A 72,089-nucleotide genomic window follows, 5' to 3' on the forward strand; every position below is an offset into this window, starting at 1 on the left:
TTTAAGAACAATCCTAAAAAACAAAAAAGATCTTTAAGAAAAAAAATTCAGGAATACAAAATATTCATAAATATTTTCTTAAGTTTAGTGCGCTGACTGCCCCCTACTGACACAAATTCATATAAATATCAAGCTTGAACTGGTCCGATGATAGGAACATTCCTTATTACGGAACTTGTGTACGGATCGGGGGCATGATTAATTGTGTTTTTATAACACGTTATTTTTCATATAATTAATTGCACTAAATTATCACTTTAAAGTCTCTTTTATTGTATACGTGAACACTATTTATGTTTGTTTTGTTCAGCTCGCATCCATTATTTCAGTGGGAATAATGGGAGAACCTGCTGGTAAATCATAATATATTTTGTTATACAAAAACATTTTCACAACTTTAATCGTGAGTGCCAGACTAAACAGTGTTCAAACAACTGATTTTGATGATTATTACATTTATATTTATGCATTTGGCAGACGCTTTTATCCAAAGCGACTTACAGAGCCCTTATCACAGGGACAATCCCCCTGGAGCAACCTGGAGTTAAGTGCCTTACTCAAGGACACAATAGTGGTGGCTGTGGGGCTCGAACCAGCAACCTTCTGATTAACAGTTATGTGCTTTAGCCCACTACGCCACCACCACTCCTTTGATATGGAAATGATAGGAAAACCTTTTAAACAATATTGACTTGTGAAAATGCCTGTCATATATTTGTTTATAACGTTAGATTGACATCTGCATTCTGCATGTTGTCATTTTGTTGTTTATGTTTTCAGATTCTCTTTTAGCTATATTCTCTGTCTCCTACTCCTCTTTGTCTTTCTCTCTGCTGAAGTTGCTGATGCATGTGCGTTTATGGCGTCTGATGACAGTCGATATATTACTGGAGTCAGCATTGATGTTGCTTGATCTTGCATTGAACAGACTCTTCAGCAGAAAAGCTACAAGAAATGTTTATGATTTCATTTAGAAATAGGCTGTTCTCCTGTTTTACCAATTTTATTTTTACTAACTTTTCACATTGATACAGGTGACCTGTCAGGCTGACAACATACTCCTATCTACTGTTGAAAGCCAGTGTGAGTATTTATTTTACACTCAACCCAATTAACCCAAAAACAATTATGTTCACACAGGAGGAAACGCGTTGATGTGTGGTTTAATGGGAAAGTCTGGACCAAAACAACATCGTCAGAAAATGAAGACAGGTAACAGTTCAAAACCCAAACGAACAGAACTGAAACAAAATGACGAGTGAAACATGACCATTTATTATTAGCTTAAGAATTTTAGAAAGGTGTTTGGAGGAAAATGGCCAGATTTCATGCAATTCGTCTCATTGGTTCACTGAGACTTGAGAAGACATCTGCTGTGGGTTGGAGATCTTCATTTTTGGGGTAACTGGTTAGCCATTACAATAAGATGTAAAATGGGAATTTGGCAAAGAAAAATGAACAGGCAGACCAAATAATAACAAAAACACGTTGCAATATTGACAAGTTAACTGGAAATAAATGGAGTAAAGAAAAACAAAGGAGTCCAACAGCTCTTTAAATAGATTATATATTACAGAAACAGATTTAAGTACTTACAAAACAAGTTTTAGCACCATATTTCCATATTTAGTAGAGAAATTGTGTCTTTCACTGACAAAAACAATGCTATCAGTATTGTCCTTGTGAAAACAAAACCCCACACAAACAACTTTTAATTCACAAATAATCTTTGTAGCTTTTCATTTCCATCTCTTTGTTTTAAAAAAAGAAAACAAAATACATAAAAAACTAGCAAACCATATTTCCCAACCATCATCAGATTCCTTCCCTCTCTTTCCTCTGTCCCTTCGCCACTGTTGACTGAAAATAAAGACATGTTGGTCTTTTGGTCATCTTCACATGCACTAAACTGTCCTGAGCCAGATGCATCTGAACTGCTTTGAAATAATGCAACTACCTGATATCACCAATAACTGATCACAAGCAAGTATACATCATACGGAGATGGCAGACTTGTTGTTTGGAGTTTAATTGACATATTTAATAGGCTGATGAGAAATCTACAGTAAATAATTACAAATGAAATACCACATGACTTTGTACTGCAAGTGTTTTGGTCATTCTTTAGTGAGCACCTGTTTGTTTCACAAAATAAATACAATACAATCTCATTATTTCTGTACAAATGCTTCTAATGCACAATTCCAGCCTGAACACTGTGCTCGTGAATGATGAACGTTTGACAAGTTCTGAATGCTGTGGGTCAAAATTACACAAAGCGTGCATTCAGTCATTTACAACCTTGAAAGATTGTTAGACTAAAGGCATATGTGTACATATCTGCATGTGCCTCATCTTTAAAAGGCTGAAGATATAATTGCTCCTGTAGAGGAACAATAACCAGCTTAACTTTTATTCACCATAAATACTGGACTGGTAAGTTGGCAGCATGTTCACGGCATGAATTCAAAATTCTCACAGATTTCATCAATCTATAATAAATGTACAACAATATCAAGTTCAATAAACTTTACACTGTTAATGGCTTTCATTGCATATATTTGGCCCAAGAAACAGTCGTTCAGTAAGTTACATTGCTAGTAAGATTTTATTACAGCACCGAAAGGGTTATTATTATTATTATTTTTCATTTAATGGCTTAACCTTGTAGTTGAAATATTCATCCATTCCTCAGTTTGAAGTTTTGTACCTGCAGATTCTTTTCTATGGTAATATGGAAGTGACGTGTAGGAAGGGGCGGAGCTTGCACAGGACTATAAAAGGAACAATCAGGCATGGAGGTAGGAAGAGTAACAGTGAGGAGGGGAGATGTAGGTGAGAGGGGGCTGGAACTGAAGGCGTTTCTGCAGAAGCTGACGCTTTATGGCAGTCGTATCTTCTCGAACACACTTCTGTCACGCGTCTTAAAACACCTCCACATTCGTCAATATCTTTTGTCCTCTCTTGCGAGAACGCTTCGACAGGGCTCTCTTCTCTGTTGTCCATCCATTGCTGGGAGTGTTTTTCCCTGGGCATGTACATGTGTGTGCAATTTTGTTTCACAACAACGTGTGTATGTATAAATGTATGTATGTGTCCCACCTCTTAAACTTAACATCAAATGTCTTTTTTAGTGTTGGCACATGGTTGTATTTATGTCAAGTGGATGAATAAGTGTGTGTGTGTGTGTGTGCTTAATGTGTGTGTCTTTTGTATTTGTGATTGTATTCCCCTTGCCCTCAGCATGTGTGTGTTTTTATCCCAGGAAACAGACAGGTCCCACTTCAAAACCAAATTTCTGATTGTCCTCCCCAAAGTCTGAGATCTTGATGTCCAGCAGAGGGAGCTGCTCCACCTGTGGTGTGTTCACCTCCAGCACTGTCCTGTCGAAACCTTTACGATACTGCAGTGAGTGAAAAAGAAAGATACATTTGAGTGGAAGGATTAAATACCTTATTATAAAGAACAAACAAAAGTGTAGCTATAAATATAACAGCAACTACCCAGCAAGACCAAACATTATCAACATTGCATTTAGGTTGCCGTAAGGTTACACTGCAGTTTCTAAAACTCTAGAAAACACACCTAAAACGAAATAAATAATGAAACCAAGACATAATTAGCAGTTTAAGTTTTTAGATTTAAATCAACCCATCCAATGAGTTTGAGAATCATTACATTTTAGTTGCAAATGTAACTTCTTATAAAACCAAAATAAAATGTGTAAAGGTTTTTTTTTTGTAACATTGCAATAAGGTTATATTTTAAGATTAGTAAATGCATTCAGTATCATGAACTAACAATGAAGTTGTTTTTACAGTATTAATTAATGTTGGTTAATTAATAAAAAATTGTAATAATTTGTTGTTCATAATTGATGTAAAATGTTATTATAAAAAAATATATGTTGAAATTAACATTAAACAAAATTAATAAATCCTGTAAAATAATAGTTTTTTGCTAGTTCATGTTAACTAATGTTGTTCAGTAATTTTTATGAAATAAGTGTTTATAGTGTGATATTTTTTTGTTGCTGACAAGGCATTGTTGAAGTAGAATAAAAACTACTTTAAATAAATGTTACTTATAAAAATTATAATATTTTTTTTTATAAAGAAAACATAACCAGACCAAACTGCAACTTTGTGAAATGTCCTGTTTTTTTTTAAAAAAAGGAGCACATGAGACAATAAAAAACATTACAAAAACAGTGCTTGCAGCGTTTCTGCAACATTAATGCTACATTTTTGTTTGTTCTGTTGTACGAAGAACACTTAGTAAGAACATCATCACAACCTCTTCACGACTTGAAGTTGTGCTAACTGGGTAGACAGCATATTAACCAAATTCTCGTTATTACTAGTTGTAATTAACACACACACGCACGCACGCACGCACGCACGCACGCACGCACGCACGCACACCCACACACACACGCACGCACGCACACCCACACACACACACAGACACACACACACAGACACACACACACACGTTGGTGCATCTATCCCTATGAGGACTCTCCATAGACATAATGATTTTTATACTGTACAAACTACAGATTCTATCCCCTAAACCTAACACAACCCCAAACCCTAACCCTCACAAAAAACTTTCTACATTTTTACATTTTCAAAGAAACATTGTTTAAAATGTTTTTTAATCTATTTAAATTATGGGGACACTAGAAATGTCCTCATAAACCAAATTTATAGCATAATACCCTTGTAGTTACCTGTTTGTAACATAAAAAAAGTCCTCGTAAACCACTTAAACCTGCCCATACACACACACACACACACACATATATATATATATATACAGTGAGGAAAATAAGTATTTGAACACCCTGCTATTTTGCAAGTTCTCCCACTTAGAAATCATGGAGGGGTCTGAAATTGTCATCGTAGGTGCATGTCCACTGTGAGAGACATAATCTAAACAAGAAAATCCAGAAATCACAATGTATGATTTTTTAACTATTTATTGGTATGATACAGCTGCAAATAAGTATTTGAACACCTGAGAAAATCAATGTTAATATTGCAATTACAGAGGTCAAACGTTTCCTGTAGTTTTTCACCAGGTTTGCACACACTGCAGGAGGGATTTTGGCCCACTCCTCCACACAGATCTTCTCTAGATCAGTCAGGTTTCTGGGCTGTCGCTGAGAAACACGGAGTTTGAGCTCCCTCCAAAGATTCTCTATTGGGTTTAGGTCTGGAGACTGGCTAGGCCACGCCAGAACCTTGATATGCTTCTTACAGAGCCACTCCTTGGCTATCCTGGCTGTGTGCTTCGGGTCATTGTCATGTTGGAAGACCCAGCCTCGACCCATCTTCAATGCTCTAACTGAGGGAAGGAGGTTGTTCCCCAAAATCTCGCAATACATGGCCCCGGTCATCCTCTCCTTAATACAGTGCAGTCAGCCCTGTACCATGTGCAGAAAAACACCCCCAAAGCATGATGCTACCACCCCCATGCTTCACAGTAGGGATGGTGTTCTTGGGATGGTACTCATCATTCTTGTTCCTCCAAACACGGTTAGTGGAATTATGACCAAAAGTTCTATTTTGGTCTCATCTGACCACATGACTTTCTCCCATGACTCCTCTGGATCATCCAAATGGTCATTGGCAAACTTAAGACGGGCCTTGACGTGCTGGTTTACGCAGGGGAACCTTCCGTGCCATGCATGATTTCAAACCATGACGTCTTAGTGTATTACCAACAGTAACCTTGGAAACGGTGGTCCCAGCTCTTTTCAGGTCATTGACCAGCTCCTCCCGTGTAGTTCTGGGCTGATTTCTCACCTTTCTTAGGATCATTGAGACCCCACGAGGTGAGATCTTGCATGGAGCCCCAGTCTGAGGGAGATTGACAGTCATGTTTAGCTTCTTCCATTTTCTAATGATTGCTCCAACAGTGGAACTTTTTTCACAAAGCTGCTTGGCAATTTCCCCGTAGCCCTTTCCAGCCTTGTGGAGGTGTACAATTTTGTCTCTAGTGTCTTTGGACAGCTCTTTGGTCTTGGCCATGTTAGTAGTTGGATTCTTACTGATTGTATGGGGTGGACAGGTGTCTTTATGCAGCTAACGACCTCAAACAGGTGCATCTAATTTAGGATAATAAATGGAGTGGAGGTGGACATTTTAAAGGCAGACTAACAGGTCTTTGAGGGTCAGAATTCTAGCTGATAGACAGGTGTTCAAATACTTATTTGCAGCTGTATCATACAAATAAATAGTTAAAAAATCATACATTGTGATTTCTGGATTTTTTTTTTTAGATTATGTCTCTCACAGTGGACATGCACCTACGATGACAATTTCAGACCCCTCCATGATTTCCAAGTGGGAGAACTTGCAAAATAGCAGGGTGTTCAAATACTTATTTTCCTCACTGTATATATATATACACTCACCTAAAGGATTATTAGGAACACCATACTAATACTGTGTTTGACCCCCTTTCGCCTTCAGAACTGCCTTAATTCTACGTGGCATTGATTCAACAAGGTGCTGAAAGCATTCTTTAGAAATGTTGGAGTTGATGGAGATTTGTGGGATGCACATCCAGGGCACGAAGCTCCCGTTCCACCACATCCCAAAGATGCTCTATTGGGTTGAGATCTGGTGACTGTGGGGGCCATTTTAGTACAGTGAACTCATTGTCATGTTCAAGAAACCAATTTGAAATGATTCGAGCTTTGTGACATGGTGCATTATCCTGCTGGAAGTAGACATCAGAGGATGGGTACATGGTGGCCATAAAGGGATGGACATGGTCAGAAACAATGCTCAGGTAGGCCGTGGCATTTAAGCGATGCCCAATTGGCACTAAGGGGCCTAAAGTGTGCAAAGAAAACATCCCCACACCATTACACCACCACCACCAGCCTGCACAGTGGTAAAAGGCATGATGGATCCATGTTCTCATTCTGTTTACGCCAAATTCTGACTCTACAATCTGAATGTCTCAACAGAAATCGAGACTCATCAGACCAGGCAACATTTTTCCAGTCTTCAACTGTCCAATTTTGGTGAGCTCTTGCAAATTGTAGCCTCTTTTTCCTATTTGTAGTGGAGATGAGTGGTACCCGGTGGGGTCTTCTGCTGTTGTAGCCAATCCGCCTCAAGGTTGTGCATGTTGTGGCTTCACAAATGCTTTGCTGCATACCTCGGTTGTAGCGAGTGGTTATTTCAGGCAAAGTTGCTCTTCTATCAGCTTGAATCAGTCGGCCCATTCTCCTCTGACCTCTAGCATCAACAAGGCATTTTAGCCCACAGGACTGCCGCATACTGGATGTTTTTCCTTTTCACACCATTCTTTGTAAACCCTAGAAATGGTTGTGCGTGAAAATCCCAGTAACTGAGCAGATTGTGAAATACTCAGACCGGCCCGTCTGGCACCAACAACCATGCCACGCTCAAAATTGCTTAAATCACCTTTCTTTCTCATTCTGACATTCAGTTTGGAGTTCAGGAGATTGTCTTGACCAGGACCACACCCTAAATGCATTGAAGCAACTGCCATGTGATTGGTCGATTAGATAATTGCATTAATGAGAAATTGAACAGGTGTTCCTAATAATCCTTTAGGTGAGTGTATATATATATATATATATATATATATATATATATATATATATATATATATATATATATAATAAATATTTTTTTCATCTTTTGCCTATTTATTAGTTGAATGAGGTGACTTACGGAGCAGCCATCTTCGAGGGCTTTGATGTATGGGTTAATCTCATAGCTGAGCTCCTCTTCATTGGCAGCCTGGAAGTGCAGCGCCCTCTGGTAGCCATCGTCTGCAGTGCGGTCAGCCCAGGCCACTGAACGGTGGCAGTGGTAGGTTAGGTTTTGCCGGGCCTGGACGCTAAGCAGCCGCAAGAAGCCCAGCTGGACTACACCCACAGGTTCTCCACTTGAGTCCACATATGAAAGCTAAAATAACAAAAAAAATATTATTTCATGGCTCACAATATAGTATTGATAAAGTGATCATTTGCGCAGCACAGATTTATTTATTTATTTTGTCTAAAAGGGCATTTAAACTGCAACCAGCAATTCAAATCTGCAGTATCCCACTACTGGCACTCCCACTGGCAGTTGGCACATTACTTTGTTGCATTTTTGCATAAAGTTAAACTCAGCTCAAATTTGTTTTATATGCGATGTCGTTCATGTAAACTCAAATGGCCAAATCTCAATGAAAATGAATGACTTTCAGTTGCTTTCTGTGTGAACAGCCCTTAATCGTAAAAGAGCTTTTGGTTCATGTATACATTTATTTGACTTAAATTAAACAGGGAAAAAGGGACACTTACCTTGCTGCCCTCAGCAAACTGACTGTACCAAGACCCAGGCTTCTCCTTTGGCCAAGAGTCGATCTTTATCTATGAGAGAATTTAAAACAAGTTAAATACAACTCGTAAATTTAGATCAGTCCTGATTGTAGATGATGTCTTAAAGCTGAAGTATGACATTTCTGTGACACTAGCGCCACCAAACAACAAAGTTTTCAAAACAGCTTTTGTGAATACCCCTCCATATGCCGTTGGACAAACAAAGAGATAGTCCTGCCCCCAACTCACGCCATTGGCTGAGAAACATTGTTGGGCCATGTCTAAGCTGGCCGCCCGAAACAAACAGAGAAATTTTCATAGTGCCACAGAGACACAGTGCTTATAGTTTTCAAAAATGTTTACCTGACTAATAATTGTCTCTGCATATTAAACTTGAATAAGAGAAAGTATTTTAACAGAGAAAAAGTCACATACTTCAGCTTTAATTAGTGATAGACCGATATATCGGCCAGGCCAATTAATTGTCTGATATTTGACCATTTTGCGATTACCGGCATCCGCCGATAACCATGTTTTCTTGGCTGGTTAACTGAAGTGTCAACTTTACATCGTGTTAATTCCAAGATCAAAAAATACAGTAGATTTGTAAATGTATAGCCAACACTTTCTGTTTTTTTATTTTTAAGTTTATGCAAATTTCAGTCAATATTGCAAAAAATAAGTGTTCTGATCTGATTTGCTTATGCTAAATTGTGTTTATCTGCATTTATTTTGGCCATACTGCTCTCTAGATATCGGTATCAGCAATTGAAATCCCCATATTGGTTAACCACTAGTCTTAACATGATGTAAACGTACATATGGGAAGTTGATACGTCCTGCGGTGTGACATTATGTACATTTTAAACGGCATTTTAATTTATTTTATTGTGCATTTTTTTATGACTACATTAATTGAGAATCTACATGGAATATTTTTATGTTTAAACATTAATTTGTCACACTACGATCACTTAAATAAACTAGTGAAGACAAATAAAAAAATATTAAATTGTGATCACTCACTGCACCACAAATATACACATTCGCTTGTACATTCATATACATTTTAACCTAACATTTTGATTATGATTACAATAAAACTGATAATGGACAGGCTATGCCTCAGCTATACTGTACATATACACACATGTAAAGGGGTTTTTGTCTTACATTTTCTACTGCTTTGCTAGGATACAAACAAGTCTCCCCACCGGCAGTGAAGTTGCAGAACACCTTGAAAGAGTCTCGGGTACAGCCTTGATTTGGGTCAATCCAATACTCGCCTGAATGAGAGAATAATTGAATAGATTGCAAACTACCTTTGACTGGTTATGGAATGTGTCAATCACACAGTAACCACGGCAATCATACCGTCTTTCAAGTCTGGCTGGCTGAGGTGGAGGTCCTGGCAGGTGCGGCCCGGGCTTTCCTGCGTTCCCAGCGGGAATCGCATGCTCTCGATCTCCTGGCGAAGGGAATTGAGTGATCCAAATATCTCCTCCATACCTTCACTACCGGTCATGGACGCTGTGCCTGCGGCATCGGCAGCCTCAGCATCAGTCTCAAAGAGCATCTTACTGGCATCAATGGAGCGCTTGGACTTCTTGGGGATCTGGATGGGCAGCGGCTGGATGACATCTCCAGGGGGACCCTAAAGTGAAAGGAAGTGAAGCAGAATTCAATCTCACGGCCAATGAATTCTTGTGCAGCATGTTTTGCAGCTAGTTTAACAGGGATAAAACTCACAGGTTGTCCTGGTGGACCTTGTACACCTTTCTGTCCCTTAGGACCAGCTCCACCCTGTACCACAGAGAAAAGAAATGAGTGTAATTCTAGTGTAAAATGACAAAATGTGACCTATGTATAATTCTAACTATGTATAATGTGACCCATTATGTAAAATAGTTCATGGTATAGCCTACTTTTCATATTAGTTCATTACATTTTGAGTATAAATTTTTAAGGAAGTATTACTCACAGTGGCACCTTTAGCTCCTTTGATACCTCTCGGACCCTGTAAGAAACATCACATCCATTCAGCTTTAACCAAAGTGATAAATGTTTTGAGACAATATCACTTTGCTGCTTCAGAGCTCAAATTTGTCTACAAAATCAAGAAATCAGTTAAAACGATACTCACAGGCATACCACCAGGACCGGCAGGGCCGAGAGGGCCAGTTCCACCAGACATACCCTAAAATGCAACACATTAAGACATGAAAAATATATACGCTTACATTTAGTGAACATCACACTCTATCTAAAAATAAAGTGTTGTTGAGGAATGTGGTATTGAACAGAGATAGTTTCGCATGTATCATGGCCCAGATGAAAGTTCTGCAGATTTTGATGTATGCAGGACTTCACTAGACTTTCCTTACCGTTTCTCCCTTGGGTCCATGGGATCCCTGGGGGCCTGGCATTCCTCTGTCTCCCTTCTCTCCTTGTTCTCCTGAAGGCCCAATCAGACCGATCATACCTGAATGTCCTTTCTCACCTTTAGCACCAGGGTCACCACGAAGACCAAGTAAACCTGGAGGACCCTGTGAGAAGAAGCAGCAATTTGGTATTGAATACGTTTCAAGAAACTGTAATTGTATTTTACTCTTAGTGTTTTTCAGGTATCATTTCTTGTAGAATGCAACAGAATAACAATACTCAATTCATTACTGTATATTTAATAATACAGAATGCCTCACCATAGGTCCAGGGGGGCCTTTCTGTCCGACAGGTCCTGGAGAACCTTGCTCACCCTGAAATACATGAACAACCAAATTAAAATAAATAATCGACAGCCCAAATATATATATATATATATATATATATTAGGGCTGTCGATTTAACGCGTTAATTCAGTGCGTTTAATTTTACTAAATATAACGCGTTAAAGAAATTCATGCAATTAATCGCAATGCCCCCGGACCGTAATAAGGAAGATTCCTGAAAAATGCCAGCTTGTAGTACCACCTGTTTTCTCCAGAGGGCAGTATGTGAAATTTCAGCTGTGTGGCAACACAAAGTTTATACAGTGAACAAAACAACCCTTCAGCAGCAGCAACACAAACATGCGTAACATTTTTGTTTTATGATGCAACGCACCCGAGAAGCTACACAAGCATGTCTGACACAGGTGTAAATTGACGGGTCCTTAAACAAGCCCTTATAATAAATCTCCAACTGATTGACAAATTCACTTGTGTAATGGATTGCTGTGAACTGTATGTCAATGACTGACTAATGATCAATAATATGGTAGTAAACAATACATTGTATTCTAAAGCCACTTTTTATATTGTCTTATTAATTATTAACTCTTCTGCTACAAGAATGTAATGCACTTTAATTATCTGAATACTGTTTTATTTTATTTATATATATATATATATATATATATTTTTAATATTTAAAAATAACTATGTATAATTATTTCATCATTATATATTTAATTATTGTTATATGAGGGGCTTTCTCAGCAAATATTTGTATATGCGATTAAATGTGATTAATTAATCGGGACACCATGTAATTAATTTGATTAAAATTTGTAATCGATTGACAGCCCTAATATATATATATATAGTCAGATCGTATTGGTAAATGTTATATTAGTTTTTGTCTATAAACAGAGGTTAAACAGATAATTCTAACTTCAATTAATGATTGAATGAGACGCATTCAAAGACCTTGTAAAATGACAATAAACACAAACCTGTTCATGCATATTTATAATAAAGGAATATTCCGGGTTTAATACAAGTTAAGCTCAAACGACAGCATTTGTGGAGTAATGTTTATTAACACAAACATTATTTAAACTCATTTTCTTTAAAATGGAAATTAATGGGGCCAATTTTTGAGGATTTAAAGGCAGTAATGTGAAGCTTATAATTTTATAAAAGCACACATTAATTCTTATGTTAAAACTTGTTTATTGTTTTAGCTGTAAAGTTGTTTAAATTGCCATTTTTACAGTCATTTTAGGAATTGTTGATATTTTTTAAAGAAAAGAAAGGGTAAGTCAATATATATATATTGGTAATCAATAGTATGCCACAAATTCTGTTGAATGAGCTTAACTTATTTTGAACCCAGTATTTTCCTTTAATACGGCAAGTTGCTACAATGCTCAGCAACCCTAAACTGCCTATAGAAAGGCTAATATTGTACTAAGAACTATATTACTTGGCAGAAGAATGGTTTAATTACAACGATTATAAATGTGAAGTTCAACTGTTTTTTGAATACTGGTGTCTTATATTGATGTTGCCATATAATACAATCAATAAGCCATTAGAGGCTGGGTCTTACAGGAATGTTACTACAGTTAAGGCGGTTTTAGGCAGTCTGCTTTGTGTCTCTTACCACTGATCCTGGCAACCCTCTTAGACCCTCAGTTCCTGGTTTTCCTGGCTGACCCTGCAGCCCCACAGGGCCAGTCTTTCCTGGAGGGCCATTGGCACCTTGATCGCCCTAAGAACATACAAAAAGGTGACATGATATAATGAAAAGAACTGTGGAGAACTTGTTTGTTGCAGGTGTATTCTCTCTGGATGACATTGTCTTACCTTGCTTCCTTTTTCTCCCTCACGGCCCTCTGGTCCCCTTGTTCCCGGAGGACCCTGAAATATGACCATTAACACGATTTAGAGTTCAGAAATTAGCATTTTCTCTAGGATCCTTTATAATATTGTGCGCATATCAGATGTAGTGTTACAAACTTCTCTTTAAGATTATTGCTGAAAGCTGCACTTGATATCAATGGAGCAGATTTAAATGACCTATTTGCAGTTTTACAGTGAAATGCAATTTTCTATGTAAAATTGTTGTGAAACAACATTAATGAGCCTTATAAAAACAATAAATAGCATCTCTTCCTAAATGTATATTACACTAGACTGCTGTACATCTAGATTATCTTACTCTCTTTCCAGGAGACCCAGGTGGTCCGTTCTCTCCAGTTGGTCCAGGAGACCCCTAAAGCCAAACAAAGACTTAATGAACTAATGTTGAAAACCCTTGAAAAAACACAGTATCTCTAGGATGTGTATTTTATAGATATGGGCATGGTAACTCACAGCTTCTCCTTGTTCACCGTCCTCTCCTCTTTCTCCCTTTGCTCCATCTTGGCCCTGTAAGAGAGCTCAGAAAGTAAGTCAACACTTCCAGTTTGGTGTTTTAGCTTTTAGCTATTTGTAAAATAGATGTATACAAATGATAACGTCATGACCAATTCAAAACCAAGCCTGGGCTCAACTCACTCGTGGTCCAACTTCACCAGGGGGTCCAGGATCACCAGGGAAACCAACAGGACCCTTAAAAAGACAAAAATCAAGAATGAAATAGTAATGGATAGATCTATTTCTTGTTTCAAGGATATGTCATGACAAATACACACAGGGTTTCCTTTGGGTCCGTCGTCTCCACCGGGGCCTTTTCCACCAGGAGTACCGGATGTGCCAGGGTGCCCAGCCTCGCCCTTCTCACCACGCTCTCCTCTGGGACCCTGTCATTGGATAAAATGAACAGAAAACCAATAAGGTGTTACCTGTGTCTTAATACAAGGGTTTTTAAGAGATTCAGCGATTGTTGATTAATATTATGGCTATAACAAGTGGCAGACCGATATAGTGGACAGGCTGATAAATCAACAAATAATTGGCCATTTTGAGATTACAAGCATTGGCTGATAAAAAGAAGTGCTATTTCCAAAATCTAACAACAGCTTAGCCAATAATGCATAATTTTGAAATTCAAGTAAATATTGTGTAAAATATATGTACATATATACTGTATGTGTCTCAATAACTATAATTAAATTGTATTAGCTTATATCATATATACATTGGCCACTCTGCTCTCTAGTTATCAGTATTGACGTTGGGCATTGAAAAATCCGTAACGGTCAACCAACCATTAGTTAAAATACAATTTAAAGCATCAATTCTCACCATTTTTCCTGGCTCTCCACCAACACCAGGAGGTCCAGATTCACCAGGCTCACCCTGTTTTTATAATATAGAAATAAAAGTTAGCATATGCTGTAAATCAGAACTACATCTTGTCAATCATGCGGTCAACATCTATGCACCAATCTGAACTCTTCTAAACTTGCCTTTTCTCCAATTGGACCTGGATTACCCAATCCTCCCGGAGGACCTTGAGGGCCCTGCAGAATGGAGGAACAGCAATGGAAACCATTCACATATCATAGGACACTTATACAGTATCTATTACAAAGCTGTCTGGAATACATTCTGATTGGTCAATAAGTGCATTCTACACTCAAATATTATTTATAATGTCCACTAAACTGTATAATTGACCGCTGTCCCAGGACACCGATAATTGTGAATGAGTGGTATCTACTTTGAGTCCTGATTGTCCTGTCTGGGATCATTTTGTGATAATGACCAAGTGTCTGTACATTATCTCTTACAAAAAGTCTCTATAACATTAAACTGTGATAACTGTCAAATATTACAGGTACAATTGAAGTTACTCACATCAGCACCATTAGGACCAGCTGGACCACGTGGTCCTGGTGGACCAGGAGGGCCCTACAGAAACAATCAGAAAAATACAAAGACTTAAAGAACTTTAAAAGGAAACAGAAACATTCACCCGAAGGCGATTCAAAGTCATATTTGAGTCTAAAATGTCACATACAGAGGAAATGTTCCTTTTACATGCTTATGAGTCTTTCAATCAAAACATTTTGGCTCACCAGTGGCCCAACATCTCCTGTCTCTCCCTTTTCTCCTGCAGGGCCTGGCAAACCCTAAAGGACATGAATGAAGAACAAATAGAAACCAAGCATCCATTATATAAAGTTTAATTGATAAGAGTCAATAAAACTAAATCTTTGCTACAATACCTGCAGTCCAATGGGGCCTGGAGGCCCAGGGAATCCTCTTGATCCTTCATCACCCTTAGAACCAAATGGCCCTTGCTGACCTCTTGCACCTGTCTCCCCATCAGCACCCTGAAGAGGGTTGAAATGGGTTAGATATTAAGCATGTTTTAGGGGGGAAAATGCTTATAAACCAATACAACATTTTGACTTGCATTTGTTTCCATCAAATTGGTATTGATCATTGTTAGTTATGTATGTATGATTATTCAAGAGATTCCTTTCACTTACAGCTGCACCAGGTTGTCCCACAGGACCATGTGGTCCAGATGGTCCAGGAGGACCCTGTAAATATCCAAATAATTGATTATAGACTGATATTGTTAAGCATGCAACAATTTTCAATGTTTTGATGGTAATTTCCTCACATGTTCTCCCTTGGATCCTTTAGCTCCCTTATGTCCTGGCTCCCCAACCTCACCCTATACACAAAACATACATAAAATAATATAGAATTAGTTTTATTAATATCAATTAATAATGCAGAGTTAAACAGAATTGATCTCTGACAAGAACATCCATAGGATTCTGATGATTTGAGATGAAGATATGAAGAGATCAATTACCTTGTCTCCATCCTCTCCAGAAACACCTGGAGGTCCAGCGGGGCCTGGAAGACCAACTGGACCCTGGATGCCGTCACGACCAGCTGGACCAATTGGGCCTTTCTCTCCCTTTAAAATGGAAGTTTGTTAGGTCTTAAATGATAACACAATAGATATACTATATCTTATTTAAGATAAAAGTATTTGGCCACTTTCTGGTTGATGAAACGTTAGTGGAACATGTCCACAATTAATGTTCTAAACTACACCTGTGGTTACTCTGCTAGGACATGTGTGCAAACTTAAGGTGAACTGGCTTAATACATCCTCTTAAAATAGCTTTTGCACCAGTCGCTTAAAAGCAATTGCAAAAGTGGCTCATAAAAGTGAAGTTAGTTCTGAGAAAAGCCCTAGAATCATTTGTTTGGAGATGCTACTTAGCTTTATATTTTGTTATCTAATGCAAGTACATTCATACATTTGTAGTTGAAATGTCCAAATACTAGAATAATAGAATAGAGCTGGTTATTGTTACAGATTTCCAGATTCGATTACATTCCGATTTTTATTTAATTCAATATCGATTCATATGGGTACATTTCAGATATAATGTCCATTTTGCATATGAAAGAAATTCTCTCCCAGCTTATGCTGTTAATTATACAGGGGAGCATCTAACTAGTTACATTATGAAAACATTCATTTTTAAAATTGTATTTTATTTGCTTTTATCATTTTGGTCACATTTTAGCTGCTTCTTTTTTTTTAAATGTACAAATCCATGCATTACATCAATAAATATGATATTATATTGCATTATTATATTTTGTTACATGTTTAATGCATAATTTATACTGTTTACAAGTATTTACATTGATTTGTAGAACAAGCGCTAAACATTGGTACTGTCTCTTTAAGAAATCCGGCATTACTGTAAAGAGTGTCTGTAAATGAGCTCATTTTAACAAGACAGGACTTTTTGTTTCCCTCATCTGTGCCATTAGTGATTAGAGTTAAATGTTAACGTTTTGCTGTTTTCGATCAACATTTGATGGTAAAGAACAGAAATGACAATGACTAATTGATGGCATGCATCTTGACTTTGGACACAAAGAACGTGTCAAACCAAATTTGAACTCTAAACACACAGCATCACTGGTGAGTGAAATCTGAACATTTACCAGCCAGTGGCAAATCACAGACATTTTTTTAATTGCATAGCGAGAAATTTGGTCTAATATGCAGTAGAGAGAGTTGAACATATAGTATGAGATTGATTTAAGATTTAGGGATTTAAGAATTGATATTGAGATCATTCAAATGAAGATCGCAATGCATTGGAAAATCTATATTTTTACCCAGTCCTACTCCAGATATTTTTGATGCTCCTTATGTGAAAAACTTTAGGTAGACACATACTGGCACTCCTTTTTCTCCTGCAGCTCCAGGGGGTCCCTGAGGTCCAGGGCGTCCAGGTGGGCCGACAGTGCCTGCTGTGCCAGCAGGTCCTCTCTCTCCAGGAGACCCCTGCACAGAAATGTAATTTAGTTAACGGACTGAAAGACATGCATATGATTCCTAAACAATTATGAATTTAGTTTTATATTGATAATACGATATGTGACATATTGCAATGTAAATTTTAAGTATTGATAAAATGTATGAAAAAATAATTATCTATCAATATATAATTGTATCGGCACAGCTCTAAATTTGACATCAGTCTGTCTGGCTTGGTCTGTAATCAAAGTGTGTATTCTGCTCTTGATATTTCAATAATATGATGGTTATGAGGAACATACTGCAGTTCCAGGTGGTCCAGCAGGACCTTCATTTCCTTTCAGTCCCCCGGTGCCCTATGGAATACATACATATTGAGTTAGAACATATTTGGGTTTATAAATCAGGTTTAGTGATCAAATATATCTAGAAAAGATGAGATGTTGTTCTATAGGGTAAGTTAAATATATGACACCTAAGAGCAGTTATCATGGTATCTATGATGGCAGTTTATGTCATATTACCGGTGTTCCTGGCAGTCCTCTCTCTCCTGGGAATCCTCTCAGTCCAGGGGGTCCGTCTTTACCAGGGCCGCCAGGAGGACCAGGATCTCCCTTGGTTCCCTCTTTACCAGATGGCCCAGAAAGACCTTGCTCACCAGGTGGTCCTGGGGGTCCTGAGTGGCCACGCTCACCCAAGGGACCAGTCTCCCCAGAGGGACCCTAAACAAGAACTAGATCTGAGTAAAGCTTGTATAGTTCAATATATATCTGAACTGATTACAAAACTTGATCTGGAAGGAATTTAATGAATGATCATTTATGAACACTGTTTCAACCACTGATGGTAGAACAAAACTCACCTGTGGTCCAACCACGCCTGGTGGCCCAGGTGGTCCAGTCTTGCCTTGGAAACCCTAAGAAAACAATAAAACCACCAAAACCACCCAATTTAAAATAGCTGTACATTTAAGTACTTAAGATGCATAAAACAAACCAAAAAAAGGTACGCACAACTTCGCCTCTTTGTCCAGGGTGTCCAGGCAGACCATCTTTCCCTGGGGGTCCCTTCACAAATCAAGTGACAGGTCAATCGTCAATATAGAAATATGAAAGTTTGAATATGATAAAACTGATAAACAGTCTCTTACAGGAGGTCCCTTTGGCCCAGGGAATCCATTTGCACCTTGGATTCCAGGCAGGCCCTGAAAGAAATGTGTAAACATTAAATAAATAGTTAAATAAAATCTCAATCCAAAATCTAGTAAATAATAAAATAATACAATTGGGTAGCTCGTGTAAACATACTCTCTCCCCTGCTGGTCCAGAAGGCCCGTCACTTCCTGATCCACCCTACAACATCAGAATGAACCAATCAGATATATACATATAATTTTTTCATTGTTGATAATATTGATGATGACAAGATATATTATATATTGTTTATACCTTAGCACCTGATTTTCCTGTTGACCCACGTGGTCCCCTCTGACCTCTGGGACCCTAGAAATATAAGAATAAAGTCTTAAAATGGCAGAATTAAGAATTGACCTTTATCAGATGATGAATGAAATGATCAAAGAAAACAGGTCCTTACATTTGGCCCCCTTTGTCCTCTTGTTCCAGGTTTTCCAATCAAACCCTAGAAAAGGAAAGAAATTTCTTTTTTTTTTTTTTTTTGCCAAAAAAGCCTGTGTAATTCTATACATTATTAGAGTACATATAGAAACACAATTCTATTTGCATGTGCATTCATGCTAAATGCTTACAGCCTACAAATCCTGAACAATTCGCCAAAGTGTACGATTACTGGGCTAAATGCTTGTTCTACCAGAACTACTAACATCAGACAGGCTAAATGGTTCTGAGCACAGTGAGTAATGGCTGCAGTAGCATTTCCACTTGAATACGGTTTGGTATGGTTTGATTAGTGACATGGCGTCTCATGATTGGTCACTTTCCCAGTCAGTTTATTCTCATCCTGATTTTGCAGCACTTCAGTGGAAAATGAAAAGGTAACCCAGATTGGTATGGAACAGCATGGTTATGAGAACTGTTTGGCCCAATCGATCTAAACAATCAAGAGTCAAGTTGAACGGAAATCTCACCCTTGCACCCTTCTCGCCATTTGTACCAGGGAACCCTGGGAAACCAAGGGAGCCCTAAAAATACAAACATCACGTTGATGAAAAAAAAACGGGTCAATTTGAGGAAAGACTTATAGCTGTAAATCATATAAAACCATTTGGGTTTACCTTAATTCCTTGCCTTCCGGGATAACCTGGAAGTCCAGGCACACCAAGTTTACCCTGGAATGACATAAATCATTTATGCCAGCCAACACTTTAAATATTTGAATTTTTTTTTATTTAATTCATATACATTTTTTTATTCAGTAAATATAAAAATATAAAATTTGAAAGTCCAAATTGCATTAAACAAAGTTAGCAAGCATCTTCAATTTTATATATTCAAAGTTACCTTCTCTCCCACCACGCCGAGTAGACCGATCTCACCAGGGGGGCCGACACGACCCTTTGGACCCTCAGGACCGTCCTCTCCTCTAGGGCCAGGCACTCCCACTTCTCCCTGTTAGTGAACAACAATGATACATCTAATTTTAAACTCATAGACGTGGTATAATGTAAAAAATTATATTCTTGAAAGAACAGTTCACCTAATATCGACTTAAGCTTCTTTCACGTGAAGTGACTTGCAATATGAATCATATAAACTACTTTTATTGTTTTGGAGATCAATAGCACCTGTTCCAATTCAATTTCACTTATGGCAAACTTCTCCTTTTGTGTTCCATGAAGAAAGAAAGTCACACAGGTTTGAATTTATATGAGGATAAGTAAATGCTCACAGAAGTTTAATACATTTTTGGGTGAACTATCCCTTTACTCTAGTACTATATGAGCTAATTTAAGGCAGAATCACAAAGTTCTGTGGGCAGTTGTAATGGGCAAAGTACTGCCACTGTCAACCTGCCACCTGAAGCAACTTTTATACCCCTTTTATTTCTTCTGTATCACAGAAAGTTATTTTCAGGAATATCATATTAATTGATGAGCTTCTATTAACTGATGTGTAATGTTATATATAGCATACCCTTTCCCCCTTTACACCAAAGTCTCCTTTGATTCCAGGAAAGCCGTCCTCTCCCTGAAAAAATTTTTTGTAAGTAAACATATACTGATTGACACATTGTTATTTATGCTGACAAATGACACTTACCTTCTCTCCCTTATGACCTTTCAGTCCACGGATACCTTGAGTTCCCTGTGAATATCATGATATGTTCACCATGTTATCTACATTTACATTTATGAACATGGCAGACACCAAATGTCAGTGTAACAATTAAGAGTAGACATTAATCAAATCAGTAGGAATTTCTAAACTTACAAAGTAAATATTTTATTGATAGATACCTATACAAAAAATTGTCTATTTATATATTTTATTTTGCATCATTTTATCACTAATTTGTTGTAGTGAATATTTATGTAAATATTATCAATTTTAAATCAAAACAAAATTGCTCCCATGTTTTTATTGCAGTGCCATAATCAAGACAATAACAGGCAATTAAAAACAAAGAAAATCAATTTTAGAAAAATAGAGAAAAATATTTAAATATATTTAATATATTACCTTAATTCCCCGAGGGCCAGGATAGCCAATAGACCCCTGAGGACCATTTGGACCCTGAATATGAACAATAATAAAAACATATTTTTTTAACATTAGTACTTCTAAAATCTGCTGGATGTGCAAAGACAAATCAAATCTATTTGTGGTTAGGCTCCAAACTTCTTTACAATATGATAACATATCTTTATTATATACCTTTGTTTTGATAGATTGCTGCATAGATCCTCTGATGTTAATTTTACATCAGAAGTATACAAAAGGTTTAAAAACAGTTTGCCTCTATTTAAGTTTACTTTACAACTCCTTAAGAAGAACTTTACTGTGCACAAACAAAACAGATTTCAAAATAATCATGAAACAAAGTGGCCACACCTGATTTCCTTTGGTTCCACCAGGGCCTTCTTTTCCAGGATGACCCTGTGGCATAAACATGAACATTATTTACCACAGGATGTAATACCTCATACAATGTTCTCAAAATAATTTTTGTAGCGGCACATTAAAGACACAGAGAATTGATCTAGAATTATTTATTCACACTAAATGAAAGTTATTAATTCACCAAACCAACATGACTTCTGTTTTTAAGCTAATTAAAAAAAAAACTCTTAACACTTACGGCTGGACCGTCAGCTCCAGGCATCCCTGGCAAACCTGGCTTTCCAGTGGGTCCCTATTAGAAGTCATACAAAAATGGCAAACATTTTCACTTCTAAAGACACACGCATTGAAAACATTATGATCTCTGTATACGACTGAATATGTATGTTCATATATTCTTATCGGATGCATAGAGCACATTATGTAAAGCACAATTAACGATTATTATATTTACATTTCTGCATTCTGCGTTCTGACAGGATAAACACTTACTTTCTCTCCTGGTGGACCATGAGGCCCCTGTGGACCAGACGTTCCCTGTTGCACAGAAAAGCATGAATATCAAATACATTTCAAATGTAATTTTTCCTAAAGAGTAATACTTTTTAAAGTCTTATACTTTAAGAAAACAAATGATCTAAGAATGTAAGAAAGTGCATTGGTTCTGAGGGTTTGTCTTTTGATTGTAATCAATTTAAGGTGAACAATTAGTCATCCCTCACCTGTGTTCCTAGGGCCCCCTGCTGTCCTGGAGGACCTGGCTCTCCTTGGGGTCCCTTAAAAAGAGTGACAAAGAGAATGAGTATGTATAAATGAGGAGCGACATTACATGTTTTTTTTGTATGTCATTTAATTGTCTTATTTCTTCTAGATGAACACCAGAGAACTCTGTTTTACTTACCAAGTTTCCTTTTGGACCATGTGGACCATCATTTCCTTGAACACCCTGAAAGAGGCAGATAATATTGATAAATTAAGCAAAGGAAACATCTGGATATCCATGCACAAATATCATCATACTTCTGTTTATAACTGTGTGCTGAAGATTTGCAGATCCTTGGTACAAATTTGTGCTTTTTGTGTTTTAACTTGTGAGTAAGCATGGTGCACAACCACAGCAATTAAAAACTAACTATTTTTATAAGACTACTTATTGCACAATGTGACAGGGCAGAGGGCAGGGCGTGTGTTGTTACAGCCCGGCCCCGCCCTCCTCCGCTCTACACTCTTCCTGGGTTTCGGCACCCATATAAAGCAGTTCAATGGAAAGGAGGCGAAAACCGGCTTGACTATATAAATAATATTTTAATATAAAACAAAACAAAAAGACACAAACACACATATGACAGACAGCTGCCCATAAACATTCTCTCTCTCTGTCGCACCACCATCCGCAGTCTGCCTTTATCCCTCTCGGAGGCTTGATTAGCCTGATAAGGGACCAGGTGTGTAAAATCAGGTCCCGGCCCCACCCTCCGCCCTCCACTCTGTCACACACATGTATAAATTCAAATAAGTTGAATTAATTCGATGAGTACTCACAGGAGGTCCAGGAAGTCCAGTGGGCCCTTTAGGCCCCAGTAAACCACGGGGCCCCTACAGAATGAGAGAGATAGACATGGCTCATCAACAATTCTACAAAATACAATTAACACAGAGCCTTATAAGGCACAAAATGAAGCGCAAATACGAGTTAAACAGGCTTATAATATCATATACACTGTCTTATGTGTGTACAGTATCTGACAAACAAAAACACCCACCGGTTCGCCTGGAAGACCCCTGGGTCCGACCTCTCCATCATCTCCCTGAAAATTAGAAATTAAATAAATTAATAAATAAAGAGCAGGAGGTCACAATTTTTATGTTTCACAGAAGATATTTAAGAATTGAAAAGCTTAAATAAATGACCTATGTGTGATTGGCACAAATTAAGTTATCTGTTAGCCAATCAGCTTGCTCACACATGATATGTGAAGCCAATCAGCTTACATGTTGTAAGTTGATCCTTTGACATGATATCTGGCAGCCAATCAGCTTTTATAGTCAACATTTAAATTTGCTTAGTTTGCGAGTAAGCCAGTTTTACTGCAGCACGTCAGAGATTTTCTGGAGAGTTTTCTCTGAAACCCTCCACCTCCCCAGCACCACATTTCTAGTTCTGCTACATGGGGATTGCATTTATGTCTATTTATGTCTATACATGTCATACATGCTTGATTCAGCATGTCTTGTGTTTGTCTAATTGTGCAGCTGCATTTCCAGTTGCTTAACTTCACCAATATCCAATCAATATGTCACACCCACATTAACATGCTAAATCATTCCGAGAGTTGTCATGACTAAACTATGAAGAACTATAAACTGGCTACTATCAGTTTACTGTAATAACACAATAGAAAAACAAAATACTTGAGAAGTACCCTCTCTCCATCCTCTCCAGGGGGTCCTGCGGGTCCCATTCCTCCAGTTTGACCCTGTATAAAACAAGACACAAATGCAATTATTATTATTTTTTGTATTATTATTTAATTTGTTTGAATGTAGATATTAAACATTCTTTAGCTCTATTCTAAATCCTAGTGAGTTTCCTGGTCTTCTCCATGAAGGATACAAGCAACGATGACTTTTGGTCCAAAAGAAATTGGCACATGCTGTCTAAGTTTTGGAACAGAGTTAGTTATTAACATTACAAAGAAGTAAAAATGCCAGCACTTACGCGATAACCTTTGTCACCAGGCAAACCAGGAAGGCCATCAAAGCCACGGTCACCCTAATAAAGAAAGACACACACATACAAGGACTTAAGAGTTGAGGATGCTTGCCCAAAAGACTCAAAGGTCTAAGCAATAGCCAAGGATGGGCCGGGCTTGGCCTGGTTAGACCCAAGCCCACCCAGAATATTAGAGATTATTCTTTGACTTAAAATATATATTCATGAAATAGTTCATAAAAAATGCATGAATTCTGTTTTCTGAAAGTGTGAAATAACTGTTTGAATGTGCTGCTTCTCTGCTGTAAATGAAAATATGATAAAAAATTGGGGCCGAAAACTTGGCCCATCCATTTTTATTGAGGCCCACCCAAAAGTAATTTCCTGGCTACACCCTTGGGTCTAAGTCATTTACATGGAGTAGACATTAGATACATACAGCTGAAATAAAATATAAAAAAATATAATAATACAATGTATCACACACAAAACACAGCTTTACGCAACCTTAATTCCGGGCTCTCCTGGCATTCCTCTGCCCCCATCCGCACCGGCACGACCCTGTAGAAAGAGTGGTGTTTCTATTGTTCGCTTGGCAAAAGTCAGATCACTTAGTGAGCTATCATTCATGTTCTGAACAATCATGAATAACAATCCCAACAAACACTTCTATCAACAGAATGGAAGTTAGATAAATTGAAGTAGACTCACCCTACGACCAGCTTTGCCAGGAGGACCAGACAACCCTTGAGGACCTCTGGGGCCCTACAAAACAGAGGAGGGACACATGATAAATGCCTGAAATGTGAAGGTTGTTTCTTTAGATTCTGTTTGTGTTACAAAACATAAATAATAAATGAACAATGCTGTCCTTCTAATATTCTTGAGAACATGACCAAGAGTCATAACGGCACAGGAGGTTACCTGAGGACCAGGGTCTCCACTCTCTCCCTTAAACCCAGGACTTCCAGGTGTTCCCTATTATAAATGTTAGTACAAAAATAGCACATTAATCACATTAATAACATTATTAACACAATCTAAGTTATCCACAGTGTACATGAATGAACTAATAAATACATTGATTAAATTGAATTACATTTTCTTCTTACCGAAGGTCCGGGACGGCCAGTAAAGCCCATTGGCCCTGCCGGGCCCTTCAGAGCAAGCTAGACAGAAGAAGATTACATTAATTTCATAATTAAGATTCATGAATAAATCAATCATTAATGAATTGCTGAAAGTAGAGTAAAAATATATTATTAACCCGAGCTTGAGACAGAATGGCTTGAGCTTGAGCCTCCTGTGCTGAGGCCATGGGCCCTTTGTCGCCCCCACTCTGTCCAAAACGGAACTACAGGAAAAAAGAAAAAAAAAGGAAAAAAAAAAAGAGAGAGAGATTTGCAAATTAAGAGCTTGACATAAACTACATTTATTTCAATCAACTTTTGGATGTTTAGAAAATATTTCATAAACTAGACTACAATAAAAGCAAACGTTTAACAAGCACAAAATACATATATCAATTGCTTAAATATTATGTAAGGCTGACATCTAGTGGTGTGAAAACTGTGTGAACATTGAGCATTGAGCATTACTATAAGTGGTAGCATTTACAAAAATATACATGACAAATAGAGTGAAACTAGAGGATAGAGTTTGCAACAATTGCCAAAGGTTACAATTTTAGAGACCTGGTTATTGAAGTAGAGTAGGATATGGATGGTAACAATATATCAAGTCAAGTGGTTTTTATGTATATATGTATGTAGGTACAGAAGAGAGTGATTCAAAACAATGGTAAAATAGAGCTGGGTGAAAGAGAGAAAGAGGACAGTATACTTACAGGAAGCATGACTGAAGTTCCTGGAGGTCCTGGGACACCATCTGCTCCAGGTAGACCAGCCTTACCAGGAGGACCCTGTAGACACAACCAAATCAAAAATAAATACATGCTATATGCAGTACTTCTCACTACAGTTAACACAATATAAATGTAAAGCACTGGAGTTAAAACTGCACTGGGAATTACTGAAAAACTTAGTAAAGCAATATGCATCACCATGTATGCAGCAACACACTCAGAAAATAGTGTCAAAAATAAAAACGTTGGATACATACTCACCCTCTCACCTGGATCACCAACAGAACCAGGAGGTCCAGACGGGCCAGAGGGGCCAGGGAGACCCTAACATAGAGAATCAGAAATTAATTTATTTTTATTACATTTATATTAAATAAAATATTATTTTACGTAATTACAGTGTATATTTTACACAAACCAGCAAGCATAATCATGAAATTTAAATGCCCATTTTGCTAGCAGTAGTTAATTGAAATGTATAAGTATATATACACCGATCAGCCACAAAATTAAAATCACCTGCCTAATATTGTGTAGGTCCCCATCGTGCTGTCAAAACAGCGCCAACCCACATCTAAGAACAGCATTCTGATATGATATCCTTCTCAACACAACTGTACAGAGCGGTTATCTCAGTTACCGTAGACATGAGAATCCCAGGAGATCAGCAGTTACACAAATACTCAAACTAGCCCGCCTGGCATCAGCCAATCGTGTGGCAGCAGTGCATCATATCATGCAGATACGGGTCAGGAGCTTCAGTTAATGTTCCATCAAAACCATAAAACCATCAAAAATATGATCTCAGTGATTTGGACCATGACATGATTGTTAGTGCCAGATGGGCTGGTTTGAGTATTTGTGTAACTGCTGATCTTCTGGGATTTTCACACACAACAGTCTCTAGAATTTACTCCAAATTGTGGCAAAAACAAAAAACATCCAGTAATTGGCCGTTCTGTGGATGGAAATGCCTTGTTGATAAGAAAGGAAGAGAATGGACACAAAGTCTACAGTAACTCAATTGTGGTGAGAAGAACATCATCTCAGAATACTATTCTGAGATGCGGGTTGGCGCAGTTTTGGCGGCACAAGGGGGACCTATATTACACAATATTAGGCAGGTGGTTTTAATGTTGTGGCTGATCAGTGTATGTAAAATGTGTTTTTTTTTTCTCTCTAAATTATATTATAGGTTCCTCCTGGTTAAAGAAATCAGAAAAGGGGAATAATTTGGATGTTTCTGAGGTCTGGACGTGCTAATTTATCAGAAATTTAAGGAAAGGTGCACTAACTGCTGGTCCTTCTGGGCCAGGTGGTCCTTCAATCAACATGCCCTGTGAGGGTGATAAAAAAAAGAGATTAAAGACAGCTATAACACGTTCACAAATGCAATAATACATTTAGAAATGACTTACTAGTTATTATACACCACTTATTTATTCTACAAAAGCACCCTCTGGTGCCCTGAAATGAATTACTATATAAAGACAGTCTGAACATATGCAGTGGTTGCAACTTTGTAGCATCATTGCCTTTGCTATTTCCAAATGTTAATACTTGCCATAACGGCTAGAGCTAAAGTTTTATTGAAGTTGCCATTATAAAAATGATGCTTACAGGTTCAAGGACAGCAGGCTCTCCCTTCTCTCCCTTCAGGGCTAGCACGGAGGCCTGAGGAAAACAGATATGTAACCCAAAATAGAGTCCAGTCAATACACAATAAGTGAAGACACCAGAAGGTAGAACAATAGAGCAATTAGGACACAGTTAAAAAACATTTTTTAAAAGGAATGCAAATCTTTAAAAGAGAACTTGATTGATTGATTGATACTGGTTTGATTGACAATGTTTGTTGACATTGCCTATGAGGTTTCTTGTTTATGTAGTCTATGCATTGTATTATGCGATCATACTTACTGTACTATAGATCCTCACATTATTAACAAAGCTTCTTGATTCTTAGAAATATTTATTTAAAACATTTTAAAAGTGGTCCAAACAACCCCCATTTGTCCACGTTTAAAATGCAGCTGTAGCTGTGGAGGTACAGTACTAGCTGAGCATTGTATACCTACCTGCATTACAATTCATTTTGTGGTTAAGGGTGTGACCTATTTCCCATAATATGGGAGTCCTTGCCATGTAGCAATGACACTGAAGATATATGGTTCGGTCTAGATGGTAACCCTTGTTCAGCAAAACTCACGTGAGATTGAAAGCTACCATGTAGACTTCATCATGCTGTGCCATCCACCTTTCATGACCGACAATTACATGTATTTTCTAAGGATATAAGTCACTTAAATAGTTGAGCAATGGCTTAAATATTACACTTTTCTGCTGTTGTGATGGCATCCATCTAAATGTCCAACATGCTTTGCAGTCCTGTACATTAGAGACTGAAGCAACTTTTTAAAACTAGTTTCCATATGTAACGTGATCTAATGCTGACAGTACATTAACACATACTGAAGAGCTCTAGGGAGCAGAAACAGTGCAGGCGCCCTTCCAGGAAGATGCTGCTCTTTTATGCTGATCAAGAACTGATGAAATTGTAGTCATGTCTCAGATCAGATCTGAGTCAACCAATTATGATAGTGCAATACTAAACCAAGCACTCTATGCAGACTTGCAGAGGAATCTTGTGCAGATAGGTTACAATGGATCAGTGTTCAAGTTTTGTGAAGGACAAGTCTAGCTAACAGGGGAACCTTCCTCTGTTGATTGCTCACACATTACTCTAGGCAAACTTGATTTAGTATAAGTAAACACTGAGGGGTGAATTCACGAAACATTTGAGCCTCTTTAGCAATGCAAATATCTGTCTAACCGCAGTCCAACTTGTCCAGGCAATATGCAGTATGTGCTAGTAAAATACAGCATCATGCACATTAAAATAAAGTAATTGTCATTATTTTCTGGACAAACACGCCTCCTTTTTATTCAAATGAGGCTTATTATAGAATGATCTGGATTGACAACTGTCAGCGCTATTTGCCTGGTGCAATTAACGTCGCACTATATGGACCCTTTTCACACTTCTGGGTTTTGGACGGACGAAACGACCGTAGGGTACACTTTGATAGCGATGAATGAGAGTAACTGGGAGACCATGCAAAATGTTATTTTTGCTTAACCATTTGATCCAACATCAATAGAAAAATGGCACAATTACACTTCCACAACTTTCCAAATAAAGAACAAAATAGAGATCGATGGATTACGACAGTCAGAAAAGAGATGGTAGATTTACTTTCACTCTCTCAGCAGCTGTATTAGAAACCTCACCGCATCTGTGGTAACTCAGATTTCGTTTGCTAGATTTAAGCTGCTAAATGAGGCAGGAAAGTGTCATTACAGTCTATGAAAAGGGTCCATTACCCACATAGGCCTATATATATGTTCTAGTATGGTAGCTATAAGTGCACAAATATCCCAAATGCACAGTGCAGTCAAGCATACTTTTTAAAGCAAATTTTAAAAGCTGATTCCAGCTTCTGGATTACAGTGGTGGAGTGATGCCGTACAGTCCAAATAAAGTATGTCTGATTGCGTTGTAACCTGACTTGCATAATTCCTTAAGATAATCAGGTGCTAAAACAACACTGAGAACATTAGTGAATTCCTCCCTGAGTGCAAATTAGCTGACTTCAAGTCAGAGAGTTGGCTTAGCTGATCTTAACATTTACCTGCCAGATGCCTCTGCAAGTTTCCAAGATGTGAAGCCATAGCAAATTCAATTTCAGCTTTCCTCAAAGCTTGAAAGAAAATTTGTTGGAAAGCACAAAGTAACTTACGCCCCCCTCATCTGTCACAGCGGACAGGGCGGGACCTAGGCTGTCTTCTGTCTTGCTTTCAGAGATGGGTTCATTGTAGTCCTTGTAGGAATAGTCATATTCCTTCATTCCAAAGTCACTGGTTATGTACTCCTCAGTGAAGGGCTCATCTGGCGTCTGAGACTCCCCTTCAACACCTGTAAGATCTGTCTCCTCACCCGGGACAGGCTCATCAACCTGGGGTGTACCATTGGAAGAAGAGGTGGGTAGAGGTGCAGGTAGAGGTGGAGTGCATAGTGATGGAGATGTAATAAGAGGAATGGAAGAATATTTGGTGTGATGGGGCAGAAATGGATAGAGTATGGGAAAATGGAGAGAAAAATGAAAAGGACAGGGCAGAGAGACATAATAATAAGTCTTACCTGTTGCAATACAGATAAAGAAAGACACGGGCACAGTTTTACAGACACACACACATATACTCAACCTGATTTGAAATACTGAAAATTTTAAAGATTCTCAAGGCTCCATTTGGAGTAACTTGGATGTCAGACTTGAAGTACCCTCTGACATCCTCTGAACCTCTAAACACCATTTCAGTTCTCTAAACAACTTAGTTTTAGTTCCTTCAAGACTGTCAGTTAATTCCTTCAGTTAGACCACGAGGAAAAGACTTTAAGGAACTTGAAATATATATTGAAGTTACTGGTGAACATAAAATAATATTTGATGCTCCTTTAAAGGATGCCTAGAGGTTCTACATGGGGTTCCACATGAGTAAATCCAAATGGTGCCTCAAGTATCTTTACATTTTTACAGTAATAATCTATTGTCGCTTTCAACATTTTATTGCTTAGTATAAGAAAGCTGTCTTCTCTTACGTCCATTTCTCCTTTCATTCTCTCAGCCCTCTAGACATTGACTAAGCATCTGTTATTAAGCCAAAATGTCTGATGAAGTTCGAGTGTTGTGCCTCAAATGAAGTCATAGGCTGTGTCTGAATTCCAAAGGCTGTCAATGACTTCCAAGGTAGCATTTTCGTATAAAGGTACCTCCTGAGGCAACTGGTTTCGACATGCTTTCAAGGCACTATAATGTCATGTCTAATGTTTTTTTGATCTACAACAAATTCAGTTCATTTCAACTCCATCAGATACCATTGATACATATACTTTTTGGATTGTGGTATATCATTGGCAGTCAAGAATAGATCTATGCTGCCTTCAAACCATCCAGAAATAGGCTTCTTAGTGGACAGGATGTTTCAGAGATTGGATTTTAACATGACTTAATGCATTCCTACCTCTGTGCACAGCCTGTGAAGGCAGCACTTTTCAGGTGATCTTTGATTTTGATTTTGTTGTACATCCATACATTTATTTGAAAATGAGAACACAGAACACCTCACATCTATAGCAACACACTTCCTTCGAGGCAAGAACTAAAGCACTACTTCCTGCTAGTTTCTTACCATTGTATTGTTGTCTCGTCATCTTTCTTTAAACTTAATGGCCATTTAGGTTATCCATTTCCAAACTACTTCTCAGCAACCCTACTTATACATAAATACAAACCTGAAAATAAAAAGTGAAGCCCCACTCTACACAAAAAATGTCTTTTGAACTCCAGAGATTTAAGATAGGTCTAAACAAGCCTAGTTATTCCATCACTAACAGTAGATATTCTTAAATATGATTTTTATCTGTATCAGTATCTCAAACCTTACTGATCAGCAGTACTGTAAGTGTGACTCCCCCAAAATATCTGACTTCCAAAAGAAACTGTCCAGCAATGAATGCATGGTTTTCATTCCATATTTGTACCATTCCAGTGTGATCACTGTTTCTCAAGATTTCAGTTCTTACTGTATGTCAACAACTGGTGCATAGATGAGAAATCCAGCTTTGATATAGGAACAAGGCACAATCTTGAGACAAGTTAAATAAGAATCACAATAGAATATTGTATCAAATGGATGCTATGCGTTCATTTGACTATTAAGTACAGCACTTATTCTGGCACAAGTGGCTGGAGAATTGTTAATTGTTAGGGTAAAATATTGTGTTTGAAGACCCCATGAAATCAAAATGCGAGATTTGTGGTTTTTAGTCTGTAAACGTTAGCTTTGAGAGCATTTATATGCTAGTGTACACAACGGAGTTGACAAGATTTTCTTTTAGCAGATATTAAAACACATTAAGTCATAGTTCATGGCTGTGACGTAAAATAAAGTTTATTAGCGATTTCGTGGGGTCTTTAAGTTAAGATAAGGCTGGTCTCACCTCCAATGATTTAGAGTAATTTGACAGCGAGCTATTTAGAAACTGTTCCATCTCTCCCAGTTGTCTAATGGGTGTGGGTTACCTGTGTAATGGTTTCTTCATATCCAGTCAGATCACTCTCTGGCTGTGGACTCGCCTCTTCTTCTACTGTGTAATAATAATCAGTCTCTGTGGGGGTGTGGTCAGCCTCAGAATAAGCAGGATCTACATCCTGATTGGAGGAGGCCAAGAAGTGGGTGGAGTTGGGGGAGGAGGTAAGCAGATTTGAAGGGGAGAGATTAATTAGTACGAAACAAGCTCAGGTCTTATGAACTTGTTACAAGCAGAGAGAAGAGACCAATGTGCCTTTGCCAAGACAACATGTCTGTCAAGACGATGTCTTGTGGCAAAACGCAATTGCTCTCGATTCATAGTTAAATCAGAACAGGAAACTTTTACAGATGGACTCAAAAATCTTGGCATAAATCACCAAGATTTGCTGTCCAAGACCGAATTTCCTTCCGATTTGAAGTGGTTCAATAAGCCACATTGCCATGTCAAGGAAAAAGTGAAGTCAAGTTAGTCACCTTTGAGTCAGAACTTGACTTTACAGTTGGTGACATTAGTGTCAATGGTCATTTCCATTGAAACACTATGGACACACCTTTTTGGACATTTTTTCCAAATTTCATGGGACAGGTCTCTAACAAAGACATAAGAGACATTGTTAATAATAGAGCACAGTATCACAGAGTTACTCTTTTAAATAAGATCTTTTCTGTGAAACTGCTTGTCACCTATTCAATTCAAATAAAAGTGGACAGCATATTTAACAACACATACAAGAGAAAGAGGTTGAAATTGAAAATGTAAGATTGAGAAAAGAGACTCGTTGTGTCATGTGTAACATTGAGCTCTATACCTAAAACTCATTATTCTGTAGGTTCACATGCTCTAATTTGTACATCTACATTCTACAAACTACCCAAGTTATGGAGCTGTAAGGACATGTATATTTTGAGTGACAGGGAATAAAATGGATGACAAACAAAAGACGGTACAAATAGCCATGTGGTGATGAAACAGTCAATACCGCTTATCATATTCGTTTCATGATCGCGCAGATCATTTGATATATGACAGTGTGGAGAAGATCCAGTGAGTCTGTATGTCTCCAACCTCACAGCTGGTCAAAATCAAGGTACCTTTATGATTTTACTTTTTTTTTTTAAATCCGGAGTTGAACAAGTTTCAGGAAGAGTGATTTATTGTCAATTGTAGATTAAAAATGGCCAATGTTTCCTTTACAAATTGCTGCCCTACTGGAAAGACCAACTTAGACCAGCATGAATTTCCATTCTGGTCCAGACTCATTTATTCTTGTTTGGTGCTGGTCTAGCTTGTGGGAAAGTACAGGACCTGAAGTTGGTGAAGCTCATTAACTGGAATGGTCTTTCTGATGAGTTTTATGGAAAATTGCATTAAAAATGTACTGTATAAAAACCCACAAATGTATGCAAAACCTAAAGGTAAGATATAGAACCACATTCACAAAGCACCACAAAGTATGTTGAATTTGTTACCATGTTTATTCTCAGTGTAGACCCAGATCAGCACGTATTTTGGGATTGTTTATGAATGCAGTCCTAAACTGGGAAAATGAGGTTGGAGATACAGCTCTGGATAGCCAACTCGGGCTCTTGATTTTGTACCTGTTGATAACCATTGGTTGGTTTCTTCTTGGGTAATTCTGAAGACGAGATGGTCCGGCCACTCACAGCAGCCTTGTCGAAGGGCGGGAAAGTATTGGACATGGATTTGACGATATTGACATCCAACACCACCCTGGGCTTTGAAGGAATGGGGACAGGCAAAGGCGCAGGTGCAGGTTTGAAAACAACAGGCTTTTGAGTTACAGCTGCTACTTTGACCTCCTTGACTTCTGGTCTGGGCCTTCTCTACCGCCGTTTTGGTCACATTAGGCTTTTTGGGTGTTTGATTGGCTTTCACCTTTTCAGTCTTGTATTTGGACACTTCAGGTTTTGCTACTTTTGGTTTGACCTCTTTAGCTTTAGCTTTCACAGTCTCGCTTTTCGTTGCTTTCACCTCGCTTGTCACTGTTTTGGTGGTCTTTTTGGTTGTCTCTGATTTCTTTGCTGTTGTTACTTTGCTCACTGTTGTCTTTTCAATCTTTGCCATTTTTGCACCATTGTCATTAGCCTTAGCTTCGCCATTTGCCTTGTCAGCTGATTTGCCATTGCCGTTTGTTTTTTTTGCTTCAGCTGCTTTCCCATTGCCATTGTTATTAGCTTTGGCACTGCTGCCAGCCTTGGCTTCCCCATTGATTTTGGCCTTGCCATTTGGCAGGTTGCCATTTACTTTAGTATCACCATTACCATTGCCATTGCCATTGCCATTACCATTTACTTTTCCCTGAGCATTGTTTGTTTTATCCACAACTGCTTTTCCATTATCATTGGCTTTCTTGGCGTTCTTTGCGGCTGATGTTGCTTTTGGTTTGGGTGCTAGCTTTGAAGCTAAGGTAGGTTTGATTTTTGAAAGCAACATTTGCGCTGCAGTAGGTTTTGGCTTGGCAGGTTTTGGGGTTTGTTTTGTTGGAGTAGGTTTGGCTTTAGCTGGTTTAGCTGAAGCAGATTTAGTCTTCTCAGGAGCAGACTTGGCACCAGGGATGGGTTTGGTTGGGGCAGGTTTGGACTTATTAGCTTTGCCATTGTTAGCCTTGCTGTCCTATTTTTATTTATTTGTTTTTAAGTGTCATATTTTATATGGTCAGAATTGTTGGAAAGAGAGTGAATGAGAAAAGGACAGAGAGAGGAAGATATCAGGGGTGGGTGGGATTGAAAGCAGTGGGATGGACAGAAAGAGAGAGAGAGAGACAATGAGTTGGTGTTTGACACACAATGAATTCAAGATCATTTGCGCAGACTGAGATTTTTCTGGCATTACTGGATACAGTAAAAGTTCAAATCAGATTTAATTGGTCATAACTGTACAATTTACACTGTTTTTTTCCAGTAATGCCATTCTCCACATTAAAAAAGCAGCATGTTGTGCGCATGGGGACGTAATGCTGAGGCACTGGGTTGAAATATGCTTAAATTAAGCATATGCTGATAAAATTGATGCATGGCTGGTATACTGTGCTGCCCAACTGCAAGGAGGGAGAGATATATAGATGAAGGAAGTGAGATTATCCGGTCACACCATTCATTATCCTATCATAAATACCTTCACAATGGTACATACAAGTGCCATATAAGGCTGCAACAAACAGTAATTTTACAATCGATTAATCTTTTTAAATCAGGGGGAAAGGGGCAAATTTATTGTTGACTATTTTTATGATTGATTATTAATCAGTGTCACATTATTGATCAATTAGTCCAGTGTCACATCATAAAATATATATATATATATATATATATATATATATAATATATATATATATATATATATATATATATATATATATATATATATATATATATATATATATATATATATATATATATATATATATATATTTTGTTTTTAAAGGAATGTTTCAGGTTCAACACAATTTAAAGTTAAAGGGTTAGTTCACCCAAAAAGTGCATGACTTTCTTTCTTCTGCTGAACACAGATGAAGATTTTTAGAAATATTTCTCAGCTCTGTAGGTCTATACAAATTGAACGGTGACCAAACATTTGAAGCCCCAATAGTACATAAAGGCAGCATAAAAGTAATCCATAAGACTCCAGTGGTTAAATCTATATCTTCAGAAGCAATATAACAAGTGTGGGTGTGAAAGAGGTCAATATTTAAGTCTTTTTTTACTATCAATCTCCACCTTCACTTTCACACTCTTTTTTTCTTGTGTTTTTTGGTGATTCCAATTATTCATGCATATTGCCACCTACTGGGCAAGAAGGAGAATTACAAGCAAAAAAGTACTTAAATATTTACCTGTTTCTCACCCACACTTATCATATCACTTCTGAATATATGGATTTAACCACTGGAGTCTTGTAGATTACTTATATGCTGCCTTTATGTGCTTTTGGACCTTTTCAAAATTTTGGTGCCCATTCACTTGCATTGTGTGGACCAACAAAGCTAAGATATTCTTCTAAAAATCTTAATTTGAGTTCTGCAGAAAGGAAGAAAGTCATTCTTTTGAGGGTAACTAAATGATGAGAGCATTTTCATTTTAGATTGAACTATCCCTGTAAACTCAATCAACAGACTTTGTTTATTTATATTTTTTTAAAGTAAAGGTTGTGGTTACAAAAGGGCACTTACAATGAAAGTGAATGAGGCCAATCCATAAACATTCAAATACACACTGTTTCAAAAGTACAGGCATGAGACCTAAACATTATACATGCTAACATGATTTGCTGTAAGTGTGACAAAATCAGGGATTTAGTGGTGTTACTGGCGGTTACACAGTGTGTATTTTAGCATTTATGGATTGGCTCCAATTACTTTAATGGCCTCCTTCACTGTATCAGCGATTTATGAGTTTAAATGAACTTTGTGGTAATCAATATTATGCCACAAATACTGTCAATTGAGCTTAACATGTATTAAACCCGTAACATTCCTTTAAGCATATAACATTAACGATTTCTTATATGGATTCTAATATTGTAATTATTTTTCATGAATCATTGTGAAGGCTCTGTTAAATGGCTTAGACCAATGGTTCTCAACCTTTTTGACTCTATAAGGCCCCCCATTGTCAGAGAAAATATGTGAAGGCCTACATGGGAGGCTTTTAGATATTTATATTATAAGAGATATTATATTATATTTCCTTATATATCCAACTTATGATTCCAGAAATGTCTAGAACTGGATATTCTTCATAAAAAGCAAGCTGTTGAAGGGAGTTATTAAATATTTAGCATTTTCAATAAGTTGAATTATAATAATTATATAAAAATTACAATAATCTATAATATTTTAAATCATTTTAAGAGATTTTGAAGCCCCCCTGGAAGTGTGCTGAGGCCCCCTAGTGGGCCCCGACCCCCAGGTTGAGAACTACTGGCTTAGACGTCCCAAGATGAGATGACAAGCAAAAGCAAAAATTGTACAGAGTATAAAACAGGCATCTCAACTGAAGACTAATCTACATGTTGACACATTTTTATGTAAATTAAACTAGAATCACAGTAAAACACATAATAAATTCAAGCTATTTCAACATTGAAGAGGGCACATATTTGACTGTCCACAAGGCAGGCAAGACAAAACTAAATGAGTAAAAAGTTGGCCAAAGTGAAAGTAAACCTACTGCAGGGCAAGAAGTGAAGAAATGGATACGATTCAACACATGGACACAGACGCTGGTGGTACATAGTAACAGACCAGAGTGAAGACACAGCAGATGAAATGTGAAAACATGCAAATATATGTATGAAAGAATAAAACCAGCTTTCAGGAAGAGTAATGTCATGCAAATACGAAGAATAAACAGTGGTGATAAACTGAGCTACCTGAACTATTCTGTTCTAATGACTGAAATAAATAACAAACAAACAAATAAATCAATCAATCAAAGTGAAACTAGAAACAACTTGTTCTATATACAAAAAATATAAATGTATTCCAAATATTATATTCATACTCAAAAGAACTAAAACAACCCTCTCTCTCTCTCTCTCTCTCTGTGTGTGTGTGTGTGTGTGTGTGTGTGTGTGCGTAACAGCACTGCTTTAGCTGTGCCTCCAGTGCCCCTTTAAAGTCCACATACACAAAAGCATGAATTGATCAACACAAACATTCTGCACTAATACAGTTACAAATATTTGACAAATGATGACTCAAACAACATCAATATAGTGTAATGGTGAAACGAGGTGGCGTACAGAAAGAGAAGGTACGTTACATATGACGATGCGAGAGACGAGTGAACAGAAAAGAGAGGATGAATTTATTGATTTAAAGAATGAATTTATTAATTGAAAGTTTAGAACTACACATCCATAGTCCAATTGTGACATCACTCAATTGTGACATCACTCTTTGTTTGAGCTGAGCTGTTATAATTGTATTGATACTCCTCTTTTTTATAAGGCAGCACTTTATTGACATTCGTCAAATATTCTGGCTTGTTCTAAACCCCGAACACTAACTATTTATCTTCTACAATCAATTTAGATTGAACCACTTAATGTACAGACTTATTTCAGCCTCCTTAAATCCACCACCAATCAGAGAAGTCGATTTTATCAAGGAAATGAGAAAGCGCTCAGCAGCTCCATCCCATTACCATGAAACATTGTGAATAAGTCACTTTCACTTTATGTACACTCACACTCAGACTACTTCTACATTTGTATATATTTTAATCATTTGCAATAAACTTCAAATAACACTGATTATTACACTAATTATTATCATACTAATTATACTTTTTCACAGTCTTTTTCTTCTATTTTCATATCATTATTTTGCTTCAAATAAAAGTTTGTCATGTTGTGATTCAACTCAGAACTGGATGGTTTAGGTCAAGGCTTAAAAAATCTTTATTGATTAATTTTTTGAAATCACAATGGAGAAAATGAATGCCAAAAATACAGTACTTCCAGAAAACTGGGTAGTCACTGTTGTGTGTTATTCTTTTGCTACCATGCAAGCACTGATATTTCTTTCAGGAAATGCAAATCCATTTTTTCTTTATTACTCTACTCTTACGTCATCTCTTTTGTTCCTCTCTTCTCTGATTTACTCCATTCTCGCTCTCCCTCTTTACCTGTTCAATGAGGGCACCGGTCGGGACTGAGTGAGGGCTGGATGGGGCAGGAGGGGCATTGGTAGTTCCTTCATAATAATAGGGGTATTCATAATCATCCCGCTCTTCATCAAAGTACTGAGAGACATGGAGGGAAAGGAGAGAGAGAGAGAGAGAGAGAACCAGAGGAATGCAGGGAAGGAGAGAGAGGGCACGTGAGTTAAAGTGAGGGAATCTAGAAAATGATAGAATGAACATTGGCAAGAAACTTAAGAAGGACTTCAGTAAGAGACTAGTAAGTGGAGAGGAGAGAAAAGTGTGGGATGAGTAGAGTGAGATACAGGAACTAGAAATGAGGGTCTTAGAAATGGTAGGATGAAAGCATGATTGTTTTTTTTATCATTTGTTCATCAGACTCATGAGTTTGAGTAACACATTTATGTTATTGCATTACTGCAAAACACACTGAGAACTTGAATGAACAAGAAAACAGATGCATCATCTTAAAAGCTAACACATGAGTACACTGTCTGCAGAAATAAAGCTCATTCATAAAATACTTAATTTGAAGGGATGGTTCACTGAAGAATGAAAATATTCTCATCATTTATAAGTAAATGAGAAGAGAAATTTCATTTTTGGGTGAACTATCTCTTTATAGACCCCATGAATAAAATTGAAGTTTGGTGACTTTAGTAACACATTTGAAAAGTGTTCTCCAAAAAGTAACTTTTGCATTTATATGGGAAAAAGGATCAAAACAAATCTTGTACCAAGGGCATATTAAACATTGGTCCAATAAAATGTTTTCTAAAATAAGCAAATATGGAATTCATGGTTTTGCCATGGCACTAAAGGCTATTGGCAAAATCAAAAAATATTCCTGTTTAAAAGAGGTACATCCATTTTACCAGCACATATTGTAGTCATTTCAAATCCATACATGCTTAGATGAAAAAGTGAAATTCCATATCTCTTATGTGTTTTTCATAAGAGATACTGTAAATCTCACAAAAGGCAGATTAAAGCAACCAGTACTGAAAAGATAAGACATAGCTGATGCAAACTGAGACTGCATTAGTACAGAGCACCTTTGATGAGCTTTGGATGCATGAAAATGTGTTGATGTGTGTAAGCTAAAATGCAGGGGCTCTAAATACAGTGTGTAAAATGAAGGCCTCATGCTAATGAATCTTGAAAAGGTCTTACTGGAAACTACATAAACATTTAACAATACTATATTTTTGTAAAAAGTGCAGAGGTTGATTTTCAGAGGTATGTAATATAAATAATTAGTCTGCATTCTGATGTGTTACATTGACAAGACCTTCATCGGCCCATATTTATTCAAGCATTTAGCACACGTCCAATCTAAGTCAAACATCCTACAGCAAATATTTGGTAGTTTTTCTGTTGAGAAAGTAAATAAAATATGTGGCATTCATTCAGAAACTATAAATTTGCTTAAAAAAACAACAACAGTTTTAGTTTTTAGCAGGTCTCCCAGCCTGGCCAAGCTGGCTTTTAGCTGGTCAGCTAGCTGGTAACTTATCCTAACCAGCTGAGAGTGCCTAAAACCAGTAGCGGTTTTAACCACCACGCAAACCACGCAATTGCGTGGGGCTCCATACTTTGGGGGATTGGGGCGTCTCACGCAGGACCGGCACATTTTTAGACACTGTGTCAAGTTAAAAATAACTTCAGGTCTCAAAAACACATGTCGAGTCACCTGCATTCTGTTTCACTATTTCACTTCAGATTATTCTGCACCAAGCAAATTTTCAGCGCTTGATAAACAGCAATGTTTTTTTTCTTCTGCACTAGTGTTGCTGAGGGGCTGCCATTCCTTGTATGTTTACTGTTACGAATGTTGTCTACGATGCTTACATAAAATACAGCATTTTGCAACATGATGAACAATACACTGCAGCATCAGAATATAAACTCCACGTGAAAGACTGTATCATACTGTATTATAAAGAAAACTTGACAACAATTATAATTGTTTGATTATAATAACAATAAATAACAACTCAAAATGTTATTGAGTGAAGTAGTAGATTTTGTGCACCCTGTTCATAAAAAAGTGTTTTGTAAAAATCTATGTAGGTAAATATTGCTTTATAATGTATTGTCTGGAAAAAACTGGAAAACATGCATTAATTATCTTGAACTAGATTTGTATTTAATTAAACATTTTGAATGTACTTGTCTACAACAGCTTATAGGATGAATTAAAATTTATGATTTAAAATCAATTTAATGAATATGTCTAAACCACATAACTGGTAAACTGATAATCAGAAGGTTGCTGGTTCTTTCCCCACAGCCACCACCTTGTCCTTGAGCAAGGCACTTAACTCCAGGTTGCTCCGGGGGTTTGTCCCTGTAATAAGGGCTCTGTAAGTCGCTTTGGATAAAAGCGTCTGCCAAATGCATAAATGTAAATGGGGCTCTGGGTTGGTCGGTTGCTTGGGGCCTCAGAAATCATAAACCTGTCCCTGCCTAAAACCCATTTAAAACCAATAAAACAGATCAGCTTGGCCAGTCTTGATGACCAGCTAACCATACTAGCCTGTTTTTTTTCCAGCAGGGTAATCAGATGCCTTGAGAATAGATATAAACTATCCATCAAACCCTGTTAGTAATGGAACAACATTTGTATATCTCACATCAGGATACTTTACTCAAAGTTCTCCCTCAAATGGAAAAAAGTGTTGGAAAAATGTTCTGTGGTACTCACGTAGGTGTTTGGGTCCTGGGACTGGACTTTGGGCAGGGTGGAATCACAGTCCGGGCTGTAGTGCTCACAGAAGTCATAGGCAGCCTGAGGGTTGGAAGCGATCAGCAACTGCTGGATCTCACCCTGGAAGGAACCGAAGAAGAAAAGGAAAGCCAGTTCAATAATCAGTTGTGAATGAAACATCATTGGGGTCAAAGTCATTGCATCTGGGATACTACAGCATTGTGCAAGTGTATTTAATTAAAACAAAGATTAAGATTTTTGTGATGTGAACTGAAAGCAAAAATGTTGTATGTTAATATCATTCACTGATTATGTCATATAAAACAGCATTCGCAATCCATTTTACTTTAATCTGACATTTATGAGTGAAACAGAATGAAGGGAGTCTCGGGACTTGATTTTATCCATTGAGAATTGATTGGATCATGAAAAGTGGGCGTTCAACACTTGAATGGAGCCAGAACTAAAAGTGAGTTTGCAGTCAATTGTAGAGAATGATTTTTTTAAAAACTTTAGGCTTGGGGATCTGGGTATCTCAGCGAGTACTGACGCTGACTACCACACCTGGAGTCGCGAGTTCGAATCCAGGGTGTGCTGAGTGACTCCAGCCAGGTCAAACTGGCCTGGTTGCTAGTGAGGTTAGAGTCACATGGGGTAACCTCCTCATGGTTGTGATTAGTGGTTCTTGCTCTCAATGGGGCGCGTGGTAAGTTGTGCGTGGATCGCGGAAAGTAGCATGAGCCTCCACATGCAGAGTCTCCGCGGTGTCATGCACGACGAGCCACGTGATCAAAAGCGGAGACAACTGAGATTTGTCCTCCACCACCCGGATTGAGGTGAGTAACCGTGCCACCACAATAACCTACTAAGTAGTGGAAATTGGGAAAGGTGATAAAGAAAAAACTTTAGGCTGTATTACCTGCAATAAAAACCAAAAAACAATGGCTAAATAACTATTAGGCTATAAGTTAGCATTAACCAATAGCCTGCCCTACCTAGGTGACATCAGCTGAAAAGTCAGTTCAGAGGCACAGCAAGTTAATATATTTTGATAACAAAGGCAAACATTTTTATTCTTTGGAATAATATGTATGATACGATCAAAAATGAATATTAAGAAAGTATATAGGGTGCATTTTTATTTAATGTTGTTGACTACAATTCTTGTTGCGTCAGTGTTATAGTATAAACACATAATCTAATTGACATGATAAAAACACCCTAAATTCTTAATTGTCCTTTGTTGATCTCAAAAACGGTCTTTCACAGAATTCCTTAAGAATGTTTTGCGATTGACAAATGACAATTAAGGACAGTGACTTATTTATTATGTGGAGTTTTAACATGCATTAAGAACTTTTTGAGCATATCAGACCTGGAACACTTCCTCGTCCAGTAAACGGGCCCCAAAGACAGTGATGCCCTTGGTGTCCAAGACTGGGTTGCTGCTACGAGGCAGAGATTTGGTGATGCGATTCTTGCAGTCCAGAATCAAAGTAATGTTTTTCTTCTGCACGGAAATAGCAATGCGGTGCCACCTACAGGATGTGAGATGTATTGCAGGTTAGTGTGCATGAGAACTTGGTGCATTAAGTCATAAAGTACTGGATGTATATAATGTTTTTAGGTTTCCCATTATTATGTAACATAATTTCTTAAGGATTATGGCCAAGGGCCAGTGAAATAGACTGTTGAGTCACTGCTTATGTGCTTCCTAGTTTAGAAAGTGAAATATATTACTAAGAATTACATATTGATTGGCTTAAAGGGAAATTTCACCCAAATAATGTATTCTGTCAACATTATTTTACTCCAAATCCATGGCTTTGTTTATTTTGTGGAACCTCATTCACTTTTCACCTTCATGACATTTTTTCCCAACACAATTAAAGTACTGTAAATGGTAACTGAGGCTAACATTCTGCCAAAGATCTCCTTTTGTGATCCACGAAAACAAAATAATAATAATAAAAAAAAAAAATGAAAGTCACAAAGACTATAATTTTCTGGATTCTGGATATATTTTTGGACAGTTGGTTACTGACTTGCCGTCAGCCAAGTTGACCCCTCTGAACAGTGGGTAGTTCTCTGGGGCGGGTTTGCGATTCTGGTCCTCATAAAGGAAGATAGGTGAGCGTCCCAATTCTAGACCGAGTTGCTGTACGCCCTGTTCGTTGTATATGGACAAAAGGAAGGCCTGAAGACCAGCCTTGGGTTTTACGAGAGTCATGATGGAGAAGTTCTCCGGGAAACGTCCTACAAAAAAAATGGGTGAGATTTAAAAATTAGAAATCTGAAATTCAGTGCTTGGAAATCTGAGATAACAAAGCATCTTAAATATGTCGGAAGCACATGCAAATGTTAGAAAACAATTGCAGAGTGAGGCCCATGTTTCATAAATCAACCTGCATAAATGGTATCCATAAAAACTTTCCTTCCAGGATCACAGCAAACTTGACATTCAGATCCAGTGGTAATTGCATAAGCTGCTGAAAAGTTCTCATCCTGTTTTGGGTTTTGAGTAATTACACGGTTGGAACTCACAACCCACTATTCTTTTTAGGCATAATAAAACAGCATGCAAACAAACAGCCTTGAGTGTGAGAATTACGCTGTCAAGAAAACAACAATATTAATTTATTTAAGATTATATATTTAGTTTCTCAGTTAATATAATCCCTTCTCTATAATCAAAATTAAATTGCTAAACACGAAAAGTCTCAGCTTTTTCCTTGCAAACCTTTCAATTATAAACCCATCTTTTCATATTCTAGACATAGACATACCAACATACAACATAAGTGACTTCAGTATGACTGTTATATCCGTTTTTATAGAAATCTTGACTGAAGTGATTTTAGGCCACTGATAAGAACACACCTTGTGTTGATATGAAATTATTTTTGATCTATGATCCAACCCATTATCATATCATATATCAAAATGATCAGATATTAAGGAATGTACCTGAGAACAGTTGTTTAGTGGGGGCAGAGATCTGGGCTTTCTTGGTGATACGGTAGGCATGATCAGGAGTACCAGCTCGACGTGATGTGCAGAAACCCGGAACCTTTTGCACACCTTCAGGGAGGGAAGGCAACTGCAGCACCCGCAAAACATCAACTGGATCTTTAGAGGGGAAACATAGTTTGGTGTTCAAGAAGAAGAAAAAATCCTAAATTCAACTGGAGAGAAAAGTTTATTAGATTTAAACATTAAAGGAATTTTTCATGTTCAATACAAGTTTTGTTGATTGCCACAAAAATGTGTTAAGATTCATCTTCCTTTTCTTACAAAAAAAAAGTTTACAGTGAGGCACTTACAATGGAAGTGAATGGGGTCTTTAAACACTGAAATATGAACCATATAATTCTATAAATGCACTTGCATTAATTCTTCTGTTAAACTTGTATGTTATTTTAGCTGTAAAATGGTTTAAACTGTCATTTTTACAGTCGTTTTAGGGTTTGTTGACATTAAATCGTCATGGTAATGAAGTTATAAAATTGGCCATAACTTACCAAAAGCTGAGTACATGAGTTTATCACACTCTTTTTACATGCATGTTAAATTTGTGTCATGTCTTGTGGCTATACTCTTGAAACAGTGAGTATTTTAATGTTCATGAATTGGCCCCCATTCTCTTCCATTGCAAGTGCCTCACTGGAACCCAGATTTTTGCTTTTTTTTTAAGAGTCAAAATAAATTTTTGTGGTAATCAATATTACATTCCTTTTAATTGATAATTTCAAACATTATGATCCGCCCACATAAAACCAGTGGACTTCATTTCATTCACTTCAATGCATTTGGATCTCAAATTTTTGACAATATCAACAGCATAGATTCTCTGTAGTCTGGGCCTTACAAAATGATATATCCCAAAAGTCAGACATGTGTCTGACTTTAAATATACAGTTGTTTCTGCAAACACCACTTTAGATGGCTCAAAACATTCAAAAGTTCCCATGGTGCATTTGAAAAGTGGTTTGAAAACAGATGTTGAATCAACATGCCCCAAACAGACAAGCTTTAAATTTTGGTCTATTTCCGTCTTATTATTGCTCTTGGCAGCAATGTCTGTCTTTGTATGCTTCAAGTGAATCCTGATGCCATCTGCTACACTGATGCCATCTGCTACTATGTATTGTTCACATATTTGAGGTTTAGAATTTTAAACTGCCATACACTCTTTCTAAAGACTGACAAATCTTTGTTTTTGTTTTAAATTAGTGGTGGCATTTTTCTCTAAAGTTTTGCCAGTATTTGCAGTCCCTATAACCACATTGACCAAAATATGGTCTGTGTAGTTACCACAGTGGGGTGGTAAAGTCATTTTGTATTTAGTAACTAACAAATACATATTGTAGACCAGCAACAAGGGATACTACTTATGTAAACTAATTAGAATGCGTGTTCACAGTTAGCCACTTGAAATAAAAAGACATATGTTTATAAAGAGCCTGTACAATATTCATTTCAACACTGAGAAAACAGTCTGACAGCAGTTCAAGAGTGCAGGAATAGCCCATAAAGAGTTTCTAGCTTAAATGCAATGCTTCTGTGATTTTCAAAAGGTGAACCAAATTAAATGCAGGGAGAGAGGTCAACAAGAATGAGAGAGCTCTGACTCTCTAAGTCTCTGGTCCCTGTATCAGTTTCCAAAGGAGGACAATGTGCACAATGTATGCCACTGTTTGAGAGCTCAGCCAAAAAAAAAAAAATCTCCCCATTGGTCCTTCATGGTTCATACAGCTTTTAAAGGGGCGGAGACCCCCCACCCCAAAAAGTGAGAAAACAGTCCCCTGCTTAAAATGTTTATGTAAAATTTTATATGAAAGTAGGAATAAAGGTAAGTACAGTACATTTAAAAATTAGACATTGTGGATGATTCAGAGGCACTATTATTGCTTATTCTGTAGCATATTCACAGATTTTGACAAGGACTAAAATTTTCACTTTAAATTGTCAGTTTGCCACTAGGATTTTCTGATGTGGCTGCCCTCATGCTATAGGGTGTTGTCTGTTGTGGGCAGTTGTCAGTATGTTGCAATGCGGTAGGGTGTTCTGAGTGGTTGCTATAAGTCAAAAGAGCCCACAACCACGTTTCTATGATATTCGGGTCTTCTCTAGATATGACTCAGGTCCCTACTTCAATGCAAGTCTATGGGATTTTCCATCCGTTTAATCATCCACCAGAAGAAACTAGTAAGTCTGATCACTTAGTAAAACAATAGCACAAGTCTCCTCTGCAAGCCGCATGATTAGATTTATCACTCATGATGCACAAACAGTACGGACGTGTTAAGTGCCAAAGTTAAATATGCCTACTTTGGGTTTAGGGATTTGTTCAAATCTCCAATCACAAGTATTAGCAATAATAATAGTGACTAATCTATGGAAGCCTGATCCCGCCACAGGAAAAAAATGCAATAAATAGGTAGCCTAATTCTGACTTATTAGCTCACAAGTGTGACTTTGTTTCTTGCAACTACAAGTTTTTATCTATAAGATAAATAGAGTTGCAATAGCGAGACATAAACATGCAAAGTTTATGAGTATTAAAGTCACAATTTCAAAAAATAAAAGTCACAATTGTGAGATATCATGGCACCATACTAATCATACATTTACATTTATGCATTTGGCAGACGCTTTTATCCAAAGTTACTTACAGTGCACTTATTACAGGGACAATTCCCTCGGAGCAACCTGGAGTTAAGTGCCTTGCTCAAGGACACAATGGTGGTGGCTGCGGGGATCGAACCATCAACCTTCTGATTAACAGTTATGTGCTTTAGCCCACTACTCCACCACCACTCCATCATACAATATTACACAAGCAAAAGCCTATATAAGCACCGCTGTGTGGGTATCAGCTGCAGGCCGAGTGCTGTAGGTAATCACAGCCATGATTATTAACATAAGATGTTAGTTTAACTGCATTTCCCAGCTGTAGTGTAGTAGTAAGAGCTATTATGGAGTGAGAGACAATCCAAACGACTTCTAAGAAACCGCTCGCTAATTGACAGCGCAGACTCAAACGAACATCAACTGAACTGGCTCATAACACATAAAAAAGTTATTTTGTTGCCACCTGGTGCCTAAAATCTTTAATGTCACAGGGAACAATGAAAATGCTGCTTTTAACATATCTGAACTGCTCTTATACTTTAGTTTCGAAAGCAATACAAGCAGAGTGATGCAAACAGTAAAGCGTCCTAGTGCAGATGGTGTCAGACATCAGCACTCTTGGAACATCTCTCGTTCAATCAGGTCCAATCGAGGACCGGAACGAACTGCTGGATAAATTATAAATAAAAAATAATAATAATTGGGATTGTAAGAAGTTGCTCAATCTGTTCAACTTAAAGAAGTTAATGTTCAATCAAAAACACTTTCAAAAGATCAGAATGAGACATCTCTTATATTGTTTCTTTAGGTCACAAAATCAGAATGATCTTATGACATAGCTTCAATTGCATCTACCATATAAGAGCATAGAGATAAGAGCACACACAGAGAAGAAAACACATTATGTGCATTGCAAACATGTCTTTCAAGGTACAAAACCAAGTGAGACCTGTAGCTCTCACAACCCATTCATACAAACAAACACTGTGTGTGTTCACACTGAGTGCAAACACAGAAACAGACAAAGGTTCTCTAGGTACGAGGCCTAGCACAGACATTCCAAACAGTCAGCCGTTGATAGTCAAGGTGATTCCAACATTTCCAAACACATTTCCACCACCCAAACTCTATTGTGACCATGCAATGTGGGTGACAAAACATTCCTGAAGATCTAACAGCTACTCCATCTTCTTCTTCCTTGACCCTCAGGTTCTCTACCTTCTCCAGACTCGCATTCTTGTGAGGTTCTTCAAATAACTATGCTAAATACCAGCAAGACAGTATCACCTGACACCTTGACCTTTCTGCTCTCACCTTCACTGTCTCACAAAGATGCCCTTGTTTTGGGTGAAACTAATGGATTGAAGTAACAGCTAAAAGATAAATCCATCATGTGTTTGGATCTGTCTCTTGCCTCTTTTCCAGTCAACCATAATAGTTATGCGAGCATGTATAATTTAGATCATTGCTCTCTATATTTATGATTTATTTATAATACTCAGACAGCTATGCCATCATACCAACTACTGGCATAATATTGGGTTACAGAGACATACTGTATATATCAAACAAGCATTTAATGTTCACAGATTGCCAAGTGTGTCAGTGCGGTTCAAACTTCCTTGATCTTGATGAAAGGTTAAAAAATTGCCTGTGGCAGATATAAGTACATGTACATTTTAAGGGATTTTACTGGATGACATTAAGACATGTGAAGTCATGTGACTTACAGTGTTATTATGGTATACAGTACATTTTATCAGTTTGTGTGTTCCCTGGGGATCAAACCTTTGAGATTGCCCTATACAGTATGTACACATTAAAATGAAGGAGCCTTTGCAAGTCTGCTTAGAGCATATATTTGTAGTAGCACTGCATATGAGCATATGAACAAAGGCCATACATTGATTGTATATTATATACAGTATATTTCCAGTGCCAGCGTGTGCTGGTTCTATGTGGTTCAGTATGAGTCAGTGTGGGTGCACAGAGCGCCTCTGCTTGGCACTGCCAGGCTGGATAAACTGACCACACGGTCACTATATTAAACATCATGTAAACTAAAAAAAGATTGAACGTTTATATAGACTCCCCACAGATACTGTATACACCCTTCAATGTAAACCAATTTAGAAAAAAATGACTATGTAATAATCTAAGAAAAAACATAAGAATGACTCAAACTCATCTATTAATAGCAATTCAGGATCACAGTAATGGTAGGTTCTGCACTGAACGCATTGCTATTTCTGAACTATTAAGGTGAAAGAGTACATTGTTTGCAGAGTGCTCTCTTTTTATTTTTTGTATGTAAAGAAAATGCTGGAAAAGACTGGCCATGATGGTGTGTTTAAGTGCACTGCAAAAGCAAGCACACAGGCACCTCATTCACAGTATACCAACCAAACAAATACACGATATATCTTTATTTCTATGTTAAAGCAATTCTCAATGGTAAAGCAATTCTACTGTTGACAGATAGCTTGATGAACTTGATAAGTTTTTGTGATCTTAAAAGTTTTCCCAGTCTGAGAAGAGACAACTTTCATCAACTTGAAAAGTTGACCATCTGTCATTGAAGAACTTAGACAGTTATGATCATAAGGCATGCACAAAACTTCTCCTAGACTAATAGAAAATAAGCCAGACTCAAAGGTTGAGAGTGCTTATTATGTGCTCAGTGAATCCCTTAGATGTGGTACTACCGATTTAAAAAGCTTGCGCGTAAGTTTGCACGTACCTCTTGTGGTGCAGTTGTCTGCATTGTACAAAAACTTACATTTAAACAAACCTTGAGATCCAGAAATTATTATGAGATATACAACATACTGAAATTTGCAGACATTGCAGCTGTATACTGACAGACTAGACCAAGAGGTGTTAAACTGTTACAGAACCAACTATCTTGATAAGCCATTTGTATGTTGTATGTTTCCAGTGTAACCAACTCCATAACACAAAGGAAAATGTGTGAAAAAAGAGATCTATTTCAGGTAAGGCAAATGCATCTGTGGATTTGCACAAACCACTACACCAACATCCTATGACCTTTTTCAAACTAAAACCAATGATGGAGAGAAGGAACCCTTTCCAACAAAGAGTATGTGGACTGAACCTTAGTGACTAGCTACGTCTGTCAGGCATACCACAAAGCTGCGCTTCTTCATCCAAAGGAACCACTCTGTTGAGACTTTGTGTAAGCGTGGAGCTTCTAGTGGCCCTGTTGTGATTAGGTTGTGGAAATAGAGTTGGATGACTAGTGATAGTTTTGCTTCAACAGACAATGCATCTCAGTGGGTGATTAATAATGTTAAAGATAACAAAATAATATTAAAGGTTTAAGGATATTAATGTAATGATATATGCATCATCTAACTAAATTGTGCATGTTCTGAAGAAAAGTAAGTTGAGCAAGGTGCTGCTATGATTGTAGGGTGTTATAGGTGGTTGCTAGGAGGTTGCTTACTAGCCCAAATCGAAAGAGCCCACCAATAAGACTTGTTATATTTTGGTCCATAGAAATGACTCAGATGGTGGCCTGGATAGCTCAGCGAGTATTAACGCTGACTACCACCCCTGGAAACATGAGTTTGAATCCAGGGTGTGCGTGAGTGACTCCAGCCAGGTCTCCTAAGGAATCAACTTGGCCCGGTTGCTACGGAGGGTTGAGTCACAAGGGGTAACCTCCTCGTGGTCGCAATTAGTGGTTCTCGCTCTCAATGACTCACGTGATAACATGCACGGATTGACTGTCTCAAAAGCGGAGGCAACTGAGACTTGTCCTCCGCCACCCGGATTGAGTAACTGCGCCACCACGAGGACTTACTAAGTAGTGGGAATTGGGCTTTCCAAATTGGGGAGAAAAAAAAGAAATGGCTCAGATGCCTCATTCAATGTAAGTCTATGGGATTTTTGTCCATTTTATTATCCACCAGGCAAAAATTGGTTTATGAAAAATCACAGCACACTTTTTCTCAACAAGCCACATGATTTGAGGCATGATACATGTTCAGAACATCCAATATTTGATCTTTGCTAAAAAAAAATAATTCAGAGGACCAACAATGTTAAGGAACACATAAGAGGGAACAGACTTCCACACTAACCTAAGGGGAAACATAGGGGGAACAGACTTCGACACTAACCTAAGATGAAACATAGGGGGAACAGACTTCAACAATAACCTAAGATGAAACATAGGGGGAACAGACTTCAACAATAACCTATGATGAAACATAGGGGGAACAGACTTCGACACTAACCTAAGGCGAAACATAGGGGGAACAGACTTCAACAATAACCTAAGATGAAACATAGGGGGAACAGACTTCAACAATAACCTATGATGAAACATAGGGGGAACAGACTTCAACAATAACCTATGATGAAACATAGGGGGAACAGACTTCGACACTAACCTAAGGCGAAACATAGGGGGAACAGACTTCAACAATAACCTAAGGGGAAACATAGGGGGAACAGACTTCAACACTAACCTAAGGGGAAACATAGGGGGAACAGACTTCGACACTAACCTAAGGGGAAACATAGGGGGAACAGACTTCAACAATAACCTAAGATGAAACATAGGGGGAACAGACTTCAACAATAACCTATGATGAAACATAGGGGGAACAGACTTCGACACTAACCTAAGGCGAAACATAGGGGGAACAGACTTCAACAATAACCTAAGGGGAAACATAGGGGGAACAGACTTCAACACTAACCTAAGGGGAAACATAGGGGGAACAGACTTCGACACTAACATAAGGGGAAACATAGGGGGAACAGACTTCAACAATAACCTAAGATGAAACATAGGGGGAACAGACTTCAACAATAACCTATGATGAAACATAGGGGGAACAGACTTCAACAATAACCTAAGGCGAAACATAGGGGGAACAGACTTCAACAATAACCTAAGATGAAACATAGGGGGAACAGACTTCAACAATAACCTAAGGCGAAACATAGGGGGAACAGACTTCAACAATAACCTATGATGAAACATAGGGGGAACAGACTTCAACAATAACCTATGATGAAACATAGGGGGAACAGACTTCAACAATAACCTCAGATGAAACATAGGGGGAACAGACCTCAACACTAACCTAAGGCGAAACATAGGGGGAACAGACTTCGACACTAACCTAAGGGGAAACATAGGGGGAACAGACTTCGACACTAACCTAAGGCGAAACATAGGGGGAACAGACTTCGACACTAACCTAAGGGGAAACATAGGGGGAACAGATTTCGACACTAACCTAAGGGGAAACATAGGGGGAACAGATTTCCACACTAACCTTAAGGGGGAAACATAGGGGGAACAGACCTCAACACTAACCTAAGGGGAAACATAGGGGGAACAGACTTCCACACTAACCTTAAGGGGGAAACATAGGGGGAACAGACTTCCACACTAACCTAAGGGGAAACATAGGGGGAACAGACTTCCACACTAACCTAAGGGGAAACAGAGGGGGAACAGACTTCGACACTAACCTTACCGGGGAAACATAGGGGGAACAGACTTCCACACTAACCTAAGGCGAAACATAGGGGGAACAGACTTCCACACTAACCTAAGGGGAAACAGAGGGGGAACAGACTTCGACACTAACCTAAGATGAAACATAGGGGGAACAGACTTCGACACTAACCTAAGGGGAAACATAGGGGGAACAGACTTCGAAACTAACCTAAGGGGAAACATAGGGGGAACAGACTTCGACACTAACCTAAGGGGAAACATAGGGGGAACAGACTTCCACACTAACCTAAGGGGAAACAGAGGGGGAACAGACTTCGACACTAACCTAAGGGGAAACAGAGGGGGAACAGACTTCCACACTAACCTAAGGGGAAACAGAGGGGGAACAGACTTTCACACTAACCTAAGGGGAAACATAGGGGGAACAGACTTCGACACTAACCTAAGGGGAAACATAGGGGGAACAGATTTCGACACTAACCTAAGGGGAAACATAGGGGGAACAGACTTCCACACTAACCTAAGGGGAAACATAGGGGGAACAGATTTCGACACTAACCTAAGGGGAAACAGAGGGGGAACAGACTTCCACACTAACCTAAGGGGAAACATAGGGGGAACAGACTTCCACACTAACCTTAAGGGGGAAACATAGGGGGAACAGACCTCAACACTAACCTAAGGGGAAACATAGGGGGAACAGACCTCGACACTAACCTTAAGGGGGAAACATAGGGGGAACAGACTTCCACACTAACCTAAGGGGAAACATAGGGGGAACAGACTTCGACACTAACCTAAGGGGAAACATAGGGGGAACAGACTTCGACACTAACCTAAGATGAAACATAGGGGGAACAGACTTCGACACTAACCTTAAGGGGAATCATAGGGGGAACAGACTTCGACACTAACCTAAGGGGAAACATAGGGGGAACAGACCTCGACACTAACCTAAGGGGAAACATAGGGGGAACAGACCTCGACACTAACCTAAGGGGAAACATAGGGGGAACAGACTTCAACACTAACCTAAGATGAAACAGAGGGGGAACAGACTTCGACACTAACCTAAGGGGAAACATAGGGGGAACAGACTTCCACACTAACCTAAGGGGAAACAGAGGGGGAACAGACTTCCACACTAACCTAAGGCGAAACATAGGGGGAACAGACTTCGACACTAACCTAAGGGGAAACATAGGGGGAACAGATTTCGACACTAACCTAAGGGGAAACATAGGGGGAACAGACTTCCACACTAACCTAAGGGGAAACATAGGGGGAACAGATTTCGACACTAACCTAAGGGGAAACAGAGGGGGAACAGACTTCCACACTAACCTAAGGGGAAACATAGGGGGAACAGACTTCCACACTAACCTAAGGGGAAACATAGGGGGAACAGACCTCAACACTAACCTAAGGGGAAACATAGGGGGAACAGACTTCGACACTAACCTTAAGGGGGAAACATAGGGGGAACAGACTTCCACACTAACCTAAGGGGAAACATAGGGGGAACAGACTTCGACACTAACCTTAAGGGGGAAACATAGGGGGAACAGACCTCGACACTAACCTTAAGGGGAATCATAGGGGGAACAGACTTCGACACTAACCTAAGGGGAAACATAGGGGGAACAGACCTCGACACTAACCTAAGGGGAAACATAGGGGGAACAGACCTCGACACTAACCTAAGGGGAAACATAGGGGGAACAGACTTCAACACTAACCTAAGATGAAACATAGGGGGAACAGACTTCCACACTAACCTAAGGTGAAACATAGGGGGAACAGACTTTGACACTAACCTTAAGGGGGAAACATAGGGGGAACAGACTTCGACACTAACCTTAAGGGGGAAACATAGGGGGAACAGACTTCCACACTAACCTAAGGGGAAACATAGGGGGAACAGGCTTCCACACTAACCTAAGGTGAAACAGAGGGGGAACAGACTTCCACACTAACCTAAGGGGGAACAGACTTCCACACTAACCTAAGGCGAAACATAGGGGGAACAGACTTCGACACTAACCTTAAGGGGGAAACATAGGGGGAACAGACTTCCACACTAACCTAAGGGGAAACATAGGGGGAACAGACTTCCACACTAACCTAAGGGGGAACAGACTTCCACACTAACCTAAGGGGAAACATAGGGGGAACAGACTTCCACACTAACCTAAGGGGAAACATAGGGGGAACAGACTTCCACACTAACCTAAGGGGGAACAGACTTCCACACTAACCTAAGGGGAAACATAGGGGGAACAGACTTCCACACTAACCTAAGGGGAAACATAGGGGGAACAGACTTCCACACTAACCTAAGGGGAAACATAGGGGGAACAGACTTCCACACTAACCTAAGGGGGAACAGACTTCCACACTAACCTAAGGTGAAACATAGGGGGAACACACCTCGACACTAACCTTAAGGGGGAAACATAGGGGGAACAGACCTCGACACTAACCTAAGGGGAAACATAGGGGGAACAGACTTCCACACTAACCTTAAGGGGAATCATAGGGGGAACAGACTTCGACACTAACCTAAGGGGAAACATAGGGGGAACAGACTTCCACACTAACCTTAAGGGGAATCATAGGGGGAACAGACCTCGACACTAACCTAAGGGGAATCATAGGGGGAACAGACTTCGACACTAACCTAAGGGGAAACATAGGGGGAACAGACTTCGACACTAACCTAAGGGGAAACATAGGGGGAACAGACTTCGACACTAACCTAAGGGGAAACATAGGGGGAACAGACCTCGACACTAACCTAAGGGGAAACATAGGGGGAACAGACTTCAACACTAACCTAAGGGGAAACATAGGGGGAACAGACTTCGACACTAACCTAAGGGGAAACATAGGGGGAACAGACTTCGACACTAACCTTAAGGGGAATCATAGGGGGAACAGACTTCGACACTAACCTAAGGGGAAACATAGGGGGAACAGACTTCCACACTAACCTAAGGGGGAACAGACTTCCACACTAACCTAAGGGGAAACATAGGGGGAACAGACTTCGACACTAACCTTAAGGGGAAACATAGGGGAACAGACTTCCACACTAACCTAAGGGGAAACATAGGGGAACAGACTTCCACACTAACCTAAGGGGGAACAGACTTCCACACTAACCTAAGGTGAAACATAGGGGGAACACACCTCGACACTAACCTTAAGGGGGAAACATAGGGGGAACAGACCTCGACACTAACCTAAGGGGAAACATAGGGGGAACAGACTTCCACACTAACCTTAAGGGGAATCATAGGGGGAACAGACTTCGACACTAACCTAAGGGGAAACATAGGGGGAACAGACTTCCACACTAACCTTAAGGGGAATCATAGGGGGAACAGACCTCGACACTAACCTAAGGGGAAACATAGGGGGAACAGACTTCGACACTAACCTAAGGGGAAACATAGGGGGAACAGACTTCGACACTAACCTAAGGGGAAACATAGGGGGAACAGACTTCCACACTAACCTAAGGGGAAACATAGGGGGAACAGACCTCGACACTAACCTAAGGGGAAACATAGGGGGAACAGACTTCAACACTAACCTAAGGGGAAACATAGGGGAACAGACTTCGACACTAACCTAAGGGGAAACATAGGGGGAACAGACTTCCACACTAACCTAAGGGGAAACATAGGGGGAACAGACTTCCACACTAACCTAAGGGGAAACATAGGGGGAACAGACTTCGACACTAACCTAAGGGGAAACATAGGGGGAACAGACTTCGACACTAACCTAAGGGGAAACATAGGGGGAACAGACCTCGACACTAACCTTAAGGGGAATCATAGGGGGAACAGACCTCGACACTAACCTAAGGGGAAACATAGGGGGAACATAGGGGGAACAGACTTCAACACTAACCTAAGATGAAACATAGGGGGAACAGACTTCAACAATAACCTAAGATGAAACATAGGGGGAACAGACCTCAACACTAACCTAAGGGGAAACATAGGGGGAACAGACCTCGACACTAACCTAAGGGGAAACATAGGGGGAACAGACTTCAACACTAACCTAAGGGGAAACATAGGGGGAACAGACTTCCACACTAACCTAAGGGGAAACATAGGGGGAACAGACCTCGACACTAACCTAAGATGAAACATAGGGGGAACAGACTTCAACAATAACCTAAGATGAAACATAGGGGGAACAGACTTCAACAATAACCTAAGATGAAACATAGGGGGAACAGACCTCAACACTAACCTAAGGGGAAACATAGGGGGAACAGACCTCGAAACTAACCTAAGGGGAAACATAGGGGGAACAGACTTCCACACTAACCTAAGATGAAACATATTGGGAACAGACTTCCACACTAACCTAAGGGGAAACATAGGGGGAACAGACTTCCACACTAACCTAAGGCGAAACATAGGGGGAACAGACACAACACAGTGGCTCCATTCAGTCTTCTGCCTTGCTTCGGTTAGGTGTGTTTGGTTAACAGAAATGAGACAGACAGTTCTTTGAGAATACTGCCTTTGAAATGAGTTTGAAGGAACATCCATGTTAAATAAAAATCCCCCACCTAAAATCACTGCACTCTCAAAAGTGTACTGTCCCTCAAAACTCTCTCGACTTCGACAATAAGAAAAGGGACTGGTTAAAATGTTGAAGGGGACTGTTTTGAACAACACAACCTTACTTATTTTTACTTGCATTCATAGAGGCAAGAAACAGAGTTAGTTTTCTGTTTTAATCTAAAAAATAGCCTCATAAGAATGTGGAATCTTAACAGTGACACATTCACTCGCCGTAAACACAGACCTACTGTGAAAAACTCTCTTCAGGTGTCTTCATCACACACATGGAGACACTAAACTCATTCACTACACCACTCTCTCACTGCAGAATAATAACCTACTCATGAAAGGAACAAATATACAAACGTCCTTCAAATATATCAGGGAATCGAATGGGGAGAAACAGGAGCGATCGAATCAGAGGTTTGGAAATACGTCCACGCTTGATGGAAAAAATATATCTCAAATGTATTTTCTTAGTTTATTTTTGTTAAACGGGTGGTTAAGCAGATTATTGAAGTCCAGTTTATCATTTTTACTCATTTAAACCGTTCCTGTATTCGTTGGGACAATGTTTAAAAGTCTTATTCGATTATGCCTGCTATCCTCTGGAAAACATATCGCGGAAAATGTGCAGAATAATTATATACGGTCTGTCGCCGACTAGTGGTGAACGCTAGAATTGCAGCCTTTAATCAGCAGTTCTGTGTCTCCTGCTTGTTACAATAAGTACGCAAAATTAAATAGTGCATTTGGCCCTGGTGGGATGATTTGGGGTGAATTTTGAAGAATTAAATTATAGAGATAAAATAAAAACGTAAAAATGTTGCGACAAATATTTTTATGGAAAATGCTGTCATAAATTGAAAATGCAGCAGAAAAAGAAGTTGATAAAAAGGAATTAATAATAATAATAATAAAATTATATTAAGAAGTGAGAGGCAGTCAAATCAATAAACTCTGACATACTGTGGTAGGCTATATACGATTAGTTTAGTGCATTATATATGTTTATTGTTTGCACTACATCAACAAACGATCAACAAAAGACTATATATTTATTTATTTATTTTTGTGTGTTGAGAGGAAGCTCGGCGAACTAAGACGAAGATGTAACCTTGGCACTTAAACGCTCCGTCCTATCCTATGCCCCCGCCGGTGATGCCACATTATCTTATGCCAACACGGCCTTAAACAACACATGGGCCTATATTTTCCTTTCTGTGTTTGTGTATAAATTTCAGCTCTTCACGCATCTTTACAAGCTAAACACCTGCTTTTAGTCGAATGGCTACATCAGTTTTATTTGAGCCAAAATATAACAGTTTAGACTGAGTCCAACCAAGGAGGCAATTAGGCTACATCCAAAGGAAGTCCCAACAAAATTAAAGGTTAAAAATGGAGAATAGAATCGCCTGTGATTTAACTGCAGATAAATCAGAAAGAATAAAACGAGTGCATGTAATTAATCCATAATTTTGGAATAAATACAGATTTACCTGGTGCGCATAAAGGCGCAAAACGCCAAACGTCGCATGCAAACAGCTTAAAGAAAACAATATTCGCACTATTTCTTTTGTCAAAATTAAGTCAGTTCCACAGACGTCTAAAAATGTGCCCAAATAAATGTAAAATCCTCACCTGCTTGTGCCAGAGTTTGGCACATAAGCGCGACAAAGACCAGAGCGCACCACGGCCTCCGCTTCTTCCGAATATCCATATTTTCCCAGCTTTTGACCGGTTTGGTTGTACTACAAAGCAGGACAATGTAAAATTAGCGTCACTTCTTTCTCTCACACAAAGTCAGTCGAGATCACAAAAAGCTTGGTGCGCCTTAGGAGACGTCTTTTTACGCACACCCACCTTGTTCTTTAATAAGTTACCTATCTTATGTACAAAACTTAAATAGAAAAAAGGGAACGGGTAATAAATATGTAGTTTTACAGCTTGATATCCCTAATGCTAGAGCCCCATTGAGTTTACAAGAAAGCAGAGAGAGACTTGAAATCACTCTCTCTCAATCTCTCTTTCTCTCTCCCTCTTCTTACTTTCTCCCACGAAATGCGAAGGAGCACGGGTGTGTGTGTGTGTGTGTGTGTGTGTGTGTGTGTGTGTGTGTGTTTGGAGAGAGAGAGAGAGAGAGAGAGAGTGAATGAGGGGGCAGAGAGCAAAAGGAGAGGGAGGGTAAATCATGCATACGGACTTGCGTGGCCCTCTGCAAGATTACTGTGAATTGTATGAAATTATGAAAGGATCTATATGGCCCAAAATATCATTATTGGTTAAATGAGCTTTTAATGTTGACGTGCCAGCGATAGGCACGTAGATCAGTCAGTTTATTTCTCCGTATTTATTTATGTTAGACAGCTGAACCATGTAGGACCAATGGGTCCGTATAGCCATGGAGAATTTCGTCAGCCAATCAGATCCATATCCGCTCGTGACGTCACCGTCCACCCACTTTTCTTTACTCCGGTCCAACTCGTAAATGACCAAGTCAGCAAAACTTCACTTTAGTTTGATATACTGCAAAGCAGTAGTCTGCCGTTATTAAAGATTATTGTAGTATAGTGTAGTATAGTATAGTATAGACCTTTTCACAGTGGTGCCATCTTTTATTTTTAAATGGAAATTCAGAATTTTTCCTGAATTGAGACTTTAGTGTAGTATAGTATAGTAAAATATAGTATAGCATGGCATGACATAGCATGGCATAGTATAGTATACTATAGTAAAATGTAGTATAGCATGGCATAACATAGCATTGCAAAATATAGCATTGTTTGGAATAATATAGTATAATATAGTATAGTATAGTAAAAGGCAGTATAGCATGGCATAGTACAGTATAGTATAGTATAGTACAGTATAGTAAAATGTAGTATAGAATGGCATAACATAGCATAGCATGGCATAGTATATTATAATATAGTATAGTATAGTTTAGTAAAATGTAGTATAGCATGGCATAACATAGCATGGCATAGTATAGTATAGTATAATATAGTCAAATGTAGTACAGCATGGCATAACATAGCATTGAATAGTGCAGTATAGAATAGTATAGTATAGTATAGTATAGTATAGTATAGTATAGTATAGTATAGTATAGTATAGTATAGTTTGATGAATTCAGGTAAATTGCTCCTCATTTGAACAAACATCTCAATGTCAAAAAGTGTCTCAATTCACCTGAATTCAGATTTCAGTATAGTATAGTATAGTATAGTATAGAATAGTAAGGTTACATTACAATATAGCATAGTATAGTATAATATAGCATAGTATAGTAAGGTGAATTCAGATAAAATAGAAGAGTATACTATAACGAATTCAAGTGAATATCAAGTAATGTAATCTAAATGTCAATAAAAGGCCTAATTTACCTGAATTCAGACTATAGTTAAGTATAGTATGGTATAGTAGGGGGAATTCAGGTAAATAGTATAGGATAGTAAAGTATGGAATAGTTAATTCCCATAAAAGTCATGAAATGTCATCTCAGTGTCAAAACATGGCCCAATTTACCTGAATTTAGACTTTAGAATAGTTTAGTATAGTATACAACAGTTTAGTTTGTATAGTGTAGTATAGTATAGTATAGTAGAGTAAACAGTAGTATAGTACAGCACAGTATAGTATAGTATAGCACAGTACAGTATAGTATAGTATAGATTTGAGTAATATAGTATAGCACAGTATAGTATTGTATAGTATAGTATAGGGTAGTATAGTATAGTACAGTACAATATAGTATAGTATAGTATAGTATAGAGTAGTATAGTATAGCACAGTGCAGTATAGTATAGAGTAGTATAGTATAGCACAGTATAGTATAGTATTTTTTGTATAGTATAGCACAGTACAGTATAGTATAGTATAGAGTAGTATAGTATAGCACATTATAGTATAGTATTGTATAGTATAGCACAGTACAGTACAGTATAGTATAGTATAGAGTAGTATAGCACAGTATAGTATAGCACAGTATAGTATAGTATAGTATAGAGTAGTATAGTATAGCACAGTATAGTATAGTATAGCACAGTACAGTATAGTGTAGTATAGAGTAGTATAGTATGGCTCAGAATAGTATAGTACAGTATAGTATAGTATAGAGTCATATAGTATAGTACAGTACAGAGTAGTATAGTATAGCACAGTACAGTATAGTATAGTATTGTATTGTGATGTATAGCACAGTGCAGTATAGTATAGTATAGAGTAGTATAGAACAGTATAGTATAGTACAGCATAGTATAGTATAGTATAGAGTAGTATAGTATAGCACAGTACAGTATAGTACAGTATAGAGTATTATACCACAGTATAGTATAGTACAGTGTAGTATAGTATAGAGTAGTATAGTATAGCACAGTATAGTATAGTATTGTATTGTATTGTATTGTATAGCACAGTACAGCACAGTACAGTATAGTATAGAGTAGTATAGCACAGTATAGTATAGTACAGCATAGTATAGTATAGAGTAGTATAGTATAGCACAGTACAGTATAGTATAGTATAGAGTAGTATAGTATAGCACAGTACAGTACAGTATAGTATAGTATAGAGTAGAATAGAACAATATAGTATAGTACAGCATAGTATAGTATAGTATAGAGTAGTATAGTATAGCACAGTACAGTATAGTACAGTATAGAGTATTATAGCACAGTATAGTATAGTACAGTATAGTATAGTATAGAGTAGTATAGTATAGCACAGTATAGAATAATATAGTATTGTATTGTATTGTATTGTATAGCACAGTATAGTATAGTATAGTATAGTATAGTATAGTATAGTATAGTATAGTATAGTATAGAGTAGTATAGCACAGTATAGTATAGTACAGTACAGTATAGTATAGTATAGTATAGTATAGTATAGTATAGTACAGAGTAGTATAGTATAGTATATTACTGTATAGTATAAGTATTGTAAACAGTGGTGTTGGTCAGGCTGAGGGAAAAAATCATATTTATGCTGTAAACTTTGAGTAAATGTAAGCCTCTATTGAGGATTTTTCTTTCTTTTTTTTTTTTAATTTGATTTGCTTAGGGTGTTATAATATATATACATTTAGGTCCATGTGTTTTAAAGTCACATACAGTACACACAGTGTTTTCATGGTTTTACATTATCAGCGCTAGTCAGTATGATTAATATGTTTAAGGCTAATCATGCTTTCCCTCTCTAATTTTGATATCTAATTTAATCTCTGATACACCAAAGAAACTGGTTAATTTTGACTTTTGTTGCTTCTTTTGTTTGTTCCCTCACTCTTCACCCTCAGCCTACTTTATAGATGCAGCAGACTCAGATTTCTTCAAAGTAAAGGATAAAAAAATAAATAGTAATTTACAGTATTTAGGTTACGCCTTTCCTCTGTCCAAGGATCTAAACGCATGAGCTTTTAAAGAAACACCACTTTTATATTGAGACTTGGGTTCCTTAGAATTATTGCCATTAATCGGTCGCAAAGTGCCACACTGTGAGCAACCGCTAATCACACAATTTTCTGCACCGTTCTTTAACAATATTAAAACTCTCACCAACAACATTAGCTGCTGAAGATGGCTTTCAATTGGATTGCTTTTATATTGTTTACAGGGTGATTTATATGATTGGATTTGCATTGTGCATGATTATGTGCACTGAATATTGTCATAACAGAAATTCTTACAGCTAAGTACAACAGTGATTCAATTTGGTGCAACTGTCCTGTTGGCCTTTCTAGTCCAAAAGAGACAATCCTTAAGCAATTATAGCATGGGTTTGTCTTGCCTGTTGCCAGTGCACTTAAGTGTGTTTCCATATTAAAACAGTATCATTATACCCTTTAAATGTGCTGTGTATCTACAGAGAGGCAAAATGAGAATGTGAGAAAGAATAAAGATGTTTTTAAAAATGAGAAACGTTCATGGAGAATGAGGAACGTGAGCAGAATCATCTCACAGGTGCCAGATTGCATAATAAACAAATAAATATATTGAACAGTTTGTGCCATACGAACATGAAGAATGACAAATTGTACAATTACTGCATAATGACTTTCCTAATCCATTGTATACCATTTTCAACTGGCAGACTATAAAATGGTTGAGATTTAACATTAAAAAAGCATTAAAACCTCCCTGTCCTTGCACTGTGCTCATGGTTGATTATGAGAAAATGGACATTGGACGTTCAGAATATTCTGTATTAAACCAATATGGGGTTAAAGCACAGGTAAAAACGGACCTTGAGAAGTTATAAGCTGGGGTTGAATGTCCCAAGAACATTTTACATCCAGGGAGGGATTGTCGCATAATTTCAACTCAAGCACTGAAAAGTGCTGTAGAGTAGAACTCATAAATAGATGACTGACATAAAGTCTTGGCATATGTACAAACCCTAACATATCAAAACTAATTATTAGGACCCATTATTGGGATGAATAAGAACGTAAAAAGGTAAAAAGCCAAATCATCAAGACAGATCTTTCCCACCTTTATTGAAAACAGCTGTGTAGATTAATACAGCCTACTAATTTGTCCACAATAATTTCAGGGTTTGACGACAGGCCACTAGCCATGTGGTTATGTAGGTTTCGGTTGACCACCCATGCTAACATATTTTATATCTGACACAAGATCTGAACGAGCAAATTAAATTTGCTGTGAGTACCTTTTGAGAAAATGAATTATCTGGCAATAGACAACCAGCTCTCGGGCTGCGTGTTGGTAGAAATCATGCAGGGGGAACACACAAAAGCCAGCATAAGTTTTCCTTGGAGACAGACATGGCAAGTGCTTGTGGACAGCCTGGTTAGTTCCAAAATGGGGACCTTGTAATTACAATAAAGCAACCAGATTATATTGCAGACTTCCTTCTTTAAAAGTCTGTATTTTACTGGGCAGGGCTGCAAACCATGCACACACACCCTAGCCCACTACAGTACAACACACAGAAATAGATCGGAGAAGAGGGGGTGAGGAAATAGATTGGCATGTGTGTATTTGTGCATGTGTGTTTGTGTGGAAATCGACTGGGTTGGTACAGGGTTACAGCCGAAGCATTGAAAAAATGACTTGATGTATGTGACTCTGAGTAAGCTATGAGCTCCCAGTAAGTGGGGACCCTGATATAACCGCACAGAATGAGAGGGGTAGAAAGAATGGGTTAGTGATTATAGATCCGGTCCTCATGTTCGCCCAGATCAAATGTGAAATAGGAAGAGAGGGTTAGACAATGAGGGCCAGTTAGACGTTTTTGAAGAGTGGTATTTGTTCAAAGCAAATGTTTGCAATCTTAAAGTTTGCCATGCCAGTTTGTATATAATCGTTTTTTTGTATGTGTGATCTCAACTTTCAGTACGTGTTTAAAACACCAACAAATATGTGTTTATTTGCTTGTTTCACTGATAAATGCCTAATTAGTATTATGTGTGAGTGTGTAAACACTGATATAAAAGGCTTTTATTACTTGGATTGTTTACCCAAAATTATGAACATTTTTACCCACATGAGTGCAGTTGTTTCAATCCTGTATGACTTTCTTTCTTCAGTGAAACACAAAAGGAGATGTTAGGAATAATGCTACCATTCAGTTTCATTGTATGAAAAAAAGATGCAATGAAAGTGAATGATGAACAACATGAGGGTGAGTAAATGATGATAGAATTTCCATTTGGAGTGAACTATTGCTTTAAGATCTCTCTTTGGCTTTCTGATATTATAAGTGTGGCCACTCAAACTGCCTCAGATCATTTAGCACAATTATGCATCATTAAGCAAAATTTACTTGAAGTTTCTCAATCCCCTTACTAATGGTGGCCATTAAACAATATTAAATAGCTACTTACAGACGTCGGGAATTTAGGAACATGCTTTGGGACTTTTGTAACCATATGGGGGGATACAAATGACAGCAATGAGATAAAATAAAGTGCAAAAGGAGGTAAAGAACCTACTTCTCTTGAGTCTCAGAGTTTTTTCCAGAAGAAATAACACCTGTAATCATGATGTGTCTCCTCTCAAGTTTACATTTTCATTTAAAACATCAAATTCCTCCAGGACTGCATTATCTGAGCTATGCGATCCACATTAAAGGAATATTCTGGGTTCAATACGAGATGTTGATCTAAACAACAGCTCAAATAATTCACAATACACTCCACATTTCTGCCTTTAAACCCTCTCAAATTTACCCCCATTTATTTCCATTGTAAGTGTCTCACTGTAACCTTGATTTGTTCTTTTTTCCGATGCTTGAATAAAACATAAGACACATCCATTAACTCTCCTGAGCAACAGAAAGTTTGTCATGTACTGTATGTTATGCATGTATTATGATATATTTACATGCATGCATTTAGAAGACACATTTATCCTAAGTGACTTACGGTAACCTATGTCACAGAATTAATACAAAGTTTATTAAACAAACATGGACAGGTGAGGGGAGAGAAAGAGAGAGAGAGAGAGAGAGAGAGAGAGAGAGAGAGAGAGAGAGAGAGAGAGAGAGAGATTGTCTTAAAAAGGGCTTTAGACAGAGATGATGTGAAGAGAAAGAACAGGTCATGAGCACTGGAGAAATCACAGAAAGGTTCGTGGAAGAAAAAAATCACTGGAATGAACAGTGATGGTAAGGGGGTCTAATGGCATGCAGGAGGAGAGAGGGAATGAATGAGACCTATTGATGGAGAGAGAGGGACAGAGAGAGAGAGAGAGTGCGAGAGATCAAACATTATTTACTCAGAGTGTGTGTAGAGAGAGAGAGAGAGAGAGAGAGAGAGAGAGGTACGAGGGAGTCAGACAGCAGGAGCAGAAGGGAGGAGGTTCAAATGTCCCACTGACAGAAGTGGAAATCTGGAGACATACTGATGAGTCAATGGAGGGGATAGTGATGGAAAAGACAGAAAGAGAGAGAGAGGCCAATTTTTAAACATTAAAATACTCAAAAGTATAGACAGAAGACATACAAAATATGTTAACATGATTTAGTGTGATAAAATCCCTAACTAACCTTTTCTGTGTAAAGTTATCTCCAATTTTACAATTGCATTGCCATGATGATGTTATGTCAACAAACCTTAACACCCTAAAATGACTGTAAAAAATTACCATTTAAACAACTTTACAGCCAGATAATACATGAGCTTTATCAGAAAAAATTATGTAAGTGCATTTATAAAATTATAAGCTTCCAATTTCTGCCTTTAAACCCTCCAAAAATTGGCCACATTCACTTCCATTGTATGTGCCTCACTGGAACCTCGTATTTTATTTTGTTTTGTTTTTTAAAGGAGGTCCGAGTCAAAATAATTTTTAAGTGGTAATGAACAATATGACACAAATGCTGGCAACTGAGCTTAACTTGTATTGAACCTGAAATATTCCTTTAAGGGCATATTGGTGATTGATCATAGTTCTCTTCTCGGGGAGTTCGAACCTGCAACCCTCTTCACCAACTTAATTTGTAACTTTGTGGTAACTGCACACTGAATAGTAAGTTATTTGTAGCTGCCAGATGTCCTCCAGATGTTTACATTATAAATCTTATTACAGGTAATCAGTTTGTAATCCCTCATAAATTAAGTATAACAACTTCTCACATAAAATTAGTGGGTCAAACAGTTAAGAGTTAACTTGACTACATAGATGTTGGTATAAAAAAAAAAGCAGGAAATGAGGAAAAGACCTCTCGATTGTGGTTCATATACAAACCCTGTGTGTTCACACTGCATCATACTAATGTCAAAATGCCCCACCTGACCTCTCCACACGTTGCAATGCTGGAGATATCTGCAACAAGATGAGAAGTCGGCATGTTGTTTAAAAGAACTCCAATACCCTAGAGCAGACACATTATGCTGACTTACGGAGAAACGCTAACTCCCATCAAACATTTTTGCATTTGCTCAAGTGTGTTTGCTTTCACTTGTGGTGTGGGTTTGGATACCTCATTGAATCCACTTAGAAGTGACGTTTGCATAATCAGTGATGAGCGCAATTGAAAGGTTACATTATTCCCTCTAACATTCAATTTTTACTTCACTGCTGGTTTGGGGTGGAGTTACAGTTTATAAAATATGAATTCCTCTTCACTGTTTTTCTGCCTGTACAGCTGAAAACACACTCGTTTCACAACTTGCTTTTGGCGCCCCCCCGGTGGACATTTCACCCGGAAAATAGAGCTCACATATGCCCATACACCCAAAACAGTTACCATTGTGGACACCAGGGGCAGTGTTTTGCATTTCAGTAAGCACAGTGCAATTTTAGCAATAGAGAAATCAACATCATGTTTTCGTCTTGGAGTTATCTAGGGCTGCTCAAGGTGCACTGACCGCGCTTCCATGCACAGTTTGACACATTATGCTTAATAAGCTGACAACATGTGATGTCAAGTAAATGCTGTAAACGGTTTCCTTTATCAGGGTAAGGTCAGAAAGATTTTAAGCAAAAAACTATTAGCACACAGATTTTTGTCCATTACCCTGATTCTACGTCGCATGTTAGCACCTTAAACAGTGTTCTCAGCAGCGTATCCATTGTGCACAAGGATTGTGGATGCCACGAGAAGCTGTCCGTTACAGCGGTTTACCCAAGTTAAGGGGTGTTGTTAGGGACAAAGCGAAGCATAACAAAAATGACCTTTTTTTAAAGCAATATGTTAAGACACCTAATGTTAAAATCGGAATAAGCACTTCTTCCACAAAGTAATTTGTTTGTTTATGAGCCACTTTAATCTAAATTACAAATGACATCACAGGTGTGTATTTATACTGTAGGGTATTTTACAATGCCTCCAAACTAGGCTCAGTAGACTAGATTTTAAAGTTTTAACTAGCCATTTTATACGCTTTGGTTTTACCTCACTGTAAACCCTGGAGTCAACAGTGATACACATAATAATTATGATTCTGAGCATAAGAAAGTGTGCTTTGTGTACATAGTGACCTCAGTCACCATTCACTTTCATTGCATCAGGAACATCACTAGACTTCAGTGTCACCCGGGGCTCAGCCCACATGCCATAATATAATATAAAAATAAGAAAAACCCTTCCTTCCATGACTTAAAAAATGAACACCCTATCTGTCAAATAATAGTTATATTAGGCGCAACACTGACACCAGTTCAGAACTTTACATGAGCAAATGTCAGGCGCACAATAAATAGATCAAACACGTTTTAATTTAAATTGCGGGTGATCAAAGAGAGAATTACAACTTGTCGGCTCATTGTTCATTGGTAAGGTTAGTAACATCGATGTGATGTGGTGGATACCAGCAAAGTGGAGCGTCTGGGTCTTTACATACAGCACCACTAACCAGGGAGATAAATTGCCTATGCAACCAAGCTGAATGTGGGAAGTTTTTGCGAGCTGTTAATGACATTTACATTGACATTTACATTTATGCATTTGGCAGACGCTTTTATCCAAAGCGACTTACAGTGCCCTTATACAGAGACAATCCCCACGGAGCAACCTGGAGTTAAGTGTCTTGCTCAAGGACACAATGGTGTTGGCTGTGGGGATCGAACCAGCGACCTTCTGATTACCAGTTCTGTGCTTTAGCCCACTACACCACCACCACTCCATGTGGTGTGCATTAGTACAGGAGTTTTCTTAGGCATGAGATATAGGCACACAATCAAGTAAAGCAAAAATAATTGGAACTGCTGTGAATTATAGAAGTCCATATCAAGGTATTGTATGAGATAACATCCCCTCAGTAACAATATTGTTTAGAGAGGAAACCCCAATAACAACAATGAGCGGGACTGCTCAAATCTGTGTTGGGGTTCATGACTGCAATTAAACATGATTCCAGGTTGTTTTTAACAAGGCAAAGTTTCAACGCTTCAAACCTCAGTGCCTCTGATCAGGGCCGTAGCTAGCAGGGTGAAAGTTGGTAACAATTCTAGGGGCCCAAAGATCCAGGGGCCCCACAACAAATTCTAAACTGTATTTTTTAAGAAAGGGCCCAGAGCAAGATACAGTCAGGGGGCCCAGGTTACCTTGCTACTGCCCTGCCTCTGATACAGAAAAGCTGCACCCCCATGAGAGAAAACAGACAGCCTGCACTCGAGGTGTTCATAACATGTCTGATGAACTTGAGCACCAACAGCAGGTATAAGTCAAAGTGCAAACTGTCTAATAAAAGTTGGGCTCACTGATCGGAATTCATTTACATTTGAAGCCAGAATTGAAGCCTGTCTTGTTGCTTTTGTCCCCTAATGCAATTAACTTTAAGCCTTCCATTTTTTTTTTTTCGGGCTATTGAGAAAAGATCCGGGGCTTCAGTCCTAAACTAAACATACTACCAACATCTCCTTTCATTGTCCACTGAAGAACGAGAGGCATACAGGTTTAGAAACAACATGATGAGAGTAAATATTTGAATTATCATTTTTGGGTGCACTATCCCTTTAAGGCATCAGTCTTTAGGCAAAATGACTAAGAGGCAAACATTTTTACATTGCACTATGCTCCTCAATAGCTTGTGTGAAACAACAGGCCTATTTGCAGAGCCAGTGCTCACACCTCAGCTTGAGGAGTCTGTGGCACAGACTATCTGTACACTGCACTGTAATAATTCTCCTTTGTGGGCAGACTAAAGCTAAAGGTGAGGAGGAGAGAGAGGAAGGAGCGGTCAATGAGACCTGCACTCCAGGGGCAGGATGAGGAGAAATGGGAATGTACCAGTTAGGTGTTGAGGAAAGGAGAGGGGCGGCCGGGGTAAGGCAGAGAGAACAGAAGGGTCTTTTATGAGGCAGGAAGGGAGAGAGACACAGTGAGCAGGAGGTACAGTAGAGCACTGCGAGGAGTGGAGGTAAAGGAGAGATTGAGAGGTAGAGAGAGATGTGGAATTTACAAGACAAGCAATTTGCTCCTGAAATGAATATATGGAGCAGAACTAGTTCCTATTTGTGTGTAATACTGTTTAATAGAGTTTTGTAGTGTCTTTTCAGATGAAAGGGTCTTACACAAACATCTCGGAGATGTACATGTGATATGTAAGTTTAGAAAGCGATTTTATCACTCTAAAATTGTTAACACACATAATGTTTATGGACATTTATGGACAAGCTCCATTCACTTCCATTGTAAATGCCTTACTGTAAATGCGATTTTTGCATTAAAAAGAAAAAAACAAATAAATAATTTTTTGTGGAAATCAACATTTTGCCAAAAATGCTGTAGATTGAGCCTGGAGTATTCTTTTAAAGATTCTTTAACCCTGATTAAGTTTGTAATGATTTATAACCCTGTGTGAATGTGTTGCTTACAACTATTTTTTAAGTTTCAGTAGATATTATTGTTACTGATCTTTTGTTTCAAGGATGGAATTTAAAAATGGTTTTGCCGTGTACTTATCACTACTTAAAATGTTGAGTTAGAAAAACTGCCCTGGATTGATCTTGTTGAGATCACTCAGTTATCCACGTTTTTGTTGGCTGAACTTTTGATAAGTCATTGAAATTAGAAAAACTATTCAGCAGAAATAAATAATAAAATTCAAGAGAACTACGCACATCTCATTTACATATGTGTGCATATTCCCAGCATGCACAGTGGCATGAATACATTATGCAAATTGTAGTGTTACTATCTTTTCTTTCTTTTTTTTTTTTTACTGTTTGCTGCTTTTATTTATGCTGTTGTCACTTTCAGTCAAGGGCGTAGCCAGGAAATTATTCTTGGGACGATCAAGTTTTTGCCCAATTTCTTTTTTTTTTTTCACTTTTTTTTTTTACAACAGAGAAGGCACATTCAAACAGTTGTCACACTTTCATAAATCTTAATTTATTTATGGAGTTTTTAAACTATTTAATTCTCAGCAGTGCCATCTTCGATTTCTGATGGGAATGAAAACGAGGTTGTGAGGGATACACTTACAGTCTCTTCAATGGCATTCAGTCTATAAAGCTATCAAAAAGCTCCTAGATCACATCTAATTTTCCACAACACGTGTTTTTTCAATTTTCGGCAAAAGAATGATCCAAGAACACTTTAAACAACTGCACAACCCATTGAATTGACGTCTATCCCTCACAGCCAAAGATGGTGCTGCTGTGAAAACAAGGTTATAAATATACAGTATATTTGAAGTCAAAGAATAATCTCTAACGTTCTAGATGGGCCTGGGTCTAATTTGGGTGGGCCCAGGCCCACACCGGCCCAACCTTGGCTACACCACTGCTTTCAGTCATTTCTTATGTAGCAACAAATCAAAGCTCATCTTTTTACTCAATGTGTTTGATGATCTGTAAAGTGTCAAGGCCCATGCGTGTCTCTTTGACAAGCTTAAGTTTGAATTGAATATAAAAGGATCAGATGTCGGTCTCTGTCAATGGGACAGCCCTAATTCAGTCTATGATTATTATTAATATTAAATGATAATATAATTAATTGAACCTCTAAATTCAGTTTGAATTCAATTAGAACAAAAGTTGATGGAAAAGAAAGTCAAGTTTACTTATGAAGACATTGTGCTCATTTAGTTTCATATATTGATTTTGTTCTGTTTAAACAACTTTCCCTCTTAAGTTGACACAACTTCAAATTTTAAGCAACACAAACACTTTTTTTAAGTTGAAACAAGATTTTAAGTGATAAGTCTAATTATAAGAAACTTGACTAAACAACATAGACAACAAAAGCATGATATTTTACTTTGAACAAAAGCAAAATTTTGAATATTTTTTGGTTATTCTATGTAATCCATTAAAATGTAATGGTAATATATTAGGATGTGCAAATCATTGTCAAATGTGAAACAATAATGTGTTCTCTTGTCCAGCCATCAAAACACAGAAACCCAAAGCCATCAAGCTTTTTGTCACATCTAGCGAGTGACATCATGAATAAATAACCACTGGATGACATGGAATAATAAA

At 38.1% G+C, this 72,089-nt stretch overlaps 1 protein-coding gene across 3 annotated transcripts; it reads right to left on the reverse strand.

The window, feature by feature from the left end:
- Positions 1–1,097: 1,097 nt before the first annotated feature.
- col11a2 (collagen, type XI, alpha 2) lies at positions 1,098–59,252 on the reverse strand. 3 transcript variants are annotated; one of them, XM_052135945.1, is made up of 65 exons: positions 59,056–59,252; positions 58,834–58,943; positions 44,431–44,592; positions 43,509–43,719; positions 42,839–43,001; positions 41,461–41,583; positions 32,078–32,206; positions 29,735–29,950; positions 27,555–27,608; positions 27,230–27,271; positions 26,196–26,258; positions 25,917–25,991; positions 25,338–25,424; positions 25,183–25,239; positions 24,995–25,048; positions 24,782–24,835; positions 24,578–24,631; positions 24,077–24,130; positions 23,781–23,834; positions 23,121–23,165; positions 22,900–22,953; positions 22,259–22,303; positions 22,080–22,133; positions 21,850–21,894; positions 21,596–21,649; positions 21,349–21,393; positions 20,977–21,030; positions 20,557–20,601; positions 20,431–20,484; positions 19,798–19,905; positions 19,572–19,625; positions 19,425–19,478; positions 18,914–18,958; positions 18,766–18,819; positions 18,625–18,669; positions 18,468–18,521; positions 18,331–18,384; positions 18,180–18,233; positions 17,842–18,039; positions 17,620–17,673; positions 17,237–17,344; positions 15,839–15,946; positions 15,641–15,694; positions 15,504–15,557; positions 15,237–15,344; positions 15,087–15,140; positions 14,866–14,919; positions 14,475–14,528; positions 14,311–14,364; positions 13,758–13,865; positions 13,621–13,674; positions 13,438–13,491; positions 13,283–13,336; positions 12,928–12,981; positions 12,725–12,832; positions 11,062–11,115; positions 10,744–10,905; positions 10,503–10,556; positions 10,341–10,376; positions 10,109–10,162; positions 9,734–10,013; positions 9,533–9,645; positions 8,342–8,410; positions 7,722–7,958; positions 1,098–3,403 (listed from the first exon to the last, which is right to left on the reverse strand). In XM_052135945.1, exons 2-65 carry the CDS (start codon positions 58,910–58,912, stop codon positions 3,257–3,259), a joined length of 5,286 nt encoding a protein of 1,761 aa, XP_051991905.1. In that variant the 5' UTR covers positions 58,913–58,943; positions 59,056–59,252; the 3' UTR covers positions 1,098–3,256. The 3 variants fall into 3 exon arrangements, with proteins under 3 accessions (XP_051991905.1, XP_051991906.1, XP_051991907.1); XM_052135946.1 differs by lacking the exon at positions 32,078–32,206 and having other exon boundaries at positions 1,099–3,403; XM_052135947.1 differs by lacking the exons at positions 29,735–29,950; positions 32,078–32,206 and having other exon boundaries at positions 1,100–3,403.
- Between the last annotated feature and the right edge of the window lie 12,837 nt (positions 59,253–72,089).

Source organism: Xyrauchen texanus, chromosome 10 (genome assembly GCF_025860055.1).
Source record: "Xyrauchen texanus isolate HMW12.3.18 chromosome 10, RBS_HiC_50CHRs, whole genome shotgun sequence".
In the NCBI taxonomy this organism is placed as follows: domain Eukaryota; kingdom Metazoa; phylum Chordata; class Actinopteri; order Cypriniformes; family Catostomidae; genus Xyrauchen; species Xyrauchen texanus.

What these genes read in the sequence shown, in the direction of transcription:
- col11a2 (XM_052135945.1), bottom strand. Translation starts at nt 58,912, where the DNA reads ATGGATATTCGGAAGAAGCGGAGGCCGTGGTGCGCTCTGGTCTTTGTC. An exon ending in ATGAAGAAACCATTACACAG is followed by an intron (nt 29,951 to 32,077) that starts GTAACCCACACC and finishes GGTACACCCCAG; the next exon opens with GTTGATGAGCCTGTCCCGGG. An exon ending in AAGGTCCACCAGGACAACCT is followed by an intron (nt 10,014 to 10,108) that starts GTGAGTTTTATC and finishes CTTTCACTTTAG; the next exon opens with GGTCCCCCTGGAGATGTCAT.